Here is a 60,948-nt window from a genome sequence, read left to right on the forward strand (position 1 = left end):
TTATTTTCTCGTAGGAAGATCCTGTCGTATCAGCTTTGATGGTTTCTGGTCGAATGAGGTTCAAAAGTTCAAATGTTTTGATCTGGTCTTACGCAAGTCTCCCATTGTGGACTTGTTTTATTCAATACCTTCTTCAACGATGTGGTCAATTAATTAAATTTTGAAGGGTTTTTTTTTATAGCCTTTTGTTATATTACAGAGGACATCCCTGCTTTCCACGATTGATGCATTCTTAATGTGCTCAATTAACATTAATAAATGCTATTGCATTTGTTTCTCGTTCCTTTTTCGATTCTGTATCCTTTATTTCATTGGTGGTAGTCCTTTTGAAGAGATAGATATGATTCTAGATCTGGAAGTTGTCTCTAACAACAATTGCCCTTTTGAGGACCACTATTCCTACATTATAAAAAAAACGTATAGGTGTCTGGTGTGACGTAGGCCCTGAAGATGATCTCAATAGAGATCGAAACGTAGGCACGATAAAGAAAATGTTTTTCCAAAACCTACGTCACTCTAGACCGCATCTCACGATCTCCGAATAAAACGTATAGGATTGGATTTGTAAAAATACTCACATCTGACTTTACTTTCGGAATTGACACTATATAGTCCTTGGTCAGAAGTGTTCTGAAGAATGTTTGGTGTGGTCCCCCACGTGTAAGACTCATACTGCTGGCACGGAACGAATACAAATTAGAACTTGTGAATATCTTTTTGTCAAATCTGGACTTGGTTTCTATCGTATGATGCAGATTTTAAAGTTTTGAATTTAGTTTCGTCGGATTCACGCCGATCCGTCGCTTTTCTGATTTTTGCATTGGAAGACATTTTTGACGTTAAGGTATTGTATGGTGGAAAAGGATACTAGAAAGCGGGGTTTGTATTCCCCAGGCACTGCAGCCTTCTGGCTTATTGTACCTTCCTAGTTCCTTAGTTCAGTCAATAGACTCAATCCTTCTTCTTAGAAGTATCAGGTCACTGACTGTTGCTGCTGCAATTTGATTCCCTAAGTCTTTTCCGTACGTAAGGTTAAACGCATTGAGCGCATTCGAAGATGATATGAGTGACTGTTTCCTCCTCCTCATTACATAATCTGCAAATGGGATCATGGGTAACTGTTGTGTAGATGTTTTCTCAGATGCCAGTGACCGGTTAGTAATCCTGCCACTCCTGTAAGTTTGGCCCTCTCCAATTGCAGCAGTGTTTTTGCCAGTCTCGGGGAGGGTTGTTTCATCATAAGTTTACTATGTCTAGCACCGCTAGAATTTATCCACTTCTCCTTTTGTTTTGTTTGGATCCATTCTGCGATAGAGGATTCTATATTTGTTTTTGTTATCCCAAGAATAGGTTCGGGGCCTACGTATGGTCTTGCAGATCCTCCTCTGGCCTGTCTGTCTGCTTTCTCGTTACCCAAAATTCCCCTGTGCCCTGGCACCCAAGATATCATCAGGTTGTTGTCTTTCCCAAGGTTTTGGAGATTTTGGATGCATTCACTGACTAATTTTGATGTGATTCTTTTACATGCTAATGCTTTAATGCTTGGCTGTCTGATCTTATGAGGATTTTTTTGTCCGTGTAACCTCTTTTAAGATTTTCCAGGGCACAAGCATTGATGGCATGTATTTCTGCTTGAATGACCGAAGTGTACTTCCCTAATGAGTTTGATTGCTCATGTTTTGGGCTTTTACAGAAAACGCCTGATCCTTCGTTTGTTTTGGAGCCATCTGTGTACCATATCATCGTATCTGATGCTCTCTTGTGTACTTCCTCTCCTTTATAGTCCGTTGAGACTTTATAGGAAGTTGTGAAGTTCCGGGTTCATATAATCAGTCCCCATTTCTAATAATGGGTGTCTAATTTTGTTGATTATGGTTGTATGCCCGAATTATTTAGTTCCTTTCCAATTTAATTGTTTCTGGAGCCTAAGTGAGCTTTTCCTAGCCTCTCCTGGTATGAATATTTCCAGTGGAGGTAGGTTTAGCAAAGTTTCTAATGTAGGGGTTGTTCTCATCGCCCCTGTGATACATAGGTTTGCTAGTCTTTGTATACTGCTTAATGTTTGGGTAGCTACTCATTTTTGACGGAATTGTCCACGCCCCAGAATTTCTTTCTCGGCTTTGTTTTAAACTCCCTAATAGTAATCTGCGATTTTACGAGCTGTTTTATGTTCCGACTTGCAGGACGAATCGGTCCTCGACTAAATGTGTCGTCAAAATATACGCTCTAATAAATAAGTTTAAAAAAAAAAGTGACCCATTTGTCGACAGTCTGGGTTTTCAAAAAGAAAATTTATAAATGTTTGAAAACATAAGGGTGAAAATGTCATTATTTTAATGTGTTTATTTTGACTTTAAATTGTAAACTTAGATCTGTAATTTCGTATTTTATTGTGTTGTTTATTTGTATTTAGTTTTATTTCGTTACAATTGTAATTCACATAAGGCATTTTTTTGTAATTTATTTTTATTTTTTCAGTGATAATATTATAATAGCGTATATGAATTATGTAATTGACTGTCCTATCCCGGGGTTTTGTCCTCGTTTGAACTAATTGATGGATAAATAATTGAATAAATTGTAGAATTACAACCACGAAGGAATTTGACCAGTTCACATTCTTTCTCATGTCAACTGGATAAATTCTACTTCTTTTCAAGATCGATGACCCTCAAGCTGGGTGACTAAGTTAAAAAAGGGCAAATAATGATACTGAAGATTTTTAAAAATTAATTATGTTGCTGTTATGTTTTAAATATTTGGTGTATAAATCTAAGAAATTAAATTTCTGATTTTATTCCCAGATTGACTTCAGAAAAGTGTGTTCAGGTTATTACTCTATAATTAAAAAATGTCTTATTCTATTATTATTTTAAAAATAACTGAGAGTTAGAGATTTTAGCTTAACAAAAGAACAGATAGATATTACTTGTATTTGATTGGAAATTTTTTTAAATTAATGCTACGAAAAGGTGAACGGTGTTTTTCCTGTTAACAATTGTTTATCCAGGTTATCTGCATAAAATTAACTCTTCGGAACTGCTTTTTAGGGTAGACCGTAATAGCGACACCCTTTTCCACGAGGAAGCTTTGCCATAACAGTGGAGGATTACGCTACAGAGGTGAAACTCTCGTCCATGGGAATCTCCTAATTATCCCAGAGAAGAAAAGACGAACGGGCATCAAGAAAAAGAAAAACGAGGCGTTGTTAAAAACAAGTTTTTACTGTTTAATCTTTGTTATATACTTTTTTAAAATTATTCTTGTTTTTTTTTTTCATATCAATTTACAAATGAAAAATAAAAAGGCCTTATAAATATATTGCTATGCGAATTTGTTTAAATGCTGCGCGCCCAAATGTTGCCCGTCTTTATTATTTTATTACATGGAAGACTTGAATTTTTAATACAATCACATTTATTACTTTTATATTAATTTTCATACTAGCTAAATAACAAATTGGAAGACTTGTATTTTTTTTGCCTCGTTCATTTTTCTAAATACACATATATCAACTATAGCTTACAAACTATCAACAATTTTAATTTTTTTTTTAGTGTTTTGAGTACAAAATAGTGTTTTTTAAACCTATAAAAGAGGTTCTGTCTGTGGAATCCGATAGAATTATGACTAAGAGCTCATACTAACTCAACTTTACTAGTATTACACAAATATCTAATATAGTAATAATTAACAATAATATATACTTCTTAAAAATTTCAAACTTAATCACCTAAGTATTCAGTAAAAAACAAAGAACAAGTTCATTGAATTGAAATAGTAGGAAATAATAAAATAATTTATTTGTAATCAATTAGGCATTATTGTTTTTGGTTTATGAGTACAAACTAAAAATATCAGTACAGTAAAAAAAATTTAAAATTTATAATTAACAAGGTTAGCAATATAAAAAAAGCATAAATTACAAAGGTAGTATGAGCTTTTTATTACACTTATTTTGGCTTTCTATCAGATCCACATCTCTGAATACTCAACGCATTTTTTTTTTCATGGAAGACTTGTTTACGTTAGGCGTTTTTGTTTTTTCTTTTCACACAATACATACAATACAATCAAAATTTAAATACACTTTTTACATATACAATATCGACGATAACACCCCCCCTCAAATTAACCCTTACTTCTAGTTATATTCAATTTTGCTTTTGTGGAAGACTTCGTTACAATAAATTGTTTTTATTTATAAAAGAAAGCATCTAGATTTTTCTAACCCCAGCCTTTACTCAGAAGTTTTTCCCCTTCGCTTCCCTCACAACAATAAATTGTGAACAATCTTAATTTTTTGGCAGTTTTTAAGTTTAAAAATTGTTTATTTTAAATCATTTTTATTGTCGTTAATGCGATTATTAGTCTAAGCATTAAAATCTACCTCTAAGTGGGAAATATTCAAATTCATTCGATACAGAGGACCGTGTCAGGTCTGTGAGTGAACGAAAGGGAAGAATCTTTCGAGTACTTACACCTTCGGTATTTACACGGTACTGCTCGGTTTTTAAAACGGGAGGCCGATTTTGAAGGCGGAGATAAGCGCAGAACCGGAATCGTAGACGCCGATGACGGCGAACAAGAAGCCTAGGAAGATGATGAAGGCGTCGTAGGCGAGCTGCTTCGAGGTCATTTCGTGCCCTTTCAACTTCATGTGGAAGTAACAAGGCCAGATGAAAGAGAGCATGGTACCGGTGAAAGAGCCGATGAACCCCATGAGAATGGCGAAATGCGGTATTGATATCGCCATGAGGACAGTGCTGAGTATGAGGCCGACCTTGAAAGTCAGACCCCAGATCTTCAACGTCCCGTCGAGATTCCATATGGTCGGAAGGACGTCGCCCGAAAAAATTGACTTTTCGATCAGTTCGGACGCTGCGTAATAAGGAAGAGGATAAGAGAGGACTGCTTTGATAACGAGGAAGAGGTTGACCATGGCTTTCAAACCCGCCGAATCCAAATTATTAGTGATCACTTGTTGCGTGTCGTTCTGGAAGGTGAGGAAGCAGACGTAACCGAATATAGATTTGAAAGCCGCCGCTGCGATATGAGACCAATCCAACATCCAATTGAACTTAGATCTGTCTATCAAGTTGCCTTCTAAGGTCGGCAAGAAGATCTGGGATGTGTAGGAGAACACAATTACGCCCAAGCTAATAGGGAAGTTCTCAAAATCCAACTCCCACTTGACTTTTGACCAACCCCAATCGGGAAGTTCGGTGAGGCAGTAGGCGAATATGATGACGTTGATGACAAGATGGGACATTGTGCACCAAAAGCTCAGCGTCGAGACGTGATGGAGGCTTTTCAAAAAAGCCAAAGGCACGAGGAATATGCCGATGAACATCATCCAGGACCTCGTGTCTATCGGTCCGTCCGGGAAAGTCCCGGCCATGAGGTCGCCGCAGACCACCACGTACAGGATGCACGTCATCAGGAGTTCGATGAGCTGTGCCGTGTTGACGGCCCTCGCCCCCCAAACCGGTCCGAACGCGACGGCTGCTATACCGACGTACGAATCCCTCACCCTGACACGTCTTCCTGTTTCGTCCTGCTCGTACAGGCATTCGATGAGAATCTTCCCGGTGTAGCAGCAAATGTGGGCGATTCCGATCATGGCAAATATGGCCCAGTAGCCTCCGCGAAGTACTGCGAATGGCAACGAAACTATGAACATCCCCTGAAAAAGAAAAATTTATTACAAACTTTAAAACATTAAATTATAACTTTAATATGTTTTGTTTTTATAAAAAAGACAAATCTAAAATAGAACCTAATTCGTTCAACAGGTCGATTGCCAATTATCAGAATGGCCCACTCAATAGGCTATGGTTTTTTAACGAAACTGCAAAGTATGTAACAAAAAAATGTAATAAATGGAAAGCAAATCGATTCTTCAAGCACAAAAAGGCGTCATTGATCAACTATTGGAGTGGCCATAGCCTTATTATTTATTCGGACCTAATGCCGAGGTTCCGGGTCAATACTCATGGGTCAATATGGGACTTAGAGGACTTTAACCTCTGTTGCTACGACATCATTATACGAAAAAGAAAAGCCAATAACCCCACAAAACTGGGCTCATGTAACTGAGACAGAAAATGTCACAATCGTGGACGAGTTAAAATTTGATTCCATAAACGGAAATTATGACTATGAGGTTTTCATGGATAGGTAGCACAATTACAAACATGGTCGGATGCGCTATCTTGATTATATAAAAAAAAGAATCGTGACAACATCAAAGCATCGTGGTGTTCGAACAACCAAGACGAACTTCTGGCCATTATGAATGCACTAGAGGAATTCTTATAGAATGAAACGGGAGGTGCAAAAAGAACGACAATTCTTCATACGGACAGTGAAGTCTCTACCACAATGATTCAACACCACAGAACTCTTAAATTAGTTGAAGGAATCAGAAAAAAAGCCTAAAAATATTGCGACATGATTTCGGTTACAATTTGTAGGGTCGAGGCACATGCTGGTGAAGTGGGGAATGAGACCGCAAAAGAGACAGCAAAGGATAAGGGAACACCCATAGGTTTCGCAGAGGTTCCTGTAACCTACGTCAAAAATCGTACTGAGGAGGAGAATATAAAAAAGAGGGAAGAAGAATGGAAAAATATCAATTTTGCAAAAATAACAAAACGCTAACAAAAAAAAAAAAAAAAAAAAAAACAAAACGCTATTATCCGACTATAACATCGCCTTCGACTAGAAATAAAGAATTCCTTCACATCCACAATGGCCATGACAAACCATGGTAAAAATAGATAATATCGTCCAAGATTTAATATAATAAGTAATCCTGCACGCCCTTGTGGCTACAATAACCAAACCTGGGCTCTTGCGAGTCAAGAGCACGACAGGTAGATGGCCCTCAGAGAACCTGAGTGGGAGATGAGGGATCGTCCTCACCCGACCGAGGATTGGTCATATGCGGTTGGCAAAGCTGCTTTTGCCCCTTACGCAGAGAAAGGTTGTTCGATGTGTCCCATATAATAGAGGCGTGTCATGCCTTGGCTCAATACAGAGAGCGTGTAGGCATGCCGCCGGGTTTAAGAATGGTTCTCAGACACGGTAGCGAGTTTCCGGGTTCCGTGGTCTGCTTTTCAAGGGAATTGGGAATTTTTTATTGTATATAGCCGTCAAAACATGTGTTTTGTATGAATGAGTGTATTTATTAGAGTGAATGGGGAGGGGCTGATGGTAGAATAGCATTCCCATGCCCCTCGAGCTGTGTACGTGACTTGGGTTGATGAATGTAATATAGAAGTGAAAATGTATTTATTTGTGTGAATGCGTATTGAATGTATGTTGTAATATTTCGCAAGCGCTCGGAGCTGAAATGACAAAATAATAGATTGTTGCATATTCGACATAGAAAGATCTATTTTGATACGATATTTGGCTCAAAATAGTGAAACTTGGCCAATAGAGGAAGAAAATCAGATTTCGGTATACCAGAAACAGTTCTTGAAATCTGTGAACTGTTTGTGATGTCCTCCTAATAAAATAGCTTTACATTTTTAATATTAATTGATTAACTAATGATCATCGCTCCATCTTTTTTCAGTCTTTGTTACTATTTAGTTTTAATATGCTTTTTTTTGTGAAATGTTGAAAAACTATAAAGAAATAAATAATTCGGCATGTTTGGACAAAGTTATTGTTGTTTATATTAAATTGATAAGCAATAGTTAATCTACAGTTGATGGAGGAATATTCAATACTCTATCCACCGAATTGAATGAATGCAATGTACATAGGTTTGAATGTATTTATTTGTGTGAATGCGTGAAAAAGGTAAAATGAAGCATGTACAACAAAACTGTATTCTATTACCTTAAGAATTTATATAATTCTAATGTCTGTAGTCTGATAATAACAGCAGGCAGAAATAAACTTATTTAAAAAAATCTGTTGCTTGGAAGATCTTGAAAAATATTGATGACCCAAACCACATTTCATCAATTCATAATGATTCATGTGCAATTTACTGTTTTATCTAATTGTTTGGTGTGATATTAAACTAACATTGTGTAAAAGGCAGAAGAAAAGAAGAAAAAGCAGCCCATATCAATGAGTGCCGACTGAAAATTAAGAAATATTAAAGCAGTTTACGAGTCCATGAGCAAATATGACAATTTTACGTTTCTTTTTCTGGAATAACATTGTTTATAGGATAAAAATTGTAGTTATTGTTTCCTATCATCCTGTTTTGCCTGTCCTAGTGTCAATGTTGATTCCAGGAATGCATGAATGTAAACCCACCACTGATGACGGTGAAATGCTAAAACTGCATACCAGAACAAACCAGCGAAGAAAGGTACCTGGAATATAAGAAACGATCAAACTACAGGTTCATCACATTGTGAAATCAGTTTGCATTGAAAGAATACGTGGATCGAAAACCCACCAATGATGAAGTTGAAAAGGATTGAATTTGAATTGAACATTTTATTTATAAAATCTCGCAAAATCAGGTCTCATGGACCTTTCCTGCCTTTAACGAACGACGAGTGAATACAAATAAAGTTTACATAATTCAAAATACAAAATATGTTCGTATAATACAAATATAATTTTTCTACTGCCTACATATATTTTTAAATATGACGTACAGAGTATGGCTGAAAATAATCTATTGGAGTGGAAAGTTTTTAGATGCTTGTTATAAACTTTTTTAAATTTACATGATTTTAAAAAAATTGAGAAAATTGTAAAGTTTTATAGATTTAGGAAGAAATTATTTATAAAAACAGTGTGTAGGACATAAAGGCATTTTAAATGCAGTGTTTTTTTACTTTAAAATAAGAAACATTATCAAATAGGGATAATGTTTTTTGTATTGTTATTATGTCATGGAAAATAGTCAATATGTTGTATTTTAACAAATCATAAATTTTTAAAATGGATAAATTACAGTATTGGGCATAAATTCTAGAATCATAGTGTAGATTAAAGATATAGCGAATATACATATTTATAGTGACATGTAACTTGTGAAGATTTTTACTAGAAAGACTAGAAATTACTGCAACGCCGTAAGTTATATTTGGAAGCATTAGTGCGTTAAAAAGCTTTAGCTTTATGGATGAAATATTAATATTAAATAGTTTTTTTTTTAAATTGATATATAATATAATTGATAGTTGTATCAAAAACCCACCACAAAGGAGTGGCATACCATAAATGCCGTGTGACATACCAAAACAGATAGGATAGGTGGACCAGAATGATCGGTGGCCAAAATAGACGATTATCTGCCCGCAGACCACAAGAAGAAATGTCACTATGTCGTTCCAAAATGAAACTGTGACGGGGAGTTTACTCTATTATAGTTTATAGTTAAATTTAGTACTTAAATATGCATATGTAATATTTATTGAGAGTTGCTTTTCTGTGTCCTAGCAAGGTCAAGAATGGCATATTACCTGGATGGCGTTGGTGACGTTCCATGCGGCTTGCCATTCGTTGATCTTCCCCCTGGAATGTCCTTCCGAGTCGAACCCCGACTCTCCGCCCTCGAAAGATCCCGGCGAGCCGTCCTCCCTGGTCCCGTAGTCGGTCATCTCCGTGGAACCCCGTCTGAATTTGTCACCCTCGCCCGGCGACGGGCCCTTGAACTTCTTGAGGAACTCGAGGCATCCTCCTTTGTCCGGGATGGCGGACCGGATCGTCTCCCGGGCGACGTTCACCGCCGCCGAGAACGGGGGCAGCCGAGAAAACAGGAACTGGGCCATCTGGGAAATTTTTAAAAAACTTAACTGTACCAACGTGTGATTAAGCACGGATTGCGGACTTCTGGAAGAAATTGAAATATGTAAAATACCTGTTGAATCAACTTTCATTGATCAAGTTTGATTAACGGCGGCCCTAATTAATTTTGTTATTAAAAAAGCTATAAGAAATTACTATTTCAAATTTTTTAATGATTTGCTATCATCTTGCTTAGTTGATAAAAGCCTTCTGATAACAATATTTACAATTTTTATTAGTTGAAGATTTCCCCTTTGAATGAAAATTTACATAAACCTCACTCTCTTACTTATCGTGTTTATATTTGGTTATACAATAATAAAGCGTATGTAAAATGTATGTTAAGTCTGTACGAATTAACGTCTTTCTTGCGTTATGGTTCCTGCTTATCAAGTGAGATAATTCTGGCCTTTTGTCAGTAGAAATGTTCTTTCTTGCCATATGCCTCCACCTCCTTCACATTCTCTTTCTTCCTTTTTACCTCTTAAACAGGACTGACACAGCACTTTCAAAAGCAGGGGAATACATTAAGATCTTTTGTGTATTCTGAGGTGCGGCCATTGTCGAATTCGAAGAAATAATCCAGGTTTTGAAAGATTCAGGTCTCATAAGGAAGACTTTACACTAGATTCTTACAGTAAAATTTAAAAGAAAAAGATCTAACGTCCTACAATCTATATAAATTTAATCAATTTGATCTACAGGTAAATGGTGTACGAGTAAAATGTAAAAGATGAAACTCACTTTGTAGAAGTCGAGTCAAAGGCCTGTACTATGATTCGCTTCTATCCAGAATCCGAGATCTTTCGAGTCCTGAAATTGTGCCGTGACTCAAGCGAGCATCTCATCAATTTTGACTCCTAGACTTCTTTGAAATGGCCCAAAATCCCTTGTTTCGACCAAAGCTCGGCTCCCGTCTCCAAAAATCCGCCCGTGGCGACTGTCTCTCCTAGGGGGGCGTGTTTATTGATTTTCAAGGGACGACTTAACCGCCCCCGTCGACGCACTCAAATACGGGAGGGGCGTCCAAATTTTCAAATCGTATCCTTTTTATATTTTGTTAATTTTGTTCTTCCTCATTTTATTGTTTATGTGTAATTCGAGATGAATCAATCATAAAATAAGCAATAAATTTGGAAGCCTTTGATCATCTTGGTCTGCCTTCCCTACGGTAGGTCAAAATGACTTAAAAACACGGTGGCAAAAGACAGAAAAACAACTAATGTATTAAACGAACAAAACTATCAGGATCAAGATTTAATGGAAACAACTAAAATCTAACTTTTTACAAACCCCCAATTAAATATTTTACAATAAAAAAACAATTGGTCGCACAGGGGGAACTGCTTTCACTTACTTTATTCGATCACGTACCTCAAGAATTCATCACGCGCAGATCCACCAAGTACCTCACAACATACTACACTAATGTTGCCCAGGGAGGACTACTATTACCTACTTTATTTAACAACTAAATTCCAGAATTCACCATCTTGCACATCCACTAAACATCTAACAATATACTACACTATTGTTGCCCAGGGAGGACTACTATCACCCATTTTATTTAGCCTCTAACTTCAAGAATCCACCATCTTGCACATCCACTAAACATCTCACAATATACTACACTAATGTTGCCCAGGGAGGACTACTATTACCTACTTAATTTAGCCACTAACCTCAAGAATCCACCATCTTGCAGACCCACTAAACATCTGAAAATATGCCACACTTGGGTTGGCATAGGGAGGACTACTATCACCTACTTTATTTAGCAACTTACCTCAAGAATCCACCATCTTGCAGACCCACTAAACATCTGAAAATATGCCACATTTGGGTTAGCACAGGGACGACTACTATCACCTACTTTATTTAGCAACTTACTTCAAGAATTCACCAGCTTGCAGACCCACTAAACATCTGAAAATATGCCACATTTGGGTTGGCTCAGGGAGAACTACTATCACCTACTTTATTTAGCCACATGCTTCAAGAATTCACCATCTTTCAGACCCACTAAACATCTGAAATTATACCACACTTGTGTTGGCACAGGGCGAACCACTATCACCTTACTTTATTTAGCCACTAACTCAAGAATCCACCATCTTGCAGACCCACTAAACATCTGAAAATATTCCAGACTTGGGTTGGCACAGGGAGGACTACTATTAGCTACTTTATTTAGCCACTTATTTAAAGAATTCACCATCTTGCACACCCACTAAACATTTGACAATATACCACACTTGGGTTTGCAGAGGGATCACCAAACATCCACATAAACCTAATTGGCGAGTTTGAAGAAGGTTGTAGTATTTTTGGGTGTCATGGTGAAGTCGAACTATACTCCCTAAGTCTCTGTGCTAACCTCGCATTGCTGATTTGGGCTTCCATTGGCCATTTGTCTCTGCTCAGCCGATCATATTCAAAAATGCTGCTTTTGGTCTTATTCCTTATGGCATTTTTAACATGAGGATTGTTCGGTCGTGCCCAGGGCTTGGGACAACAATTTGCCCGCCTTTTCTTTATACTCCAAACCGACTTTCGACAACGCTTCACTGACCTTCATCGTCATCCATTTCGAAATGTGACAAGATCAGAGATCGAGCGATCCAAAATAGGGAGTGGGCTCAGGACATGCCTTAGCCTGTTTCAGACGAGATAATCTTGCGTACCTCGATATAAATGCCAAAAACATAACTCGAAAAAGGTAAGTCATTTAATTGGTATATCATTCGGCAAATAAATCAACCCGGACAAATGTGACAGGGAGTAACTTTTACAAGTACTTACAAGAGTTCATAGTTGCTCGTGATCCGGATGTACTGGCATTTTACGATCGTTCTCTAGAATCCCACCACAAGTCGAAAGTAAGATGCATACTCAGCCAAAATTAAACACCCTCGAGGCCTCTCGACGATCTACACCAAGCACGTTTTTCTGGCTGAAAAATAGGTCATAAGTGGCTCTCCCTGTTTCCTCTCTACTGGAATTGACCGATGAATTTTAGTAGAACTATCACTGCCCTTCACCTCAACGCGTCATTAAGTGCCAACTTTGATCAAACACCAAGCCAACGAACCGCACTTTACCGTACCTTATCTCAGCGCTCCTGAGACAACCCGAAGATCTGGGGCCTCTACTAAAAATGGACGCGATGGATTTTCCAGAAAAGTTAAATCTATCAGCTTTAACGGTTACCGTCGACTGCAACAAATCTCCAAACTTTCCCAGGCTTTTACTGGAAAGCGTTCTCGATGGGTTCTCCGTTGTGTTGAACATACAATGATCTAGCAGACCCAGCGCTGAATATGTCAGAATGCAGAAGTCTGACAGCGAGTATAGGAAGACCAAACTCTGCTGGAAATACTGAAGTCCTCTACGTTTCAGTAATCTTAAGTGGGACAACATCAGCAATGTTCTTCACCACCGAGACAGAAAAGAGAAGAGTAACACTGATCACCTAACCATGAAGATTGACAATGAAATAATAATATTCGAAAAGAAAATAATACATTGGTGATTTCATGGAAACAAGTGGAATTCAAAGAGGACTTAAATTTTAAGTGATGAAAACTGGTGGAAGTGGAGTTGAGCAGTTATAGGGTAATGCAAATAATTAAAAAGGGACTAGTTTCATCAAATCCTAGTTTTTACCTCTATGCTGATTGTAGTTTCTTTATTATTTTAATATAAAATTGAAAATTTCATCAATTTGGGGTCAAGAAAAAGTGAGTTAATTAATTAAAAATTCTATGTTATAAGTAAAAGTTTCAACTTACTTATTACATCATTTTTTTATAAGATAATTTTTAATGTAAGTTTATTGATTATGTGTTTAATGTTATTTTCCGAGGGGTCCAGTTAATCACGACGTCTCGAGTTAACACAATACACCAAATGGAATGTTAAAAATAAAAAAGCTTGTTTTCAGAATATATATATTATTTTATAGCGGAAAAAATCATTTTTGTATGTTAAAGTTACCAACTAGTACAACCTTTATTTTCACTTTTCATATGTATCTTTTATTTGTTATTATTATTTAGTTTGATATGGACTTTCTCGCTCGCTCTCACACAGCTCTTCTCTCGCAAACACTCACACAAATAGAAATTAAGTTACAACTTAGGCCTTTAAATTTCATTGTCGCACATTTATATAATTTTATTACCGCTTTAGGCCAGAGAGTTTTCTTGGAAGAGACATCGATTTTAAGTTCTATACACCCAAAATTGCTTCTCATTTTTTTTTTCTTTTTTTAACTTTGTTTCCTACAAACTAAAAACAAAACACCGAATATTGTATTTCAATTGTTAATGGGTTTTTAAAGTACGTGAAGATTCTCGCAGCTCTTCGATTTTCCTTCTGAGAGGCAGACCTTGGCGAGAATCTCCTTGGCCGTGTAAAGACTCAAAGACGTTTTCGAGGAGTGGAGGCGTCTCCTGGCTTTTTTCTGCTCTTTCGCCTCTCTCAGTCTGATTTGCTTGAGAATCCCTTTTTAACAGAAAAATATATAATTAGTAAGAAGGAAAAGAACGAAACAGGTGAAAAATTTTGATGCCTTACCGACAAGTAATTCGTCCACGTTGTGCTGTATCCCGCTCGAGGTCTCGATGAACTTGCAGTCTCTGGAGGCGGCCAGGGCTTTCCCTTCTAATAAAAAAAAAAAAATAGGGGAAATAAGTCGACCCAGGGCAAAAATAAAATTTCAGACAATAACTGGACTGTGACACATAAAATACTTAATTAAAATGAACTTTTCCCCCCTCTGAAATGAATTCTTGGGACGACCTATTGCATTAAAACAAAAAGTGCAGTAAAACGAAATAGCGAGACCGCGCATCCCCCCACGCTATTCAGAATTTGACAAACCGTTTCACTCTGTTCGAATTAAATTAAATTAAATGCCATTGTGACAATATTCTTATAAAGTTTTTTTTCTTTTTTTTGGTACCAAGTAATATTCAATTTAAAATAACGTTCAATATGTGGTAAAACCATGTCAAGTAAAGTTTGAACTTAAAAGCATTGTCAACGTCCGCATATTAACATGTCTGGCCCGAGAATCAGTGATTATTCTATTTGTTTACTGTCAAACTATGTATGAAAAGCAATAACCACTATATCAAGCATAAATGTCTGTGACCAAATTACTTCTTTCAATTAATTAATCTTTTTAAGTATGGTTTTGGTTGAAATGAAAAAGTTAGTGACAGGAGCGGGATTCGAACCCACGACCTTCGGCTCAATAAGCCGCTGCTCTAACCACTTGAGCTGTCGTAACTTCGATCCACACGGACACCAACCCCCCTTCTCAACCTACAACCTTTCGAATTTTCCCTCATTTTTGCCATTTTTCAAAATTCGAAAGGGTCTAGGTTGAGAAGGGGAGTTGGTGGTCCGAGTGGATCGAAGTCACGATAGCTCAAGTGGTTAGAGCAGCGGCGTATGAGCCGAAGGTCGTGGGTTCGAATCCCGCTCTTGACATTAACTTTTTCATTTCAACCAAAACCTTACATAACAACATTAAATAATTTATATTCGTTCATATGTTTAACCGGCACTGGGGTATATACCTATTGGAGGTTTTTGAAGTGTCGGCTTCATGAAGTGTCTATCAACGTAAATAGCCGGACATTACCGCTGAACAACGAACACCCGTTGCGACAAACGACGGACCCAACAGCACGTGCAGACAGACCTTATAAATAACCCAATGCCTGGTCCAACATGTGTTCGCCGTCTCGCAAACCATTACCCACAATCATATTTTAGTGCATTGGCATTAAAGTTTACAAAGTGCACTTATTCAGTAGAAACTGCAAGCAGTAGTGAAGAATGCTCAGGTAGGATGTGAGTGGATAACTGTACAAAATGAATGAGGTCAGTGGGACGAGAAAGAATTAGGACTTGTAAATGAAATATTTGGACGACCTATAAGTCCGCAACTGTATGTCCTGAGAAGTCAGATACTGATTACTGATTTATATAAGCTCAAATCTGCCCACGTCTTACATACATAAACGCGAGCAAAGCTTATCACTTCTCGCAATCCACCACCAAACCCAGCTTTTGTAATTTACAATAATTTAACGGTATGCCTCGAGAATCACTCACACTAAGTGTTTGCGGTTCGGTGTGGCCTCGGTCTTGTCCGTCCAGCCAGGTTGTACTCCAGGGGTATCAACAGCTAGGTTATTTTACCCCCAACTTAATCAGTTCATAAATCCAACCCATTCACAATCTCACTCACTCTTAAATACATTCTTTCTTATTCACATACGATTCACTCAGGGTAGTGGAGTACATGATATTCCTCATTCACGCTAATAAATAATTCTCAACAAACACGTTGATACACAACAATACCAGTACTACATACAATAAATCGATGTGTTTCCTCCAAGAATCGGAGCAGTGAACTGAGACACTCGTTTCCGTGCTCATGAACCAATCTCATGGTAGCATTCCTACGCGCCTCTATAAGAAGGAAAGGGATTGTTCCCTTCAATTAGGTAGGACTCGTCTAGCAACCTTTCTCTGCCGGACACATACGCGAGTTTTAGCTCAAACATTAGTGTCTGTGTGAAAACCTTTCATGGCCTATCCTTAATCGGGTGAAGGTGACCCTTCTTCCAGAGGTCAGAACCTCCGAAGATCACCGGTGCTCTTCATCCATGTCAGCTTCTCTGCAGATCCAGCCCAACGACAAGCCATTTTCTTTCAATCATGTTTTTTATTGCATTTTAGCGTCAGAGAGCCGGATCTCGTCGGACAGACCGGGGGTTGGCCGTCAGTGGTAAAAATATTGTATGTTATATATTTCTTATATACCATCCTTTGTACGTTAAATACATCCAAAAAGTCCAGGATAGCTTATACTACAACGGTCATTGGAAGTTACAACAAAGTTTGTAAGATATAAATACTTTTTTCAAAATCTATACTTTTGTTCTCTTGTTGAACCATGCTTCCGCGGGTTATCTTCTTAGATTAAAAAAGGATCTGAATTACGAGTAAGATCAGTTCTATACCTTATAGTTGTTGTAAAAGTGTTGAAAACATCGGCAATGTACATTGTAAAAAGGAATGGGCTTCTGATACCCCCTTCAGCTACTCCTCGAACCGATCCGTCAGATTCGACAGAGAGTGTTTGTGGATTGTTTCATAAAGAGCCAATGAACGTCCATCAAGCAGGAATATAATGTTTCTCACCATGTAATTACAGATCATTATCTTCCTTCAAGCTATCAAGCAACATTAGTTTGATGATGGCTAATGTTTGCTGAGCTTGGAGATGCTTTAAGCACAGCTTGGCTATTTGGAGACTAATCATGCCTTCTATACTTAGCTCTTTATTCTCGTTAACACAAAGTTCAATTTCTTAAATCTTTCCAAAAGGAAAAGGCAGTTTAAGATTTGATTTTATCCAATAAGTACTATTCAGTATAAAGATAGCCTTTCTGATATCAGAATTTTGCATTTATTTGCTAGTTCCTTTTGATGTTCTCTTAATTTAGTTATGATGGAGGTAACATAGCCCAGTTGTATAAGCATATGTGCTTCAAGGTTCAATTTACATCCTCAAGGCAGACAGCCTCGAAAGATAAATAAGCTCATGACAATAGAAAGCAATGTTTGCTTAAATAATACTATCAAATCTCAACTTTTACCCAATCTAAAGCTTAATCCAGATGCTCTTATAATCCAAAGGGTTAAAAAGTATAGTTTGTGCTGGACGGTACAATTAGTAGCAATCGAACAGGGGAAGAAAGTCTTAAAATGGCGATTTTAAGTTGATAGTTACCACTTGTCGCAACGGTCCTAGCTCTAGCGAGGTCCACCTTGTTTCCGACGAGTATCACAGCCTTCTCCTTCGTGTAGCTCTCCCTCCAAAGATAGTTGAGGATGTCCTCGGCTACTTTGAAAGTCTCCTTTTGTATGACGCTGTAGACGACTATAGCGGCATGCGGTTCGTACGTCGACAAGTTGTTTTCCACCTAGGCAATTAAAAAGAAATAAGCCATGATTTTTATTAAGATGAGGGATCGACACTCACGGACATCTCGGCGGACGGGTGGTCGATGAAGACGACCTCCGACTCTTCGCCGTCTAGGAGGATGCACACTGTCTTCTCGCCAAATTCGTCATCTAGAAAATCAAAAAGTTAGGGGAAAAAGGCGAAACGAGGAGAAATTCGTTTACCTAAGGAAGCGTCGTAAGTGTTCATGTATTCGGATGTCATGAACTGAGAGACAAGAGCCGTTTTGCCGACTCCCGACTCTCCGAGGAGGACTACCCTGTACTTGGGGATATCGAATGTCTCAGAGGAGACCTCAGTCGTTTGTGAACAGCAGGACCCCTGCCAGGGGGAAGGTGGCGAGAGCCGGCTGTTCGTTGAATTAATGGAAGTGTTCGACCTGGAACGACGGTCCCGGATGGAGTCGCCGTAGTTCACCACGCCTTTGTTGGTAATGCAGAAGTTCCTGAGGCGGTACAGGTCGTCCGATAGTCTAGGGTTGAAACTCTTCTCGGGCAGGGAGCAGACCCTTGGTCGGGCGTGGTCCGCGACGGGAATTTGAAGTTGGTTAAAATTCTTTTTGGGGATATTCAAATTGGGCAAAGGTGCGATCTCAGACCCCTTGCTAGACCTACGGCTCGCCAGGAACGATAAACCTAAATCAAACATTATTACCTATAAATTTGTATAATTACATTTAAAAACATATCCATTGAAAGTAGACAGTTCATCGACTCGCGGAACACTAAGCGGACTTCCCTGGCATGTTGTTTTTGACAGAATTGACGTCTGGACGTGAACTCTTCTCCAACTCAATTAATGAAAAGAAACTTAATCCTTAATAAAATTATTTAGTAACAAATTTAATATTTAATATAAGAAATAAGACTCCTCCACTAACAAGTTTTGAACTAGCGAATCTTCATCAGTTCGTACTCTAATGGACGTATCATCTATGCATAAGTACTTTCAATAATCAATATTAATTCTAATTAAAAAAAGGACAATGAAAAATTAAACCTTGAGTACACACAGAAGCATGTTTAATGATTGTTTTAGGAATAAACCTTCTTTTTCTTTTGGTAGTTTGTTTTCCTTCTTTAATGAAGGCTGTACAATTTTATGGATTCATCAAGGTAGCCTTATGAATTGAGAACTTTTTAAGCTTAATTTAGTTTCATATTTCATTCCATTTTGTTAGTCAGTATCACTTCTTCAGGAAACCTTTTTTTTAAGTTATGATATTAAAACATGAAGCAATTTAATGATTTTTAAGCTTATATAAATATGTGGATTGTGTGTGAGCTTCTATTATCACCAATGAGAACATTATATCTGCAGTTTAGATACACGGTGATGACCTCCTTTTGGTTTTGTACTAGTATCTTCGACGTACCTTTCGTAGAGGACGTTCTGGAGAGGTTCGTCTCTCTCGTGGACGGCGTGGAGAAGAGGTCGTTGAACAAATCGGGAGTCGAGTTTCTTGATAGAGTCCAGTTGGATGAGACGTGCGTCGGGGACAGGCTGTCGGAATTCCTCGCCTCGGAAAGGTTGGACAGGTCGCGGAGCATCCTGCGTCGACTCGGCCTGATCCTCTGCATCTCTCGTTCCCGTTTGATTTCCTTCTCTTCGAGTTCCTCGATCGGGAAGGTCCGGCCGTCTGGGGACGTCACCTCGCATACCGAGCCGCGACGCCCTGACATCTGCAATAAGCGCGAGGTTTATGAAATATAAACTTTTATATTACGTTATTTTTGGCATAAAAGATGTAACTGTACATATGACACTACTGGAGAACAATAAACCTTCTTACACTCTATATTCACAGTCATGGATGACTTTATGACAGTGGTGCCCAATTTTCCTTAGGTGACAATACCCACTCAAGTACTTTCATTGTCTTCCATGACATGTTGCGATATCTCCACTTCTTTTTGACAGAGGTGGCATATTTTTATATTGGTTTTAACTAATTTTATTTAGATGACACCACCCTGCAACCTTCCTCACAGTCATAGATGCCACGTTGCAAAGTCTCATCTTATATTTACTGAGTCGGCATGTTTCTGTTTCAGTTTTACTTTTTTTTAAGTGGCAATGTAATGATGTCCACGCTAGTTAGTTGAATGAAAGTTATTAATTGTATGTTCGTCTCAGACTTTATATATCATCCAAGTATGGGATTTTTCCTTTCTCAGCTCGTTACTTGATTTCAGCAGGTCTGGTATTTTTCTAGTAGGTCTCATTTCAATCAAAGCCAACCAATGACTGTTGGACATACCGCAGTTCTTAGAAACTCCCAGGCTTATATCAACCACGAGTGGTAAATTTATAGTTCAATTGGATCATCCTGGTCGTCAGACGCGTTAAGGTATTCCACCTTTTCCACTAGTCGGACAGTGTCCATTGGTCTGCTTCTGAGATAAAAGGACACAACGGCATAACACAGATCAACTAAAGATAGCAGAATTTCTCAACGTGATTGACAAGACCAGGCGAGTTTATGTGTTTCGCTATACCACCGTTTGGTCCTAGGTACAGCAATTATGCCAACACCTTACTTAAGGAGCACAGCAGACAGAATAATACAATGATCAAGCTGATGAAGGATGATCATAATATACTGCATTGTAGTTAAAATCACAGGCTATTTTCCGTTATCTTCAGTGGTGAACTTGATATTCAAGTATGCGATTTTTACTTCTCCGCGTTCAGTTCGGATTTCTGCAGGTAAAGTACGTCTTTTGCTAGTTTGTCACCTGTCAATTCCAATTACCAAGTACCCCATATACTAGGAACTCCCAGACTTGATTGTGAACTTTGCGAAATGATGAACTTGTAGTTAGTTTGTGTTGGATGTCGCTCTGTCAGGCGCGTTAACTTATGTGGCCATGACTAAGTTATGTTGGTGTGTACACTATGGTACAGGGTCTCATGGTTTGAGCCTATACCTTATAAAAGATCATAGCAGGCAGTATAAGTACACAGACAAACTGAAGATGGCAAAATGCTGAAACGCGTTTCAGTAGTTCATTCATTCCGCGAGTGAAGATGGGCCGAATAAGAGGGCCAATGCCGGTTCAGCATTAACATTAGTTCATCATAAGAATTGAAAGATCATGCCAAAACATTAAATTGCGAAATATTTAAGTGAAATCTGTCAGAAGATTAATAAGTAAATTGATTGGCTTTTATCATCCTGGGCCCATCCTATTCTTGCTATTTTGGTTTGCCAGGGGCGTTTAGTTTGTATCACCTCCTGTGGTCGGTCTGTGGTCCGATGGTTCGCTTCTGAGGTAGGAAGACCTTATGAAAAGACACAACTGACGGAAATATGACTAAATGCCGAAACACCGTGTTCGTTGGCAGATTTGTAATCCATCCGAGGTTTCAACATTTTTAAAAGGACACGCCTTACGGAATAGCACACAGACCAAACATCGAACATGATGAAAAGTCGAAACGCATCTCAAAATAGGCGGACCCGGACGATCCGATATAAAACGATAAATTAAGTTAGTGAAAGTTTGAACAAGCATGTAAGCGAACATTGTGATTAAGCAACTAGACGTCACCAATTACATAAACTGATTGTTTTTTATATTATTTTTCCCTTGAATACTTGGACTGGTCAATATCTTTAGATCAAACCTACAAATTTAAGAAATATTGAAATAATAAAAATAATTCAAATGCGTTCTCCATGTATCAACACATTCTTACGTGATCTAAAGATTACAATCTTATGTTTTTATAAATAACATGTGTTGACATTTATATATATATTTTTTTTTAAATTGGTTTTTGAATCTTTTTTTAAATGTCTTTGAATTACACTTTTGGCATTTAACCATTTGGACAAACAAGGATCAACGTCCTTTCAGTTGGTGTACCCTTTGCTAGTAAAATGAAAATTTCTATTTTGAAAAAAAAGGACAATTTTTTCGTGTAGCTCATTACAAAAATATATTGATCAATATAATAATTTTAACCAATGCGATCGATTACTCAAAGTAAAATATATTTGTGATCAATTAGTCTTTAACACTTACTATTTCAATATAGAAATATTAATATTAATTTACATATATTAGAAAATTTATATTTAAGTTTAAAAATTACGCTTTCCCACTGAGTTTCTTCTGCCAAATTAATATTAACCAACCGGACCTTAGGCAATTAAATTAATCTCTCTCTCTCTCTCTCTCTCTCTCTCTCTCTCTCTCTCTCTTTCTTTCTTTCTCTTTCCTCTCTCTCTTTTTTTCTTTTTACCTTTCTTTCCCACTCTTTTTCTTAATCTCTCTCCTATCTCTTTTTCTCTTTCCTTTCTCTTTCGACCTTTCACTCTCACCCTTTTTCTTAATCTCTCTCTCTCTCTCTCTCTCTCTCTCTCTCTCTTTCTCTCTTTCTCTCTCACCATACTTCTCTCTTCTTCGCGAACTTTTCTCTCTAACTGTTCCCATTTATCTGGTGTATGTTTTTATATTTTTTTCCAGGTTACATTTTCAATTTCATCTCTCTCTCCCTCTCTCTCTCTCTCTCTCTCTCTCTCTCTCTCTCTCTCTCTCTCTCTCTCTCTCTCTTTTTACCTTTCTTTCCCACTCTTTTTCTTAATCTCTCTCCTATCTCTTTTACATTTTCAATTTCATCTCTCTCTCTCTCTCTATCTATCTATCTATCTATCTATCTATCTATCTATCTCTATCTATCTATCTATCTATCTATCTATCTATCTATCTATATATCTCTATCTCTATCTTTCTCTGTGCGTGTAATTTTTTATTATTTTAATTCATGGGTACAGTTTGGCTGCAATCACCATTTCACCCTTTGACCTGCCTTGGAAGACCTTTCATCGTGTATCCCCCCCACAATTTCACTTCGTGGTGCTTTACACTTAGAAAGTCAAATTTCTGTTTAATTTGTCCAAAACTGTTTTCTTCGAGTCCGGAGTTTTATCGTTGCTGCTTATTTCTGTCTGTCTATACTAGTTGGTTTAATTCGTCAGACTTGTTCCAGCTTTGCGCCGTCCCTAGTCTTGGGTCTGTGCGTTTTTCTGTCAGTTGTGTCCTTTTATAATGTGTCGAAACCTCCGAAGCCACCACGAGGGAGACTAGTCAGACCAAAATGATCAGAAACGACCGAAGAACTAATTAATCATCTCAAGAAGAATCTCAAAAAGTTTCGGTTAGATTTTTCCACGAATGTACAAGCAGTTATATATTTTTTCCTGTCATATCTCAAATACTCAAATTGTTTTCAACATTGGTTTAAACATTGTTTACAGAGGTTTAGATTAAAGTCAGTGTCTGAGGGCATTAATCTTATCGAACCTTATCGAACTCAACACCATTTTTCAATTAAAATCGAACCACTTTTCCAGTTGGAAATCAATATATGAGAAAGCTTTTTCAAATCCTGGCCCCCATGTGGCTTTGCCATGCCGCAGTGTGAAAACTGCAATAGGGACTTTTTTTAAGTAGAGCATTGTGGTAATAAGTCTTTCGGCTGATAAAGGAATAAGTGAGTGAAAAAAATTTTATTAGGAAAAGATGTGTAAAATTTAATTTAAAGTGTGATGGCATGTGTGATGGGCTTTCCACGTGAAGGCATGGGGTCTGATCGACTTCATCATCCACTGCAGAAATGTGCATTATGAGAATTTTTTTTACAAAACTGAGAAAATCAAGCAGGATGATAAAAAAATTAAACTGACAGGATATCAACTATAGCGCTCGATAAGACGCAGTGCTACAACATTCTTTACTCATTTCCGACATAATTGATCCAAAATCATGATTGGAAACGGTACATGATTTAATCGTTTTGGGGGGGAACGCAAAATTTTTGCCAAAAAAGAATTGTTGGTTATACGGCCTGTAGTAGGTTACCAATGAGTAGCATGCTTGTATTGATGCTGTTGTCGGGACGTACCTTTTTTTAAAGGTTGCTTCTCGTTTTGTTGAGATTTTTATAAACGACGTTCAAGTCTGCATAATAGTGGGTAATCTGTGTCTGCAACTAGTCCCTTCAGGCGTATCCTCGGTTGATTTCCCAGTAGGCGGCCCTTCCGGCGAGGCGTCGTGGATTGGCGAGTTCGGGGTGTCGGGTTCCAGCGGGGTTAGGGATGTGAGCGAGTTTAGGCCCGGATCTACAGGTGTCCTAGAGGGGTTTTTGTTCAATCGGGGGCGGCGAGGTGGTGGCAGGGGAAAATCGATATGGTCCGCCCTCCCTCCGCGGCAGCGGTCAAAGTGGGGAAAAACCTCTTCCGGGACGGTTTGACGGCTTTTCCACCGGATGGGGACTTTTTCTATCAAAACCGAGACGACGGACGGTGAGGTCCGTGCATATCCGATGACTATCCTAGCCGTAAACACCGAGATTTTGGGCCTGATTAGGGCGCGAGCCTGCGCTCTTCACCGCCACCCGGGGCGACTGAATCAAAACGGCTTTTCATTGACAGGGAGGCGGCTTTCCGCTTTACTCCCAAAGTGGGGTGGCGCAGCCGCAGCCCTTCTACAGGATCAAATTTGAATTTAATCATTTGGACGGATCTAGGGAAAATATCACATTCTTGTCACCCTCAATCCAAAACTGAACGTTCCAGCATAAGACATTCAGTTTCAAAATAGCCCGCGCTGTTTTTTTTCTTGTAGTTAACTTTATTGAGCATTTGACATATAGAGCTTAGCAAATAATGAAAAATATATACAGTAACGTTACCTTAGGTTTACCTTCGTCCTCCAAAATTTGGATTTTTCTTTAAACAGCGAGGTAAGCATGATCTCTCTTTTCACCCACACTTTCGGCTGGACAAAATCAGTAAAGATGTTATTCGGGTGCTACTTATGCGTTGGTGCAACTTTGCACATGCCACTTAGGCGATGTATGGTATATTTAGGGATAGTTGCAAGAGCCTTATCCTACATAGACCTTCACAGAAACATAGAATGTGTTCTGCGGTTCTCCTCTTTTTCCTCGCAGTATCTGCACAGTATTTCTTCTGCCTGAACTATCCGGTGCATGTGCCTTCTTAAGTGGCAGTGCCCTGTTAGGAGTTCAACCAGAATTCTGGTTCGGTTGATGTTGCCTTCCAGTAACTCTTTTGTAAGTTTTCCGGATGGTCGTTCTAAGAATCACTTCGCGTCCCTCATACCTGTGGTATTGTCCCACCCAAATTGGACGGAGAAGTAATAGGTAGTGAAAGTGAAGCACTTATGTCAAGAAAGGCTTTAGAAAATAGAATCGCCCAACATGAAAAAGGAATACAACATACACTATTCATCCAATAATCAAAATATATTGTAAAATTTTAAAAATGGTAAAAGCCTAACTTGATGTGTTACTCAAAATCTCATCACAAGGTACGGAGAAATTTCCCAAATTGATCCCACAATCTTCACCAATCACGCAAATCACTTTTCTTGCTCCATAGACTTGCCAGCGGCTCCTTACTGTCGGATCTTGCTTGCGAGTTTTCCTTCCCTAGCAAGAATCCACATCTGCATAGACCCTCACAGAAACATAAAACGTGTTCTGAGTCCTCCTCTTCTTCCTGGTATCTGTATTTCTTCTGTCAGGTCTATCCGTGGTATGTCCTTCTTAGGTGGCAGTGCTCTGACAGGAGTCCAACCGGAATCGTGGTTCTGTTGAGGTTGCCTTCGACTAATTCCTTTGTAAGTTTTGCGGATGGCCCTTCTATGAATCTCTTCGAGTTTGGACTCATTAAGGCAAGATGCTAAGCCACAAAAGTGTTCAGGACCTAGAGAGTCCATGTTGGCTCCCTCTTTGGTCAACATGTCAACCTTATCGTTGGCTCTATACCCCGAATGCCCAGGGGACCGTTAGTGTTGCTGACCTCCGCCAGAGACTCGATGCAGTTCGCATGAGGTTAGGCCCTTTAGTGCTGCGTGACTGTCAGAGAAGATGGCTACTTCCGGGAATGTTTTCCTAGCCTTTTTATTTCCCTGGCGCAGTGTTCAATCGCTAGATTTCAGGCTGGAAAGCTGTAGCATATTTACCTAGATTTACCGTCAGCTCGGTCTTTGGATTCATCCCCCTGTCTTATTTAGATCAAGGTGAAGTATAGAGTTCGGAATTACCAAGACGCAGAACTCGATTTTGGTGAACTTGGACTCTTTTTAAATGAGAGTCACTTGCAGACCCCAGGAAAGGTATTTTACATATTGTAAAATGGGACATAGACGTAGTAGGTATAGCAACCTTTTGAATAGTGAAAGTGAAGCACTCTTGTCAAGAACGGAATTGAAATGGAAGAAAACGGAATCACCCCTTATTACCTTTTATCCAGTGTGACGCCTAAATATTTGACGGAATCAGCTTCAGGTATCCCAGCTGCTTCCATGACTGCAGGTGTAGTTTCAAATTTACGAGATAGGTGAATGCACCTAGAATGTACTTTTGGGGATTTCATACGCCATTTTTGATTCCAGCCAATAATTTTGCTAACACCATTTTGCTATTGCTTAGAAACTAGTAGACCAACTTTACCTCTACTAAGTAAAGCAAGATCATCTGCAAACATAACTATCTTTATCAAGTTAGATCTGGGTATATCATGGACCTAGCGCAAGTAAAGAACCCAGACTATTCCCTGCGGAACCCCAGGTCGAATAGATCTTGCTACCGAAGTGACTCTATAATAAGTGATTCTATAGTTCTATTGATCAGATATAATTTAACAAGACGGTAGTAGTATAGCAGCTCTTCCTTAATTGTGGATAGAAGTCAAGAATGCCAGGCCCTACCAAAGGCCTACTGTGTCAACAAATAGAGCTTGATTTCCTTTTTTTCATACCTTTTTAAAGTTGTGCCAATTACTCTATGGAGCTGTTGTTGGCATGAGTGCTGCGTGATGATGTAATAATTGCATACAATATTATTATTTTCATAGAAATCCTCACATAAAAAGGATTAAAAAGCAATGAGATAACAAAATTCTTAAAAAAATCACGTATATTGACCGTATTTCTTATCACCAATGTTCATTCCTTGGAAGAAAATTAAGCACAAAATATAAATTGACTTTAAAATTGAGATTATTAAGAAAATAGACCAATTGTTTGTTAAAAATAAAAAAGTAGTCCTATTGAGGTGGGTAAGGGGTCTCACTCCACTGGTGCCGTATAATGAGGCAATAGGACAAAGTCCGCTCACTTAATCGACTTGGTCAATAAAAAAAATCATGTAAGTTAAAAAAAATATTAATCTAATATTAATTTGACGATTTTTCTTATTACCAAGAAAAAAAGAAAATTAAAGGATAAGAGCCAAAACTTGGAAGAACTGATCTTGAATTCAGTTCTGATCGCTCTTTTTGCACTTGTAAGAACAGTTTTTTTTTTAATCCTAATAATACATTAATCGTTATTTCATCCATAAGATTAATAAAGCTTGATTTCTTCGAAATCGGATTAAGACGAGGATCAGCCGGTTGATGCTTTCCAGCGGTGATCCTGCGAACCACCCTCATCCAGGCTTACGCGATTCCTGACAGATGGCAGGCGATGCTGTAAATCCTTGGTCCTCCGGTAAAAACACCATTTCAACCAAAGTTAATGGTCTATCATCAAACTAACATATTTCAATATACAATACGAAAATTTTTAAATATAAGTATTCATCTTTTGGTAAGTTTCTGAAGCAATGATGAGGTCAAGACGTTTTTCGTTTCAAAACGTGAACATATCAGAAATCTACTTTTAAATAGAAATGTTGAGGTGGACCTTCAAGACGTTTGAGAAAAAAACCAGTATCACTATTAAATACTGCTTAACGTTGAGAATCAAAAAAGAAGCACAGTAATGTAAAATATTTTACCATTGCTGATGTAGGTAGTTTACGATAAGCGAAATGGCCTAAAGGATTTTAAATCCGTTTAGAAGAAAAAATGGACACATTTTTATGCAAAAGAAGACACCTTGGTGCTACAAGAAAACTAAATCACTTCAGAAGCTAAATCAAGAAGAACCATCAATAATGATTACTGTAGATGGAAGGGTGTCCTATAAATCGCATTCTCACTCGACATGCAGAGGGCCGACGACTAGTGTCTATTAGTCTTTTAATAATAGTAAAATAGTTAACTAAAATAAAAAAATTATACCATTAGCAATATTCAAAGCAGATGGTAAGTAATGTTACAGATCAACATCGAAATCAACAAAAATTTCGATTTTGCATCTTTTCCGCTACACCTAACAGAACTGTTAATTAAATTAATTTACGCGTAACTATGAACAGTTATGAAACAATATAAGGCGGTTGTCCAATAAACATTATATCATCATTAATGATCAATATTGATAATATTGCTTTAAATTAAAGATAATTCATTAAATATTTAGATTTTTCAGAAAATTTAACACAGCTTTTTTGCTAAACGATCAGCATTCATTAGTTCTTATCAGTTCTTTGTTATCATAGACAATGATTTTTATGACATGACTTGTCCATCTGTAAATACAATTAATTAGAGTTCAATGATAAACAGATGTTGTCAATGGAGAAAAAGAAAAGCGTGATTCTAAAACATAAAACATTATATCTTCAGTAATGATCAGTAGAGATGAAAGTAGTACCATGATAATTAAGTAGTAATCCCGTCTATAAAGGCTTGAAAGAAAACCATTTAGGATTTTTTTTTAAATTCATTAATCGCATTTTAAATATGCTACAAGCAAAAATGTTCAAATTATTAGTATATTGTGTGAACATGTATACACGGACGCACAAAAGGGCGTATAAGGTATGAACGGCGTCCATCCAGTGATGGAAAAACGTAGTTCACGTACAGGGTGGAGATCATTATCAATCCTGTTATGCTGAACCGGCACAGGGTTACTTACTGGGTCTGCCTCTTTTTGAGTTATTCAAACGCGGTTTCGCATTGCGCAAGGAAATGTTCCTCACTGAAGATGGCGCAATGCCGAATCGCGTTTGAATAACTTGTTATACCCAAAATTATTTCGGGCCGGAGAAGAATTATCCCGACAGCTTGTCGGAGTGGTGGGTAGGAATGAAAGGAAAATTTACAAATCAAAAAAAAAAATTAATGGCCAAAAAATATCTCTGCGTTGGGCGCCACCCCATTTTATCCCTCCAGAGTTTTCCAGGAGAGGAGTAATGGAGAACTCCTTCAACTAAAAGTATATTCTTGTTTATCAATTAATTAAGGTTTTTAGTTGGGATAAAAAAAGTCAGTGTCGCGAGCGGGATTCGAACCCACGATCTTCGGCTAGATACGCCGCTACTCTACCACTTGAGCTAGCGTGACCTCGCTCCACTCGGACACTAACTTCCCATCTCAACCCCACCTTTTGAATTTTCCCTTTTGCTATTTTTAGTTCTATAGGAAATCACTAAGTACCCAAATTTAAATGACTTATAAGAAAAGAAAAACAATATCAGAAAAGTATCAAAAGGTTTATTGTTTGAGTTTTATCTAATTTAAAAGATGCATTTAATAAAGCAACAAATCAGTCTGGGATTAGAAGATGTAGGAGGCAAATCAAAGATAGAAACGATTTCGAAGCATGGTATACTTTTTCCAGATAGCGTGCGATGTTTAATATGTGGACCGTCAAATTGCGGGAAAACAAATTTAATAATCAATTTATTATACCATCCTAACGGTATACAATTTCAGAAGGTTTACATATTTGGTAAATCGTTGTACCAACCAAAATACATACAAATGAAAGAGGTTTTTTCATATTTAAGTGAAATCCGTCTTCATCTGTTCGAAGATAACCAGGTGGTTCCATTTCCTCAATTCCAAATTCCGTTTTAATTTTCGACGATAAAGCGTGTGACAAACAAGACCGCGTTGGGGGCGTCGGTGGCCGCAACGGTTTTGGCGTTGACACGGCGCTCATCACTGTAAGATAAAGGTCCCGGGTTCGAATCCAGCGGCCCTGCATTCAAACCCGACATACTTAAAAATGGGCTTTTTTTCAAAAACACCGGCACCCTGAGGGTTTATGTGACCTCTGCTGTTGCAAACCTAACAAAAAAAACCAAGACCGCGCCAGATCGTAGTTCTGTAGGAGTCGCCATAACGGCATACATTCATTTTACCTATGTCAAAGTTATACGACAGCCCCGAAACATTTGATAAAGGATAATGTCGTTTCTTATAATTTTCAAACAATATTTAGGGAATATGAGACGCATATGCGAAGACTATGTAAATTCGGTCATGTCATTACTTTATGCCATGGTGGACATACGGGTAGGGGCACTCCAGGCAAGCTCGGGCCAGGATGAAGACAGACTCATACGGTGGTTCCAGGTCAGAAACCTTACCTTGTCTTTGTCACATTCGTGTTTCCTCTGTTTAAATGATTATCCATATTTACAAGTAATAGTACAAGTAGGATAAAAAATAATTAAGCCAAACCAGAAAAAAAAGTAGATTAATGGGGAGGGAAGATAAAAATGAGAAAAGAGAGAACAATAATGGGGGAGGGATTTATTAAAATTAAACAGAGTAAAATTAAAATAGGTACTTCGTTTCCTTAAACAGCTATTGCAATAAACCATAAACCAGACCTGGGCTAACTTTAAAAATTACCAAAAACCCAAAACAATAATCTAAATTAACAATAATATAATCGTTAAAATTAAAACAAACAAAAGTTCCTTCTGCAGTCTTTTCCGTAAACCGACAGTTTTACTTTAGAATCGTTGTTCCAGCAACAGCCATCCATCGAGTCCTTAAAATTAATCCATGTGTTAACCACGTTATCTCCTTAGAAGAATAGGAAGCTGATCAAAGCAGGAAAATAAAAATTTAATTTTTGGAAAAAACATTTTACTCTCTTATAATAATTACATTAAAAAAACTCAATTTTTTGTCACAAACTGAAAAAACTCGCGAGTGGAGACAGACCCAGGAAGTGACCCTGTGCCGGTTCAACATGAGTTCACCGACTCCTTTGCCAATGTCAGGTAATTAATTTGTCGCGTGGCCAGTCTCCGACCGCCATGTTGCGGACGACAATTCGTGGATTAAGGAGTCTGAGTGATGGCATTTACGAAATGTGACGTGTAGAATTTTAAGTCCGTCCATAGACGTATGAAGCAAAACATCAAAGAAGTAATTATAAAAGCTAGAAGTTTTAGGTACAAAAGAAAAAGCCACACTGCTACAAGCAAAACGTTACCTCATCAGTACAGAAGATAGTGCCATGGCATTTACGAAATGTGACGTGTAGAATTTTAAGTCCGTCCGTAGACGTATGAAGGAAAAAAGCAAATAAATAATTAATGTAAGAAAGAAATTGTAGGTATGAAATAAAAAGCTATAAAATATTGCATCATCTGGTCAGAAGCAGGAAGTGCTAGGTATTTACGAAGGATGACTTGTAGGTTAGGAAACCCATCTAATACCTTTGAAGGAAACCAATTAACGAGAAATTAATTAAGCAAGGAGAAGATGAATTCATTAGTCCTACAACTAATACGTTACGTCATCAGTAATGACCATACAGATGCGGGTATTATGCCGGCATATAGGTTTTTATAAAAAATCACTGGCACGAATGTAAATCATTCCTTAGACTTTTAAAGAAAAGCAGTTATGAAACAATTAATGGCAGTAAAGACGGTGTAAAAATAAAATTAGAAGCCATAGTCCTAAAGCTAATACAGATCAGTTTCTTAACTACGTACTGACAGCTTTCTTTCTTCCTTTTTTTTTACTTTTCTTCTTCTTCGACTACTTAGGTGATCATATTATCAAATATTATAATTATATGCTTTATCATTGTACCTTATCAATACGGTTTTACGCCATCATCAGGAAACATAAAAACCACATGAAGACCATCATAATTAATGTAGAATAGTACTTTTAATATATTGTTTCGACAGTTATGGACAATAATTTTTTATTTTTGAGTTCTAAATCTCACAAGGAAGTTTTTGAGTCAGATTTACGTTAATTTTTTATGATCCTTTGGCCTAAATATGATGACATTTTTAGCAATTTTTTTTCTTTTTTTTGGTTTATGGCTTAGCAGGATAATAAACAATATTTCTCTTTTCTTCGTCCTGTAACTTATTGGAACATGGATTTACATAGTGCGTAGCCTGTCTATTTAGAAAATTAACAATCTGAATTTACAATATTTCAGGATGTGCAATGGAAATTATGGGAAAGAATGTGTTCGTCAAGGTTTTAATTAGAAAATATGATGAACCTTTTTTGGAACCTTGGATTAATTTGATCCTTGATGGGCTTCCTTTAATTGAAGGCTTAAGGTTCAATTTTATACACGGCTTGTAAAATAAAAGTGATCTTTTTTAAATATAAACAAAGTATTCTTGGCAGGGACAACCTGTCGTGTTCTATACCCTTGAATCGTTCCATTCCCCCCTCAAAGCCCCGCGGAAACACGGCATTTCAGTGTCCATTCATGAAAATCATCCATGCGGATCCCCATTCCGACTTCCTTTCCCCACTCGGCGAGACGGACCCGGAACTCCGACTCCAGTATGAGAGGTGATTGGAAGAAAATCCGAGTGAGAAGTAGGCCCGATGAGCTGAACAGGCGAACCGATCTGAAAACATGTGAGTATAACGGAGATAACCGGACGGATCGACGCGGTAACGTAACACACTGGTCAGTGATGACGGGACGTCAGCGGGGTTGATGAACTATCACGGGGAATCCGACGTCGTATCATATTGATCGTGACGGATAATGGCAAACGGCCAGATAAGCGGAGTAAGAAAAGTCAAATCTCTCGATATTTTGTCAACTGTCTTGGCGAAATCAGAAAAATTATCTTGTTTATGTAGTTTAGTCGTTTCCCATCATCCTGGTCCGGCTAAACTCGCTGCTTTTGCCTACTGTGCTCTTTTGATTGGAAAATATCGATAACCAGCGAGACTACGCGGACCAGGCTGATAGGAAATAACCAAATCACTGGTTAATCCCCCCGCAGACCCCAAGAGGAAATCTTGTTTATGTAAGTTTTGCTTGATTTATTTACACATTGTATAACGTATTATTAATAAAACAATCGTGTAAAGATCAGTTCAACGCAATAAGTCTGAAAAAAAAATTAGAATAAAAAGTTCGTTTAACTAAAGTTTAACTTAAAAAATAAAATAAAAATTAATAAATATGACCAATTGCAAATAATGGTCCGCGTATTCTCGCTAGTTTATCTTTTCTGTTTACGTTTTATTTTCTTTTGTTGTAACTCTGGAGTTTTATTTTGTTTTTGCTATCTTCAGTTCTTCCTTTTGATGCCATGATGAATTTTGCTATAGAATAAGAAAAAAATTGAGTAAGTAATTTATTGAATTTGATTGTTTTATGCTTTCTTTCTTCGTTTACTATGTCTACTGAGGTTATAATTATTTCGTACGTATACGCTCCAGTATAGACATATTTCGAGTATGTATAGTTTTCTTTCTGTTTGGACGTTTATCTTATTGGAATATTGCAATTTTGTTCTCGTTTTATGACTAGTTGAATATCTCACCCTGTCCTAAATTATTGGTTCTTATTTGTGTCATTTATTTATTTTCAGTCTGTTAAATGTATTTATTTGTACAATGGCTTTTTTTATTGGTTTTGGTGTTTTGAACAAGGTTCTGTCTATTCATGTGTACATGTGGTTAGAGGTTTTATTTTTTATTGTTTCTGTTGAAATGTGTGCTTTTTTTATTGGTTTTGATTGTTTTTATTTATGTTTGTATTTTTTCTTTCTGCTCTCTTTTTGGATTTTTCATTTTTCTTTTGTTTTGCCATGGTGTAAATGGTATTTGTATATTATTCATTAAATGTGCTAGATATTTTCTAAGTTTCTTTACTATGTATGTGTTCGTGTCTTTTTAAAGGTTTCCTTTTTATTGTCATTTTTGTTGTTTTGTTGTAGTAGGCTTCTACACTATTGTATTGTTGTTTTTATGTGTAAGTTTTTGTTTTATTGTATCTTTTTGGTTTTTTCCCGCTGGATTCGAACCCGGGACCTTTATCTTACAGTGATGAACGCCATGTCAACGTCTAGATCGTTGAGACCACCGACGCTATTCTGTTTTTCTGTTTTTACCAGGAAAAAATTTACCATGTTGTAAAAGATAATTGTATTCACATTTATTACATAAATTAGTCGTTTCTTTTATGTTTCTATGAATGTACGTAGTATTGTATTGAAGTTTCGTTTGTTTTTGTTCTTTTTGATGTATGTGCTTTTTTTTATTCAATTCGTCTATTTCGTGTTTATTTCTTGTCATGAAATATTTGACCATGTTAAAGATGATAATTGTATATTTGACGCATATTCCATGTAAAAAGGATTAGTTGTTTCGCAAGTTTTTTTCTAACTATGTATTTATACTCGTTTGAGGCTTCCTTTTTGTCGGTTTTTATGTATGTGTACATCAAACTACATATTAACTAATTTATTACCTACTGTGGATCATTTATTTCGCCAGTTTCATTTCTTATGTTTTTATGTATGTAAATATATATTTATTATAGTGGCGTTTCGTTTGTTTATATTATGTTTGGAGTTTTTTGTTTGTTTTATTCGATTCGTATGGTCTTATCTGTGAGTTTTCCTGTTTTTGGTCTCTTTAGGAATTTTTATTTTTGCTTTTCTTTTGTTGCCATGAAATATTTTACTGTGTTGTTGGTGACGATTGTGTATTTTATATCTAATCCATGTAATAAAGATTAGTTATTTCTTAAGTTCCTATTCCTATCTGTGTGTTTATACTGGTTTGATGTTTCCGTTTTGTTGTTTTTCATGTATATGCTTTGTTTCGTGCTTGTGTTTACGTTGTTATATGTTTCCTTTGTTCTTTATGTGTGTTCTGTGTTAGTAATGATTTTAATGTCATGTATTTCGAGACACGTATGGTTTGAATTTGTACGTATTACCAGTTGTTCAATTTTCAGTGTATGCTGCTTTTAATTTTATTCGTTTTGGCCAAGCTTAAGTCAATTACATACTGTATTGACGTTTCCTTGTTTTTTGCTTTTTGGTATTTTTGTTTTTTTAAATTAGTTTCGTGTTTGTGCTTATGTGTATGTGTTTCTGCTCTCTTGTTAGATTTTTCGTTTTTCTTTTGTGTTATAAAATATTTTACAATGTTGTACGTGTATGTATGAGTGCGTGTTCGGTTTTCCTTTTTATCTATTTTATTGTAGTTTATTTATTTCTGTGTGTCTCGCTTGGTTTATTAGTTTCATTATTATGTTTAAGTTCTATGCCTTTTTCTGACTTATTTATTGTTGTTGTTTCTTCTTGTACTGTTTTTTTTAATGATATACCTGTATACGGGTACTTCTGAGCTATAATTTAATGTCGTGTGGTTTGCATCTGTTATATGCTGAATTGACCGTTAAAGCTATTACGACGAATCTGAATGCCCAAACGCGCCTGAAAATTAAAACAAGCGAGAACAAGCGGGCCAGGAGAAACCACAGTCAATTCAAGTCTACTTACAATACACTCGCATCGCTGTTGTTTAATTAATAAAACCGAGACAAAAAATAAAACTAATTTTCTGAGAATTTGTTTAAAGGTTTAAATAATGATGAAGTCATTTTTTAAACTTATTTTTGCCCAAAGCGTTCTGCTTTCTTTGTTATTAGTTTGATAATTGAGAAACGTACCCGGCATTAGATGGAGGTAGGATGTTGCACCAACGCATTACTATAAAAGTAAGGCTTTCGACGTGCTTGGTTTGTAAAATAAAAAAGTTTATTGTCATACATTCATACTTATGAAACCAAGACTCGCAGACAATGGGGTCTCTTGAAATGAAACTTTTTTCTGTTTGTCTTATCGCTCCCTCACCGATTATTTCCAGACAAGTGAACTGTCTGAAAGAGAAAAAATTGGTATTCGATTCACAATTCAAGGCCGTTTTGGTTGTGTTCCTATTCTTTCCTTGTGAAGAAAATCTGAAACTGCTTTAACCCAATTCTCAGAACATTCAGTTTTTTTCCCATTTTATGAACTGTGCGACAACGCTGTGAACAAAATGCACCTAAAGACTCGGAAAATGCAGCTTTCCTGATCGTCCTGTTCATAAAAGCACAACTGAACTTGACTTAACATTGACCAAAACAAATAAAATCCCAACTAAATTGTGAATGACTGAACAATTATAAAATCCATAAAAATAAAAATTCACTTTATGCAGAAAACTAAAAACATAACTAAACTATGTTTTGAATAAAAGGTTTTAAAACTTAAAAATTGTAAAATTGTAAGTCTCCAGCGTCCCTTGGTCCGTCTGTTTTCGCTTGTTTAGCCTGTCGGACATATAAGTCGATTGCATATTCTAATAGTCCGCCACTCTTACTTCGTATAACAAAAACATAACGTAAACTGAAATAGAACGCAGCATTGCGTGTATTTACTAGCGTGAATGGCAGGGCTTATCTCCAATTACAGCAGTGACGTGACAGTGTCGTCACAGGCATTTTGTTCCAACGGCGGGTTTGAAAATAATCCTATATAATATTCCTCTTTTAAAATAATAATATAAATATAAATAATAAAATAATAAATATTAATGTAAATATTCCTCTTTTTGGAAACTGAACAGTTTTGTTCACACTAACACGGCGCGCGACCGTTGCCGTGCCAGCATGCTTCCGTCGTCACCGGACCGTGATCGTCGGATTTCTTGTTGGCGATATTTTACAGTTTTCACGACCGTACAGCATGAATGATAAAAAACTCATCGAGTTGGTGCGAAATTCTGTGGTGTTTGATCAGCCAAAAATCCACTGAAAGGCACGAACTGTGTGACTAGAGAGCCCTGTATGATCACAGTGGCCGGGAATAAGGGCCGTCAGGACACTGGTGTGTGTGAATCGACTTTTAGGCGTTGACACGATGCTCATCACTGTAAGGTCTAAGTCCCGACATACTTAATTTTTTTTTAAAGCGCACCCCGGATTGATATGACCTCTGCTGCTGCGAACCCCCGTTAATAAAAGTATATATCGATTACTCTGGGGTAGTGTAAATGTAATTTACTACATGAATGGAGGGGCTTATCCTTAATAACAAAGAATATCGAGTACAATGGGGTTGTGTGAACGAAGTCTGGTGTGTGAATATAATTTATTGGCGCGAATTTGGGGCCTATCCCCAATTAACCTGAGGTACTTCGAGTACTCTGGGGTAGGGTGAATACCAGACTATTATGTTTTATTTATTATACTGGTAGACATAAACTTTAAAATAGGAAAAGATACTAACGGATCACTAATCCTTATTACTTTTTTTAGAAATCAAATAGACAAATATCATTTAAACCATTGAAGAATATTTCATGATCAAAAGATTAACGAAAACCCAAACGACAGACCAGAAATAGAGAACCAACACATAAAACACCAATCTCATCACACATATTCTTGCACAGACCATACAGATATTTGTCGATCATGTAACATGCATAGGAACTAAAAAGGCGACTTACCGAAATAGCATCACTAATCTGGTGGAACAAAGCTCAACAAAAAGTAGCTACCCAAACAATAGGCAGCATACAAAGACTAGCAAACCTATGTATCACAGGGGCAATGAGAACAACCCCTACAAACTCATTAGAAACCTACCTTCACTGGAAATATTCATATAAGGAGAGGCTAGGAAAAGCACACTTAGGCTCCAGAAACAATTAAATTGGAAAGGAACTAAACAATTCGGGCATACAACCATAATCAAAAAATCAGACACCTATTATTAGAAATGGGGACTGATTACATGATCCCGGAAACAATCTTCACAACTTCCTATAAAGTCTCAACGGACTATAAAGGAGAGGAAGAACACAGGAGAGCATAAGATCAAAACAAACGAAGGAACCAGATCAGGCGTTTTCTGTACAAGCCCAAAACATGTGCAATCGACCTCATTAGGGAAGTACATTTCGGTCATTCAAGCAGAAATACATGCCATCAATGCTTGTGCCCTGGAAAAGCTTAAAAGAGGTTACACTGACAAAAAAAATCCACATAAGATCAGATTAGCATGTAAAAGAATCAGATCAAAATTAGTCAGTGAATGCATCCAAAATCTCCAAAACCTTGGGAAAGACAACAACCTGATGATATCTTGGGTGCCAGGGCACAGGGGAATTTTGGGTAACGAGAAAGCAGTCTGGCCAGAGGAGGATCTGCAATACCTACAATACATAGGCCCCGAACCTATTCTTGGGATAACAAAAACAAATATAGAATCCTCCATCGCAGAATGGATCCAAACAAAACAAAAGGAGAAGTGGATAAACTCTAGCGGTGCTAGACATAGTAAACTTAAGATGAAACAACCCTCACCACGACTGCTGCAATTGGAGAGGGCCAAACTCAGTGGTTGGACTACTAACCGGTCACTGGCATCTGAGAAAACATCTACACAACATGGCTACCCATGATCCCATTTGAGATTATGTAATGAGGAAGAGGAAACAGCTACTCATATCATTTTCATTCGAAGCAACAGTTCAATGGAGATTTAACCTAACGTACGGAAAAAACTTAAGGAATCAAATTGCAGCAGCGTCAGTCAAAGACTTGATACTTCTAAGGAGAAGGATTGAGTCTATTGCACTGAACTAAGGAACTAGGAAGGTACAATAAGCTAGAAGGCTGCAGTGCCTGGGGAGTGCAAATCCCGCTTCCTAGTATCCTTTTTCACCATACCATACCTAAATATCATAAATCTTAAAATTTATTTTCTCAGATCAAAGAATTTGACGACCTGCTCGATGTTTTCGTTGAATAGAACACAAATACTTTCTAATCTCATAAGTTTTTCCTATAGTTAAAAAAATCTTAATAAGTTCGTGCAGCCGGCCACTTCATGCTACATGCGGAATATTCATTATTTACATTTAATTCATACGTAGTATGTTAATTATTTATAACAGTAATGAAGCATAAAATTAAAATAAAATCTATTTAATTAATAATTGATAGGCAAAAATGACTGTTGACTTAAATGTTGGATTTATCGTAGTACGATAAAAGGATCTTCCAAGGTTTGTTTGGTTTTCCAATTGTGAAAAAATAAATGGTATTAATAATAGAATTTTCCAGAAGATAAACTTTTGCTAAAAAATAATTTCAGGATTTTTGGACTGGCGGATGGACGAGCAATCCGAGTCTGAAGAATCCTCACTCGACGCGGAAGAATGGGAAAGAAGAATAAAAGGACGATTAAAGGTGAGCTCTAGGACATCTTGATTTGTGTATTTTCACAAAGAAAACGTGGCTTATTTTTTTCTTTTCATAAGTTAAAAATAGATTAAACTAATTGAATTCATATAGGCTTTTCAATATAAAAATAGAACTATTACAAATAAGAGAAATGGTGTGAAATAAATGTTATTTTAAGAGATTGAGGTCAATATGTTTTGCAAATTTCAGAAAACTTTCTTTCACAACGTCTTTCAAAAAGTCCTTTTCAATAATCCATATTCAAGTGCTCAACACCATTCTTATGTGTAGAGCTCCACATACAAACCATGGGGTATGCCCTGCACTGCCAAGGTATCACAAGAGCTGCTAGGTGACTGTATCAAAGGAATTGATTGAGGGCACACCTTGTCAGTGAAATCAGGGAATGATTTTATTTTACTTTTTAGTTTTCCTTGTTTGCTGCCAAATCTGACACAAATGAATGGTCTAATCGATTTTGTCACACAACTACTCGAAATTTGGTTAAAGGATAATTCAAAATTGACTAGTTTTCGTGGTCCGCTTGATCAATTAATGTCTTTCAATTAATTAAGGTTTTTAGTTGAGATAAATCAAATAGACATTTGAAAAATGGCAAAAAAGAGGGAAAATTCAAAAGGTGGGGTTGAGATGGGAAGTCCGAGTGGATCGAAGGCACGACGCTCAAGTGGTAGAGTAACGGCGTATCTAGCCGAAGGTCGTGGGTTCGAATCCCGCTCGTGACACTGACTTTTTTTTATCTCAACTAAAAACCTTAATTATTTGAAAGACATTATTAGGTCAAGCGGACCACGAAAACTAGTGAATTTAATAAGTTAAAATGAAGTATATCTTCACTAAAGCTCTCCGTGGCCATTTCATTTGTCGCCCAGAATCAAATAGATTACACGACATTTGAAAAATAGCAAAAAAGAGGGAAAATTCAAAAGGTGGGGTTGAGATGGGAAGTTAGTGTCCGAGTGGTCGAAGTCACGATAGCTCAAGTGGTAGAGTAGCGGCGTATCTAGCGGAAGTTCGTAGGTTCGAATCCCGCTCGTGACACTGACTTTTTTATATTTCAAAATGTTCATTCATTAATGCTTTCTTTTCAGCTTCTTCAGTTCCTTCCAACCCTTGGTCTTTCACCCAACAAATATTCACCAGTATTACGTGTTTTGCCAATATAACAATTTTGTTTCTTGCTTCTTTTTTGCTGGGATTTTTCATTGAGTCTAAACCATCATCAGACATTTTGTTCCAATTCCTCTCTTCGTTCTCAAAATAGTTTTGGTGTTCTTTGACCCAATGGTGTGCTCCGATTGAGAACTGCTCTGCCTGATTATTCGAGCAAATATATTGATTACTACAAATTAAAAGTCGAAACTGTATCATTTTCTTGTAGTCCCTTCATTGTTTTCAAGCTCACAGTGATTTATTTCTACATCTTTACATCCTCTAGATATCACAAAAAAAATTCAGTGTTATTCATATCGATATGATGGTGGGCTATTCGGCAAGCCTTGAAATGGTTCGATGCCATTTTAACACTCGTACAGCTACAAATCGTTAGACCTGTTCATATTTTTCTGGATTCTTTTATATTTTATCGCTTCCGTCCATGCTGTTTGGTCCAGAAGATGCAGAATAGCCCCGACATATATGGCACGAAGAGCCTCAGGATCAAATACCCATACACTCCGATCACTATGGCATTGACCGATTTTAAAGTTTTTTAATTGCTTCCACTTGGGACTTCTACGTCATTTTAGAATAGAAAAGTTCATTTGCCTCCTGTAGTTTACTCGTTTCCAATAATGTAGATAGGGATAAAAGAGGCGGCATCAAGGCCTTCCGTAGCTCAACCTGAGTAGGTCTATTGTGTTCCTTTGGTTAACTCACAGGCCAGCTTCAGGTTATTGATGAACCTCCAAAGCCTTGCCAGCGGCTCCTTAGTGTAAAATTTTGCTTGCAGGTTTTCCTCTCCTTCCTATATTTTTGCATAGACCTTAACAAAAACATAAAATCTCTTGTGCGGTCTTCTCCTCTTCCTGGCAGTATCTGCACAGTGTTTCTTCTGTCTGTACTCCTTTCCGGTGCATGTACCTTCTTAGTTGGCAGTGCCCTGTCAGGATTCCAACAAAAACTTTCTTTTAATATGAACGTGCAAAACCTTTCATTTCGTTTTATTCAATAAAATATTGTTTCTGACTGTAAAGCTCTGTATGCTTAGATTTGAAATTCAACAATGTTGATTGCGCTCACCGTGAGGAAGTAATCATCCGCAAATGCCAAAAGCCTTGCAATTAGCTGGAAGTTTAAGTATCAGGAACGAATCGTATAAATTGATTAAGAACACGATCCGCTAGTACAACTCTATGGGCAAACTTTTTGACGCAAATCGTGTAATCTGTACTTCCACAGTGCATAGTAGCCTGTCTTTTGCTGAAGTATGCTCTTGCCAAGACAGTTAGTTCTCTTAAGTATTGAATTTTAGCAGGCTATTAAGCAGCATTAAATGCTCCTACCAAGCCCAACTATATAAGTTGTACCTGTGCTACTTGAATCCTGGAAACCGCACTAGAACCAGGGGTTCCGCAGGGGGTCTTTTCTTTACATGCGCTATGCCCATAATATCCCCAGATCTAACTTGACAACGATAGCTATGGTTGCAATGATCTTTCTTTACTTAGTAGAGGTAAAGTTGGTCTGCTAGTTTCTAAGCAATAGCAAAATCGTGTTAGTAAAATTATTGGCTGGAATCAAAAATGGCGTATGAAATCCCCAAAAGTACATTCTAGGTGCATTCACCTATCTCTGAAAATTTGAAACTACACCTGCAGTCATGGAAGCAGCTGGGATACCTGAAGCTGATTCCGTCAAATATTTAGGCGTCACACTGGATAAAAGGTAATAAGGGGTGATTCCGTTTTCTTCCATTTCAATTCCGTTCTTGACAAGAGTGCTTCACTTTCACTATTCAAAAGGTTGCTATACCTAGTACGTCTATGTCCCATTTTACAATATGTATCACCTTTCCTGGGGTCTGCAAGTGACTCTTATTGGAAAAGAGTTCAAGTTCACCAAAATCGAGTTCTGCGTCTTGGTAATTCCCAATACTTCACCTTGATCTAAATAACAGGGGGATGAATCCAAAGACCGAGCTGGCGGAAAATCTAGGTAAATATGCTACAGTTTTCCTGCTTGTAATCTAGCGATTGAACACTGCGCCAGGGAAATAAAAAGGCTAGGAAAACATTCCCGGGAGGTAGCCAACTTCTCTGACAGTCAGGCAGCACTAAAAGGCCTAACCTCATGCGAACTGCATGGAGTCTCAGGCGGAGGTCAGCGACACTAATGGTCCCTTGGGCATTCGGGGCATAGAGCCGACGAAAAGGTAGACATGTTGACCAAAGAGGGAGCCAGCATGGACTCTCTAGGTCCTGAACATTTTTGTGGCTTAGCATCTTGCCTTAATGAGTCCAAACTCGAAGAGATTCATAGAAGGGCCATCCGCAAAACTTACAAAGGAATTAGTCGAAGGCAACCGCAACAGAACCACGATTCCGATTGGACTCCTGTCAGAGCACTGCCACTTAAGAAGCACATACCACGGATAGGACTGACAGAAGAAATGCAGATACCAGGAAGAAGAGGAGGACTCAGAACACGTTTTATGTTTCTGTGAGGGTCTATGCAGATGTGGATTCTTGCTAGGGAAGGAAAACTCGCAAGCAAGATCCGACAGTAAGGAGCCGCTGGCAAGACTATGGAGCTAGCAAGTGATTTGTAAAATTAAATAAGCATAATAGATCTATCCAGGTCGAGGAGGAGAAGGCCTTGTGCCTTTCATCCCTATCCCTATCCTTATGTACTGGTAAAGATTGTGGGATCAATCTGGGAAATTTCTCCGGACCTTGTGATGAGATTTTGAGTACCACATCAAGTTAGGCTTTTATCATTTTTTAAAAATTACAATATGTTTTGATGGATGAATAGTGTATGTTGTATTCTTTTTCATGTTGGAATGTCTTTCCTTTGAAGAAATAAAGAAAAAAACTTGTGTAATTTATAAAAACCTTTGACCATCTTGGGTTTTCTTTGGGCATATTTGTTCTTGTCGAGTGTTATTGCCGAATCGTGCCTTCTTTTTTAATGTAAAAATTCCATTTTCCACGCATTCCACGGGACGGGTGCAAGGGAAATAAGAAATACTTCTTCGGCATTGAAATCACCGCGTGCCGCCTGACCGCTTTCCCCCCATCCTTTTTCCTCATCATCCCACCACCTCAAGAAAAGGATCCCCACCACGCACTTCTTTCAACCTCTCCCTGACGTTTTACAGTTATATTACGACTCTTGTTTAACCGAGGCGTCCTTTCCGTGCTATCCGGCGGTTTTCCCAGTGGTTTTTCTTACGAGATAAATGACTAGAAATGGCCCACGCGGCGGTCTTGAGGGCCCACAACAGGGCCCAGCAGAAGGTGAGTGGAATCTGTGACGACGCGAGACCTAGAATCGGCCCAATCCTATGACATTTAACCTTAATGAAACTTATAATCAAACAGCCGGATCCTTCAAGAAAACTAATTCCAAGCTTGCACTTTTCCTAGATATTCTATCTAGGATCCTTTTAACACTTTAACATTTTGTAATTACCAAACTCTTTCCTCACTTGCTCTCAGTTACACACGCAATCTTCAGAAATTGTTTAAACCGTCACTCTGACCCTCTCTCTCTCTTAACTACACTGTATCAAAAACCTCCATGAAAACTTCGATCATCTAAACTAAAAGGCCAGGGTGAGGTCTGTATATTATATATATTTAGACATATAAAAACGTAAAAATAATAATACATAGATTTATTTGGATGTGTGAAATTGAAATGAGAATACAAAAACCTGTCAATCAGCAGACAGATTCACAAAAACTTTAAAAAAATAATTAATGGTTAATTTTACCACCCATGAGTCTGAAACCTTAATTTTTATATACAAAATCGTCAACAATATCATCACAACAAAAATATTTGTTTAACCATTAAACCATATTAGCTGAAAAATTTAACAAAACAAAAAGCTCAAATATAAAACTTTCTACCAGTAGTTTTCATCGATTTTTTCTTTAAGAAAAACACAGAATAAATTTATTAATTATTTCAAAACGGATTTTTTCCCTTATGTTTCATGACTGAAAGTAACTCCGGCTGGGTTTTAATTATCCAATGAAACGGAGCATTAACTTTGCGGTACGTCCTGTTATATTATGGGTTACATTACATTTTTTTTTTTTAATTAATGTTCATTCATTGTGCAATAATGTATTCGCGTGGTCGTTATTGTTGTTATTACGGGCCGTTTTTAATTTGACACGGTACACGACCCTTGGAATTTATATTGGGGGGAAAACTTCGATTTCTGCGGTAGAAAGGAGTACACTTTCTTTCCTTTTTCAACCCAAAGACCATTAATATTTATTACCTTTCCTGTGATTTATCTCACTAATTGTTTTTTGGAAATAAATTGGCAGGGAATTTTTGTGAAAACCCTCTCACAGACAGTGAACACCACAATATGTGCCCCCATGTCCCTGAAATAGTAAAATATATGTAATTACATAAATATTGTAAATATTCTTTTAAATGTGTGGTAGTTAGTGACCGTTAATTATTCAGAAATCGTGAGATGCGGTCTGGTGTGATGTAGGTTTTAGAAAAACATTTTCTTTATCGTGCCAACGTTTCGATCTTTATTGAAATCATCTTCAGGGCCGGGATTTACAAACATTGTTTACATTTAACAAATACATGTAGGATGTGGAAAAAAGTGAATTTATACAATGCAAGGCCCTGAAGATGATCTCAATAAAGATCGAAACGTTGGCACGATAAAGAAAATGTTTTTCTGAAACCTACATCACACCAGACCCATCTCACGATTCTTTTAAATGCAGAATAAAAAAACATGCAGAGCGTAATAAGCATGAATAATTTAAAAAAACATATGCATATTCGTTCAGAGACATCGATGAACTGGTTAATATACATAGGCAGACAGAGAGATAGATAGATAGTTAGAGGGGGAGAGAGAGAGGGTCAGAGAGAGAGAGAGAGAGAGAGAGAGAGAGAAAGAGAGAGAGAGAGAGAGAGAGAGAGAGAGAGAGAAGAGCAAGTGGAGACAATATATATATATATATATTTATATATTTCTGCCTTACGTAAATAAATAAATACATAGGGATAGGGATAAAAGTGGCGGCCACAAGGCCTTCCGCCCCTCGACCTGAGGAGATCTATGGTGCTCCCTGTTATTTATAACTGGGCAGCTTCAGGTTGTTAATCAGCCTCCATAGCTTTGCCAGCGGCTCCTTGGTGTAGGATCTTGCTTGTGGTTTTTCTTGTCTTAGTTGCAAGAGCCTGCACCTACATAGACCTTCACAGAAACATGGAACTTGTTCTGCGGTCTCCTCTTCTCCGTGGCAATATTTGCACAGTGTTTCTTATGTCTGTACTGTCCGGTGCATGTGCCTTCTTGAGTGGCAGTGCCTTGTTAGGAGCCCAACCAGAATCCTGGTTCGGTTGCTGTTGCCTTCCAGTAACTCCTTTATAAGTTTTGCGGATGGTCCTTCTATGAATCACTTCGCGGTATTATTCCACCAGGTTTTGGATTTCAAGATGTATCCTCTTTTGTGGCAAGATGTTAAGCGACAAAAATGTTCAAGACCTAGAGAGTCCATGTTGGCCATCTTTTTCGTTGCCTCTATGCCCCGAATGTCCAGGGACCATTGCCATTGTCAGGTCATTAGTGTCACTGACTTCCGTCAGGGCCTCCAAAAAAATAAATACATAAATTCGAAACAATTTATAAAGATTGTGAAACTCTTCGATTAGAAAATTTACGTTTAAAAGCCTAGGGCTCAGTGATCAGTGATTTGTTCATGATTACATGTGTGGTGATTAGTGACCGTTAATCGATATTTATTTAGAAATCGTGAGATGCGGTCTGGTGTGATGTAGGTTTCGGAAAAACATTTTCTTTATCGTGCCAACGTTTCGATCTTTATTGAGATCATCTTCAGGCCTGGGATTTACAAACATTGTTTATATATTACAATTACATTTTGGATGTGGAAAAGTGAATTTATACAATGCAAAATATATTTTATATATTCAATCAAAGTATTTCTACTCACTCAAAGTGTTTGTCTTCAGTGTAACTGTGCCATTATTGCGTGTCGTGTCGAGAGTGCCAGTGAGATTTTTCTATTTTGTGTTTATATATGTTTTTCCGAAACGTACATCACACCAGACCACATCTCACGATTTCTAAATAAATTACAGCTAATTTCTGTCAGATTGAATTTTCCCCGAATGTTTCATTGCTGTTATGCCTCTTGGAACTGACAGTTTGGTTGGTACCATAAGAACATAAACCAAAACAGAGACTGATAGATAGCTAGATAGAGAAGAAGAGAAAATGAGAAAGAGATGACAGATGCTGATATATGTTTTTTTCAACTATACAGAACAAGGCCTAAAACCAAAGATGAGAGAGAGAGAGAGAGAGAGAAAGAGAAAGAGAGAGAGAGAGAGAGAGAGAGAGAGAGAGAGAGAGAGAGAGAGAGAGAGAGAGAGAATAGATATACACTCATATATACAGAAATGATGCCTACCCGAAATTTACAAATGCGATTACATACAACTTGCATAATTACATAATATTTTTATTATCCTCTATATCATATATTTATGTTACATCATCGTCACATTCAGGTCCTCTTTTTCTTTGTCGATGATGGATGAAACTGTCATATGTGTTCAGATCAAAAAGGTGGAATAACTTATGCAAATGATTAAAACTGGGCGTTCTGTATTGTGCGTAATCAAAAACTTTTAATAATTATTTTTATTATATATTTATTCTCTTCTAAACCGTTGGTATTTCTAACATTAGGAAGTGGCAACTCGGCTAACGGTTTAATCGTTGCTTCTTTTATTTTTATTTTATTTCTTACCTCATATTACAGAATTGTAGTTTAAAGTGTATTTATTTACTTTTTGCTGCGCAAGAAAGATTTCCTGTGTAGTCTTATTTATGCGTGTATGTTTGGACGTTTACGATCCTGGTCTAGCTGCTCATTCATTATAACTTGTTTGGTCTGTCAGGTATTTGTTTTGCTCTGCGAGTTATTTTGTCATATAATTTGAAAACTCAACAGATCACAAGTCTACTTCTGATGATGACGAAATGCGTCTGTATACCGAAAAGGTTTGCCGGGCCAGGATGATCGGTAGCGGCCAAACTTCAGGTTCATCGCCCCGCAGACCTCAAGGAGAAATCTCACCTTCGGCCGCCAGATTTGGTTGAAAACTTTATTCAAAAAAATAAAAGTATCGGGATTATTCATTATAAATCGTCCGTATTTTTATGGTTTTAAAAGCAGATTCAAAGAATAATCATTGCGGCGTGTTTATACGTTTATATACGAAGTAGTTCATTAATGTCACATCATGAATCTTTCTCTAAAGATTTTGGCTGGACTTGCTTTTCAAAATCTAAAAAAATAAGATTTTCGTGTTTTTTTTAATTAATCGCCGAATTGTTAAAATGTTCAGAGCGATTAAAACAATGGATGTTGAAAAAAGGCGAATTCGTGATGGAGATTTACGCGAGCATGGCATCGACTCTCGAAATTGAATGCCTAGAAAGTCACGTCCACCGCTAAAACGCTCTTGGAATGTTTGTTTTTAAAAATTAAAGTTGTTGTTGAGATTTGTCTGTTTGCTTGCTATCAAATTTATCATTAAACAGAGCATAAACATTACAGAAATTGTTTCAAATGAACGTAAAAAATGTGTAGAAACCAACAGAAGAAAGGACTCGCAATGTACAAAATTTGCAAATCCGGTGTGAAACAATTTTACACAAAGCCTACGAAAGGGACTAAAATACGACTTTCAAATGGCATCAGACCAAGCAATGAAGATGGCCAGTTACTTTGAGTGGTGCAGCATTTCCTCGTGTCCGGTTGTTGGTCTGTGTGTTATACTGTCAGTTGTGTCCTGTCAAAATGCCTAAAACCACATAAACGAGGATGGTGGACAAAGTTGATCGAAACTACCAAACCATTTAAGCCATAAAGAATGAATATCACAGGAAAGCGGTAAAAGGATGGGATATTAATAACTAGTCGAACATAAAACATACAAAAAGGACCAAAGGACGAGAAAATTGCACAGACTTGAAAGCCATTATACCCAACTATGGAGATGGCGAAAAGTCGAAGAGCGTTTGACCTCAGACCAAACCAGATTTTTGCTAATCTAATTTTTCTGGTGGTTCTAGCATTTCCTCATGTTCACTGGTTGGTTTTACGGCTTTACTGTTATTTGTGTCCTCCTGCTTAAATTTGAAAACCACATCAAGTGGGTAAAGGCGATCGAAACGACCAAACTACTTAAGATAAAGCAAGAAATTCACGGGAAACCGTTGAACTGCTGAAAAATTAATAACGAGCCGAACAGAAAACCTAAAAAAAGAATCAAAGAACGAGAAAATTGGTCAGACTTTGAAAAGGCATTTGACACAACTAGAGATGGCGAGAAGCCGAAGAGCGTTTAATGACAGACCAAGCAAGAGAGTTTTAGCAAGTCTAGTTTTTCTGTAGTTCCAGCATCCCTCGTGTTCAGTGGTCAGTCTTTGGGTTTTACTGCCAATTTGTTGTCAGTTGTCAGTTACTGTCAGTCGATACGCATCTGCCTAAAACGAGATCATCGAGGATTCACAATTCCGCAAACTTCAAGTGAACTTCACGGATGCGGGGATCGCAAACCTACCGTTGATGATGGGGAAAACCTCAAATAGCAGACCAAACCAGCGATGATAGACGGTCCTGGAATATCGGAAACATGCAAGCTACAGCCATCATCCCCATAATTCATAAATACCTCTGGCAATATTGTAATTAGAAGTTATTTAAAGTTATCATACTTTGTACCATAGTCAATAATCTTCTGTCTTCAGTTAAATGTGTGCAGTTTGGCTTTGGCTACTATTGAATTGGCTTTAAACCAAAAGAAAGACTCAGCCAATATCACTGAGTGCTGTAGCTGGAAAAATTAATCATGGCAACATGCCGAAACCCGCCGGTTTCAGAGGAGTGTGGATAAGCAAACCAAGATGCTCCGAAACGACCAAGCTACAGGTTCTCCATCCCAAAAACTTCAAGTACAGTGAACTATTGTGAATTTAGGGATGCGGGGATAGAAAACCTATCTTTGGTGCTGAGGAAATGCTAAACCAAGCATAATAGATGGTCCTGGAAAATCAGAAACTTGCAAGCTACAGGCATCATCGCCAGAATTCATAAATACCTACCTTGTAATTAGAAGTTATTTAAAGTTATCATACTGTGTACCATAGTCAATAATCTTCTGCCTTCAGTTAACTGTGTGCAGTTTGGCTTTGGCTACTATTGAATTGGCTTTAAACCAAAAGTAAGACTCAGCCAGTATCAATGAGTGCTATAGGCGAAAAAATTAATGAGACCACAAACTCTCTCTCGATGATGGCAACCTACCGAAACCCGTCGGCTTCAAGTAGTGAGGATAGGCAGGCCAAAATGATCTGAAACGACCAAGCTACAAGTTCACCATCCCGCAAAGTTCAAGTGTAGTGAACTATTGTGAAATTAGCTTGTATTCAGGGATTTGTGGATCGAAAACCTACGTGGTCCATCTCGCATTCATTCTAAAAACCAAACTTAAACGCTACAGTGTCATCAGGAATCAGTTAAACCCTTGTAAAATCGTTCAGCAAATAGACCTTGTGAAAACGAGATGTACAATCATTTATAGCTTTTCGCAACCGATGCCCTTCCCGAATCGCCTCTCAGATTTCATGTAATCGAAAGTATGAAAACAGCTGGTTTTCAGCCAGAGAAAGTCGTAAGAAAATAACTCGACATGTTATGTTAGTCGTCATGGCGGTCAGGTTAGAGAAATCCATATTAAAAAATCTCCGGGTGGCCGTAATTGCATACTTCTCTACCGCCCGTAAAATGAGCCGTAAATCCAAATCGGGCGGATGTTTTCCCCCGGAAGAATGCGGAATTATGAAAAGAATGGTGTAGAAACAAACAAGTAGTTTATTTATAGTACGAATTTTCTATCTTAAGTCGTATTTCTGTTCCTTGGGGGAAAAATTGAGAAGGGGTGTTTAATATGTAGTTTTGTCTGTAAGTAATATTTATCCTTTCATTCGTTGTACTTTCAGATTTTCAATTGGCATTACAAGGATTTCTAAGGAGTTAACAACGTCCTCGCCGCACCCCTTCTCGCTTTGTAAAAAACACGTCCGATCGCTCTATTTGTCCGTGCTGAACCGGCCCCGGACTTAAAAAACGACAAGTCCGTCGAACCTGAGCCTACGAGAAATCAAAATATTAGCCTGAAAGGGAGAGAAAGTAGGATTTGGATTGCTCTCTCTGTCCCACCCGCGGGGCTTCCGCGTTTGTACAGAAGGAGAGAGAAACAGACACGGAGAAAGTGTGATTCGCCCTGTCAGAGAGCCAGCTATGCGAAGCACGGATTCGTTTCCCACAATGGCTTTGGCCCGGGCACATTAAGTCCCACGTCTGTTCCACAAAACTGAATGATTTTTGGGTGATATTTCCATTGGGCAAAACATCACGGTTTGGAAATCGGGAAAAAGAATGCTTTCTTTTGCAAGGGAACGAAGTGCCAATTATGTTAATGGGCTCGAAAATAATTCGACTGTAAAATAAAACGAAGACTCCACTTATTCTCAAACGCTCTGATTACTCTCGGACATTTCTTTCTCGGCGGGCCCGCCCGGAAAGTCCAAGGACCACTTAAACCGCGAAAGAATGTTTTGAGTAACTTCCTACATTCTGTCTGCCATCCGCCTTCTACTTTACAAGACAAACACACTGAAGAACTTCTATTCGTCTCAAGTTAAAATATATCAAGATAAAATGAAGAGAAAGCTAAATTTTGGCATACCCTTCCAAACAACATACAAAAAATATATTTTTGTAAAAATAAAAATTCCTAAATTTAGGACTTAATTCCGTACTTGGATTTTAAATGGCACAAAAATTGGAAGCCGGGCCGCAAACGACCGAAATCCCCTTCATAAACCCAAAATATATGCATTAGAAATTGACAGCAAAAGATTGAAAACAGCACAGATAGATACTTCAGGTGGTAAACCCAAAGCTAGTCTCGGGCTGTCCAAAGATTATGTTCGTTCTGGACCTTCGTGGTCTCTGTATATCCTCTGGTGGACGGTGACAGACGGATCGGATTTATCTCTGATTTGTCAGCATGCTAGTCTGTTAGTTGTGGCTTTTTAGAAACACAAAATCAAAAATCCATAGCTGAAGATGGATGGCAATACCCGTCTGACAGCTTTGGTCTTGTGAATCATCTTGATCTATCTATTCGAGTTTAGCCATATTCAGTGGATGGTCTGTGTGTATTCTATCTGTTCCGTCCTTTTATAAGGTGTAGAAACCTCATTCACAAATCCACCAACGAAGATCGCGAACCAGTAGCTCACAGCTTATCTATGTAGACATCAACGATAATCCTAATCTATTCTAGTTTTGCAGTTTTGCGTATTCAGTGGTTGATCTTTGTGTTATTCCAACCAGTTGTGTCCTTTCAGGAGTGCTGAAACTTCATATGGCTCAGAAAACCACAACTGCCTATGGTAATTCCATCTTGATCTATATACTTTGGTTTAGGAATTTTGCCGTATTCAGTGGTTTGTATGTGTTATTCTATACATCTTGTCCTTGGATAAGGCATACAAACCTCAGTCAACCAACTAATGAAGTTGGCGAAACCGAGCCTGACAGCTGTGATTCTAACTTCTAAATCAACGAACATCTTCATCTGTCTAATGCCTAATCGGTATCTCGCCATCTTCAATGGTTGGCAGTGTGTTATTCCAATCAGTTATGTCCTTTTATGAAGTTTGAGTACTAAGGTTGATCAGAAAACCTCAACTGAATATATCAATACCCGCCTGACAACTGTGGTCTTGTGTATCATCTTAATCTTTCTAGCGTTTAGATATTTTGCCATAATCAGTAGTTGATCTGTGCGTTATTCTGTCCATCGCGTCTATTTACAAAGTATAAAACCTCAGTCACAAACCCACCGATGAAGATGACGAAACCGAGCCTGCCAGCTGTGGCTTATGTAACATCAATGATCATACTAATCTGTCTAATAGAGTATCACCATTTCCCAATCCTTAGAGGTTGGTCTATTTGTTATTCCAATTAGTTGTGTCTTTTTATGCGGTATTGAAACCTCAGATGGTTCAAAAACCCACCACTTAATGCCGAAACCCGTCTGACAGTTGTGGTCTTTTGTAAATTGATTCTGCATTTTCGCATCTCCATGTGTGTCATTCCGCGAATTCCTTTTACAAGGACGGACCATCCATTTGACAAGCAATCATAGGGTAGGATCAAGTTCATCACTCCCTATCCAAAGAAAAACTCTAAACTATTGGGGAAATGACAAAGCGGCCTCTGGCCAACAAGGCATACGTGCGTTTAAAAGAAATAGCTGACATGCTAGCAAGATGTAGAACATCACTTACATCTACCGGACCAGAACCACTAAGCACAACTCTACGTATGCTGAAGTGGAGCTGAACGGGCTGAAAAGAAAACACTGGACTAATAAGAATAACTTATAACTGTCTTAAAGAAGCGACCTACCCTTCGCACGGATTTTGGTCGATCCAAGAAGGACGTCGTCATGTGTGACTGGGGGGCATTCGATAGCGGTTATGCCAATTTTGAATGGTAATTATATACAGAAATTATAGAGGTGGGATAAAAGTTATTCAAATGCTTAAAGGTGGATCTTTTTTTTTTTTTTTTTTTTTTTTGGCATTGAGTTTTGTTTCATAATGGTAGTGGTTGACAGAGAAAATAATCACCATGGGCCCACCCCACTTGTACCCAATACCGTATCCTCAAAAAGAAAATACCGGCACAGTAAATTTCAATTCATTACGCTAATGAAGAACAGTTTAGTTGTTCCAACAAGTAATTATCAATTGTGGGAAAGTTAATTAAATCCGAATTTTCTAGGGCTCCGACCCGAGGTTGGCCACATGCCGCGGGAAGCTCCAGAACAAGAGGTCCAAGCTGAATCAAGAAATTAACAAAGAATTAAGGCTTCGTGCCGGCGCTGAAAACCTTTACAAGTATTTGTTCAAACCTTGGCTTATTTGAATTTAAAGTTTTGTCGGTTATAACTGCCGTGTCTTTGTTTTCCAGAGCTACGACGAACCGCAAGTTGAAGGAGACGGTCGCCCTCGAGCTAAGCTTCGTCAACTCGAACCTACAGCTTTTAAAGGAGCAGCTCGCCGAACTCAACTCCTCCGTCGAGATATACCAAGGAGAAAGGTACAAGCAATTGATCTCTGTCGATGGACAATGAATTAATTGTCGTGTAAGGGATTCGAGTCCGTTCAACTCATCCGTGGTATTTCACGTGTATCTGAAAGTTATACAACCTAATTATGAGAGAATTCACGGCCCGGTTCACATCTGACAAAATCTGTTACAGATACATCGTTTTACCGAACTTCCTCCGTGTTCGGTAAACCTCCTTACGATATCCCACGTGCACACCTCCTATCAAATAAATTCTCTAACTTACCTACAAAAAATTAGAATAGCGGTATAGCACGATATAAAAAAAGACCTAATTGCGGGGAATCCGTTGGAAGTGATTTGTTTTTTGTTACAGTTCTGAGCCGGTCATGCCGATGATACCTTTGGGCCTCAAGGAAACGAAGGAAATCGATTTCACGGAACCTTTCAAAGTAAAACGCCTCTCTTTTGTCCCTAGTCAAAGTTTTCTGTAAATATTTACATTTTTCTACCCTTCCAGGATTTCATTTTGGAACACTACAGCGAAGACGGAAATAAATACAACAAGGCCATACAAGAATTTATGGACTTGCGCCAGGTAAGAAAACATTAGAGATATCATCATTGAACAAACATAAAAATTTATAAACTTTACAGTCGATGCGTTGCCCAAGAAGAGATGAATCAGGAATAGAGCTGCTTTATCAGTATTATAACCAACTTTACTTCGTCGAAAGAAGATTTTTCAGCCCGGACCGCAATCTAGGAATATACTTCGAATGGTATGTTAATAATATAAAAATAATAAATTATATCGATGAAGAAAAACCATTTTTTTGTACAAAATATTGTGTTAATCACATAGTGATATGTCGGCGATGATCATCTTCGTTGGTTGGTCTGTGTGTTATATCTCTTTTAAAATGAAAACCTTAGATCACATACCTTACCTGAGCTCATCGAAGGTTGGTGCAAAAAGTGGAGGACAAGATTAAACGGAGAAAAGTGCATCCAATGTACGTTCACTTTGAAAAAACAGTCTTGCCCTCCACTATACATCAACAATGAAGAGATACCGACTTCCACTCAAGTCAAATACCTAGGACTATACCTTGACAGCAGACTGACCTGGAATCCCCACACAAGACTTAAAAGACAACTCAACAGAAGACTTGGACAATTACGCAGACTACTAGGACCAAAATCCGGGTTAACCATCTGCACTAAACTGACCTTATACAAGACTTTACTGCGACCACTTTGGACATACGGTGTGGAACTGTGGGGTTCCGCCAAACCATCCAATATCCAGCGTATCCAGTCCTTCCAATCAAAAGTCCTCAGACAAATCGTCAAAGCTCCTTTTTACGTCTCTAACCTCACTATCCACAAAGACCTCAACGTTCCTTTTGTCCACGAACTGATCCATTTCCGATTCCAAAAATTTCATACCAACCTATCGATCCATCCTAACCCTACCGCTAGAGCCCTCTCCACATATTCCCATCCCGAGAATCCACCACGTCGCCTAAAACGACGATGGCCCCGAGACCTCCTTGCCCCTCAATCTATTAAAATGAGTTCCAGCACTGGCTGGCTTCTCATGGCATGCGTCCTCCGGGTGCAGCGCTGGCATCAGTGTTAGTGCTCTGACCGAGCGGTGAACAATATACATTGTGCTCACATTTGTATTATGTACAAGTATGTATAGGCTACAAATAAATAAATTAAAAAAAAAAAAAAAAAAAAAAAACCTTACCAAGCTCGCGTCAGACCATTGCAAGGAGATAGCTGGACCAAGAGATTTTCCTTGCGGGGCAGGAAATTTCCTAATCATGGTGATCATCGCCGGTTTTTGTCCATCAGACGCTTTTGACATTTCACCATCTGATGATTGGTCTATGTGTTATTCATTTTATTGCAAAAAGGGTTGGAAGCTCAGATAAATCATAAAGCGACCCTCGAAGACAGAGATATGCGGCTGACTGACCAGAGCAGCGAAGTTAGGCGGATCAAAATGATCGGAAACGGTCAAAATGAAGGTTCATCGCTGATCATCGGCTGAACGGAGGACCTTCTCGTCCACCTATGCTCGCTGCTTTTTTTTTATCGATGCTTTCGGCAATTTTGCATCTTCTGTGTTATTGTGTCAAACCTGTCCTTTCATAAGGTCTTGGAACCTCAGATGGATGGTCCTTTTATGATCCTCCTTTGAATCCTCCTTTCAAGATAGCGAAATGCAGAAACATGCATATGTTGAAAGTATTCAAAGAGACCAAAGGAAATGCCGTCAGGCCCAGCGTTGAAAATGGCGAGAAGCCGAGACGACGACAGATCAAACCAGAGTGGTTAGATATTCTAGTGGCTTTAGATATTCTGGGGGTTTTAACATTTCCTGGTCTAGTGGTTGGTCTGTGTGTTTTACCTTCATCAGAAACGCATGTTTTCCTAAAATCTGCAAGGATAATCCGACCAGGATGACCCTAAACGGCAAAACTACTTAGGACATACTACTCGAAGAAAGTATGTCATCGGCAATCCTTTAAACTGCTGGAAAATTAAACACCGGACAAATAGAACCTCTGGAAATAAAAAAAGTTTTAAAACCAACCAGCTCCATCTAATTTTTACCAATGTAGCATCAGATATAATAACTGTTTTCGTTACATCACCTTTGAATCCAGGTACGACAGTTTCACCGGTGTACCTTCATGCCAGAGGACTGTAGCCTTCGAGAAGGCGTGCGTTCTATTCAACATAGCCGCACTTTACACCCAGCTTGGTGCGAGGCAGAACCGTGCTTGCGCCAAGGGGCTTGACAAAGCCGTCCAATACTTCAACACGGCGGCCGGCACTCTTGCATACATCAGGGAGAACTTCACCAAAGGGCCGAGCGTCGACCTGTCAGCACCAATGTTCCAGGCCATCGAGAGTCTCATGTCTGTAAGTACTTGGTTTATTTTAACGTATATGTATGTCAAATAGAATTTCTTGGATTATTTTAGCCATAAAGTCGTCACGGCGATGCTAAACCAGTATCGCGCCCGAGCATTACGGTCATACCAAATAGTAAAAATGGAAACATTTCCTTGTTATTTTGTAATAATGGTTAATATTTACTCATCTTTATTGTCTCATTTGTTGCTTAAATATGATAAGGCGATGATCGTTTAGAAGGTACATAAAGGTATGAGTGCCTAACATGTGAATATTCATTATATTGCTTAAAGAAGAAAAGAAAATAGAAGAGATAAAACAGAAAAGGTAGAAAAATAATCTAGATAAAACTCAGTAAATCTACAATCAAGAAAAACCAAAGGAAAAGATACTAGCTATTTGTAGAAAAATAAAAAAATAAAACAAAATAGAAAAGTGTTTATTATTATTACATTCCAAAACATCTTACAAAAAAATAAAAATAAAAAAGCTAAACGCACAATAACTCTTAAAACACAAATAGGATGGGCTGTAAAAAAATAATCTAGAAAAAAATCAGAAACTAAAAAGTAAATCTACAGTCGAGAAAACTAAAAGAAAAGATACTAGTTATTATCTAGATGAGAATAGTTAGTTAAGTTATTAGTTAGTTATATCTAGTATAGAATAAAATAGAAAAGTGTTTATTAATATTACATTCCAAAAGATCTTGGAAAAAAATAAAAATAAAAAAGCTAAACGCACAATAACTTAAAACACAAATAGGACGGGCTGTAAAAAAATAATCTAGAAAAAACCCAGAAACTAAAAAGTAAATCTACAGTCGAGAAAACTAAGAGAAAAGATACTATTTATTATGTAGTTTAGAATAGTTAGTTATTAGTTAATTATTAGTTAGTTATTATCTAGTATAGAATAGAATAGAAAAGTGTTTATTAATATTACATTACAAAAGATCTTACATAAAAAAAGAAAAGTGCTTAATGCACAATAACTTAAAACACAAATAGGATGTACTATAAAAAAATAATCTAGAAAAAACTCAGAAATTAAAACAGTAAAGCTACAGTCAAGAAAACTAAAAGAAAAGATAATACTAGTTATTATCTAGTATGTTATTATCTAGTTATTATGTAGTTTAGAATAGTTAGTTATTAGTTAGTTATTATTAATTATTAGTTAGTTATTATCTAGTATAGAATAGAATAGAAAAGTGTTTATTATAATTACATTCCAAAAGATCTTACATAAAAAAAGTAAAATGCTTAATGCACAATAACTTAAAACTCAACTAGGATGGGCTGTAAAAAAATAATCTAGAAAAACTCAGAAACTAAAACAGCAAAGCTACAGTCAAGAAAACTAAAAGAAAAGATACTAGTTATTATTTGTAGAGAAATAAAAAATAGAATAGAAAAGTGTTTATTATTATTACATTCCAAGAGATCTTTTAAAAACACAAATAGCATGGTGTACCCCCTTTGCTGAGTTGGCTTAATTTCTAGTAAATAATCCTATTTTACCAATTTAATGATTGAGTTTAGAAGTGTATTTACGTATAAGTTATTATTGAAAATATTGAATCAGACCTTCAACAATGTATACCAAATAAGTAGTCTCAACAATTTTAATAATAAATCTCAACTGAAATTACAACACAGTAGAAAAGATAAATGGTGGAGTGAGTGGGTTGTTCAATCTTTAAAAAGATCTCACAATAAGTTGTTTTCAATGATCCGGATTTGGAGCTTACAGATTCTTCAACCTGATGATGAGCTGTAGGCTCGAAATCCGGATAGTTTAAAATAACTTACTGTGAGTAGAAACTAATTTTTTAAAAGAGATTGAACAACACCATCAAATTTCAACAATTCTGTAATCTGATATAGGAACATTATTTACATATTAATTATTTCTGTAAATATAAATTTAAGTATTTTATATTATTTGGACAAAAATAAAAAATGTTCTATGTTTAAAGCAAAAAAAAAAAAACTAATTATAGTACATAGTAGACAAATATTTTATTTAGATCACAGTGGGGAAAATAAATTCTTTAGCTTTTACGCCAAGAAAATTAAAGTAAAAGATGTGATGATGGAAAGTTTGGAGAGAACTTTTGAAACTAAATGAAAGCCTCCTGCTGTGATCTGCAATAAAATTGTTAATAAATTTTATTATTTTGTTATTTATAGGCTCAGGCTCGCGAGTGCCTGTTTGAAAAACTGGTTCTCCAATCGAAGCAGAGACGGGATGCCGAGACGAACTTCGATCTTGCCCTAGAAGCGCAGGAGGTGTCCAAAACATACGACTCCGTCAAAAAGTCAATGCAGACTGAAATCGAGGACTATCTGCCTTATTCATGGTCGGCCTTGGTCTCCTCGAAAATCCACCATTATTCCGCTTTGAGCAAATCTAGAGCAAGCAACTGCCTCGTGTCTTCAAACCCGAAAGGCGATCTTCTTGTCAAACTGTCCGACGGCCTTTCAGATTATGGGAAGAAAGATCAGTACAAAATTTTAAGGGTGGCTTATCTGCAAAAAGCTATTTTCTACCATGAAGAATCAGCGAGAGTACAACGCATGTGTAGAGAATTGAGGACCAAAAGTGGACTAACACAGGTCATTATTTTTATATTTATATTAACAATATTAAAAGTAACAATTTCAAAACTTTTACATAATTTTGTAGGTGATTGAACGGTCATTACGTGCGAGTGAGGAGGCTTTCCTCTCAGACTCCCCAACAACGCTCAGCGACCTTGTAGAGCCTCCGGAGATTCCAGGTACTGGGAAATGTGAACTAAGGCCATCCGGTCCTGATTTGGGCCGGGTCAGCGCCAGCGACCTCTTCAGTGACTTGGGACCTCTCGCAGTCTTCTCTGCACTTACTTCTTGGTCACCGCCAAGACAGGTGACTCTGCAGCAGCCCAGTACTGGGCATCACACTGGTTATGGTTTCACGATAACGACCGACACTCCTGTACTCGTCTCCTCCCTTCAGCCGAACTCACTAGCACAGGTTTTTATATTCAACATGTCAACTTTTATAAACTTACTTAAGTCTTTTTTTTTATAGATGGCTGGTATGAAAGAGGGTGATTTCATCGTCGAAGTGAATGAAATCGATGTCAAATGGTCAACTCATGAACAGGTCGTCACTCTCATCAAAGCATCAAAAGAAAAGCTCACTCTTAAAATAGTAACTCCTGGGGCCAGTAAAGTATCCAGAAACCGAAGGAAGGTAAATAATACATTTATTTCAGCTTAATTCTCAAGCTCTATACTTGACTATTTTTGTAAAATACATTATATATTACGAATAGAGAAAGATAGGTGATAATCTTTATATGTTAGTCTTTGCGCAAGTTGTAAAATAGTGTGGTGATCTTCTAAGTGATGAATCAGCCAGTAGTTGGTCTATGTGTTATTTTGTGAACGTGACTGTGCCTGGAAGACAAAATCAGCAAGAAAAGCAGACAAGACAATTGCTAAGCAATAATCAAGCTACAGCTTACAAAAATTTTTTTAAAAATCTTAAGTTTTAAATGTTTCTTTAAAGCTAAAAATCATCATAAAAAAATAACATTTTTGAAATAAATGCAATATTGGATTATAGTTTATACTAGAAGAGCTGCTTATGCTATCTAACTGCCTCATATTAATAATTTAAATTCCTAAGCCTTTTTTTATACTTTTGTTTTGGCTAAATTAACCAATCAAATGTTAATCTGATTTTTTTTTTTTAATCTTAGGAAGTACAGAACATGGTGAGGCCGGGAAAAGCCGCCGACCAAAAAGAGGAAAAAGGTGAAAAACGAATTTGGAACCCGTTCAGAAAGCCTCAGACTGAGAAAAACACCATCTCCCGATGATGATCGCTTTCAAATCACGATGACCTGACATTTAAGTGTATGAATGGGTGCAATATCAAAACATGATACTCAATCTGAATATTTGAGTTGTTTTATAATCCTTTCATTGCAACTATAAACAGACAAAAAAAATATTCTCCCCCCTCCAAAGTATTTTTATAGTAAAAACCTATGTATTAAATGATTTGTATTTATTTATAAAATAAATTGGTACTGGAATTGCTAAGAATTGTGAACTTGGTGAATTGTTATTGGCGCCTGGTTATTTTTCTTTTATGTTTAAATCTTCAAATTGTACATTTTGTGTATATTACGTTGGCAGATGAACGGGACAAAAATCAAGAGAGAAACTGCACGATGATTATTTTTTCTTGTAGAGCTGTGGTTTATAACGGACACTTTCCTCTCCTATCCTGCCAAATTATAGAGGTTATTGTATTTTGTAAAATGATCGTCAAAATTATAACATTTTTAATATTGGCATGAGTTGTTTTCTTTAAAAAATACCAATGGACTTATATAATAATTGAGAAAAGTGTTTGTCAATTAATTATGAACATTGTTAAAAGCTGTTGGGCCTGATTATCAATTAGTTCAGGATGTTCTTTCAATTGCACATCTGTTTATAAAGATTCTTGTTTCTATTGATATTTCACTATCTCATTGGAAAATTCTATGCCAAAT

The 60,948-nt window shown here is 37.5% G+C and overlaps 3 protein-coding genes across 6 annotated transcripts; 1 reads left to right on the forward strand and 2 right to left on the reverse strand.

Annotated features, from left to right (window-relative positions):
• Positions 1–3,868: 3,868 nt before the first annotated feature.
• LOC106662402 (vesicular inhibitory amino acid transporter) lies at positions 3,869–10,712 on the reverse strand. The gene is made up of 3 exons (XM_014386470.2): positions 10,516–10,712; positions 9,447–9,755; positions 3,869–5,686 (listed from the first exon to the last, which is right to left on the reverse strand). The coding sequence occupies exons 2-3, from the start codon at positions 9,753–9,755 to the stop codon at positions 4,514–4,516; spliced, it is 1,482 nt and encodes a 493-aa protein (XP_014241956.1). The 5' UTR covers positions 10,516–10,712; the 3' UTR covers positions 3,869–4,513.
• Positions 10,713–13,741: 3,029 nt separating this feature from the next.
• Positions 13,742–24,223, reverse strand: LOC106662086 (GTP-binding protein REM 1). Its single transcript, XM_014385897.2, has 7 exons — positions 23,738–24,223; positions 19,200–19,506; positions 17,989–18,459; positions 17,843–17,934; positions 17,591–17,783; positions 14,350–14,436; positions 13,742–14,277 (listed from the first exon to the last, which is right to left on the reverse strand). Exons 2-7 carry the CDS (start codon positions 19,504–19,506, stop codon positions 14,108–14,110), a joined length of 1,320 nt encoding a protein of 439 aa, XP_014241383.1. The 5' UTR covers positions 23,738–24,223; the 3' UTR covers positions 13,742–14,107.
• Positions 24,224–32,313: 8,090 nt separating this feature from the next.
• On the forward strand, positions 32,314–60,747 carry LOC106662334 (rhophilin-2). Of its 4 annotated transcripts, none has more exons than XM_014386359.2 (12): positions 32,314–32,399; positions 38,942–39,036; positions 53,166–53,281; positions 53,355–53,483; positions 53,830–53,905; positions 53,974–54,051; positions 54,111–54,235; positions 56,138–56,396; positions 58,586–59,011; positions 59,082–59,411; positions 59,469–59,633; positions 60,145–60,747. In XM_014386359.2, the coding sequence occupies exons 2-12, from the start codon at positions 38,959–38,961 to the stop codon at positions 60,262–60,264; spliced, it is 1,902 nt and encodes a 633-aa protein (XP_014241845.1). In that variant the 5' UTR covers positions 32,314–32,399; positions 38,942–38,958; the 3' UTR covers positions 60,265–60,747. The 4 variants fall into 4 exon arrangements, with proteins under 4 accessions (XP_014241845.1, XP_024081592.1, XP_014241846.1 ...); XM_024225824.1 differs by lacking the exon at positions 32,314–32,399 and adding an exon at positions 32,464–32,556; XM_014386360.2 differs by lacking the exon at positions 32,314–32,399 and adding an exon at positions 32,703–32,800.
• The last annotated feature ends 201 nt before the right edge of the window (positions 60,748–60,948 follow it).

Source organism: Cimex lectularius, unplaced genomic scaffold, assembly GCF_000648675.2.
Source record: "Cimex lectularius strain Harlan isolate CLEC.00 unplaced genomic scaffold, Clec_2.1 scaffold3, whole genome shotgun sequence".
NCBI classification, from domain to species: Eukaryota; Metazoa; Arthropoda; class Insecta; order Hemiptera; family Cimicidae; genus Cimex; species Cimex lectularius.

Coding starts and splice junctions, on each gene's coding strand:
- LOC106662086 (XM_014385897.2), bottom strand. CDS start 19,506: ATGTCAGGGCGTCGCGGCTCGGTATGCGAGGTGACGTCCCCAGACGGC. Junction 17,784..17,842: donor ACCCGTCCGCCGAGATGTCC/GTGAGTGTCGAT, acceptor TTAATTGCCTAG/GTGGAAAACAACTTGTCGAC. Junction 14,278..14,349: donor CGTGGACGAATTACTTGTCG/GTAAGGCATCAA, acceptor TCTGTTAAAAAG/GGATTCTCAAGCAAATCAGA.
- LOC106662334 (XM_014386359.2), top strand. CDS start 38,959: ATGGACGAGCAATCCGAGTCTGAAGAATCCTCACTCGACGCGGAAGAA. Junction 54,236..56,137: donor CTAGGAATATACTTCGAATG/GTATGTTAATAA, acceptor CTTTGAATCCAG/GTACGACAGTTTCACCGGTG. Junction 59,012..59,081: donor CCAAAAGTGGACTAACACAG/GTCATTATTTTT, acceptor ATAATTTTGTAG/GTGATTGAACGGTCATTACG.
- LOC106662402 (XM_014386470.2), bottom strand. CDS start 9,755: ATGGCCCAGTTCCTGTTTTCTCGGCTGCCCCCGTTCTCGGCGGCGGTG. Junction 5,687..9,446: donor ACGTCACCAACGCCATCCAG/GTAATATGCCAT, acceptor TTTCTTTTTCAG/GGGATGTTCATAGTTTCGTT.